We start from the raw sequence: 72089 nt of genomic DNA, 5'->3' as shown, positions 1-72089 counted from the left end.
CTTCCTGTGCCTCTATCAATGAGCCACATTTGGCATACATGTCGACCAAAGTGTTGCCAACGAAAAGAACTCTTTCACATCCCTTTTGCTTGATTCCCATGTGTATTTCTCGGCCCTTGCCTATGGCTCCTATGTTGCCACAAGCCTTGAAGACACAAACAAAAGTGACAGTATCTGGAGGGATGCCATCCAGTTGCATCTGCTCAAAACAATTCAGTGCTTCCTGGCCAGGTCCATGTTCAGCATATCCTGCAATTAGTGCATTCCATGACACAACATCACGAACTGGCAGCTTGTCAAAGACATTCTGTGCCTCCGAAAGTAAGCAACATTTTGCATATAGGTCGATCAAAGCATTGCCAACAAAAAGATCTCTTTCAAATCCCCTTCGTGCTATCTCCATGTGTACTTCTTGACCATTGTCAATGGCTCCTATGCTGGCGCAAGATTTTAAGATGCAGACATACGTGACAGCATCTGGAGAGATGTCCTCGATTCTCATACGTTCAAAATAATTCAGCACTTCCTGACCATGCCCGTGTTCAGCATATCCTGCAATGAGCGCATTCCATGACACAACGTTTCGGACTATCAGCTTGTCAAAGACCTCGCATGTCTCTCCAAGTGAGCCACACTTGGCATAGAAGTCGACCAAAGTATTGCCAACAAAAGGATCTCTTTCAAGTCCCTTTTGGGCAATCTCAGCATGAATCTCCTTGCCCCTTTCAATGTCTTTCAGCCTAGAACAAACTTTTAGTAGGGCAATATGCGTATACTTGCTAGGATGCACACGATCCTCTTGCATTTTCTGGTACAGGTTTAAAGCATGCTGCATTTGCCCACATTGAATGTACCCTAACATAAGAGATGTCCATGAATGCTCATTCCGATGTACTAGCCTGTTAAAAACCCGCTGAGTATCGTACACAGTTCCACATTCCACAAACATGGGCACAATGTGGTTCCCAACGGCTCTGTGAGCTTCCAGGCCAATATTAGACACGTGTGCATGCACCCGCCTGGCACATGACAGAGCTTTCTTTTCCCTGCACTTCCGCAAGATGCAGATTAAGTTCTCAACCGAAGGGAGCTCAGCCATCCGGTCCAAGATGCTCAGTGTCTCCTCTAGCCCCAGCATCTCCCAATAGTTGTGCATCCACCGGGACGCCAGGCTCAATACTGGCGTTGCACATGTGGCCGATGTCCGCTAGCTCAATGTCTGTTCTTGCTGTACATCCAACCAGTTGGTTTGTCCCGGTCGATTCCCTGGATAGTTGGGTCTTTGTCACAGTTGAAAAAAAGTTGCTGTTGGGTTGTATCATCCGTTGTATGTCTCGGAAATCTGAGCATCTGGGATTGACTAAGCAATGAGTTCTTAGTCCAAGACCATGATCTTGGAGTAATTCTACAGTTTTAGTGTGCAAAAAAATTTGTCGTGCGTACTATCTTCTTTTTCCATGTACCATTACAAAGGAGGTCTTCCCACTCCCTTCTTCACAATCAAATCTAGGGAGTAAGGATGACCTTTGCCCTTGAGCACCGTGGGCACTGCTCCAAATCATTGGCAGGCACGATTCAATGCACTATAGGCGGGCATGGGTGAGCACTGCTCTCAGGGTGGTTACACACAGCCAAAGGATGCCCCGGGCAACCAAGAAAAGCTTTGTCAATGGGTAGGGCGGTTACACATCGCTCGAGCAAGAATTCCTTATAAATAGGGAGCATTTAATGGGAAATGATCAAATGATCCTGTACTTGAATCTGATTGGTTGAAAAATGGGTGCCCAAACTTGGGCAGCCAAAGTTGCCTGCCCAAGAAATCTCTTCTCATGGGCACAAGGTGACAGCTGACTCAGCTTTTGGACTCCCTAAATTTTTGATGTGTGTAAAGGGGGGGGCGCCCATCCACATCAATGGAGCATCGTGATTGGCTCCCCCCATTTATGATGGGCAGGCACTCTTTGGTGTGTAAAGGCCTCAAATCATGGGCGGGCAAGATTGCCCACCCATATCCAACCCACGATTCAATACGCCATGCTTGGGCATGGGTAGCTCTAGTCTCTTCCCATGCTACCTAGGTGCACGCACCTAGGTGGGGTTCACACATGGAGTGTAAATGTTGGACTTCTGTGGCCATATCGATCCCTGCAGGCTCTAGCCTACCCATTTTACCACCCCCCTATGGTGGGTGCCTGCACCTCAACCACACACAACCTGTGTGGGAAAGGGCCCTTAGCAAAACTCGACTCGATTCTGCCAGGGGTGTTTATACACCAAGCCCTCATGCCCTTGTACCCACTTGATTCATTACACAAAATGAGAAGTATCATAACCTCTCATGCACGTATCACATGCCTATGCTCACTTGTGACTCACTAGGGACTTATAATGCTCACTTTCTCTCAGCATTCAACTATCTCAAAAGTGTTCTTTATAGTGGTCCCATCGTTATTGCCAAATGATACCCTTCACTAGAACATAGCCTAACCTACATATTAAACGCCATTGACACAAGGATTTGAGGAGATGAAAAGGTTCCGAAGAGTAATGGTCGGTGAGTTGAGAGTGTTTATGTTGACTAAGAGCTATCTATACTTGCCCATTGTTATGCCTTAGAGAGCGAGCACACTAAGAGGGTGCACACTTGGTCATGTAGCTCAATTTCTTGTAATACATATAGACCAAGAGCTTCTTAATACAACTTGACATTTCTTGTATTTCAAGTTCCTATGTTCATGCTTGTAAATCTTTCAATAGACCATTTATTAGGTTGAGGCTCATTCCTCTCTATACGAGTCTCTCTTAGCTTGAGTAGCACCACACGTATGTTATTTATGCTTCCCAATAAACTCTAAAGTAGTTAACCACATGCAAATGTGCACTCTTGGTTATGTAAGGTGGCTATAATTATGAAGTGTCTGCCATCATTAATTCTTCCAAGTATGTTCCGAATTCTGGTTCCAATTCTTGTCCAAGGCACCCTCTAAACCCCTCTAGTGAATGTAAGTGTTGTCTAGCAAGCTAAAAACAATATGAGAAACTTCTACGCAACAAACTAAAATGAAATCTATTAATTACTTTCAAAGACCAATATGAAAAAACAAAAAGGCCTCATATCTCATCAATCAATATTGCTTACTAACGAATTCTAAACTTATGAAAATTGAAGATCAACCTTGAAAAAATATATTTGACCATAAAAGTGGATGAGAAGATGGCAGACATGAACCAAATTGATTTACTATAAAGCAAAAAAGAAGATCATGCAATTTGGTAAGAAAATCCATGGTTTCTGCAAGTAGCACTTAAAAGAAGATTGGAAAAGGTAACAACAATGACGGTGTAAGAAGGGAGCACCCTATGCAAAGAGGAGCACAAAATGAGAAAAAAAGAGAGAGACAGAGAGAGAGAGAGAGAGAGCAACAATGGGGCATGTGCCCATGCACATGCTTCTATGTGTGTGTGTGTGTGTGTGTGTGTGTGTGTGTGTGTGTGTGTGTGTGTGTGTGTGTGTGTGTGTGTGTGTGTGTGTGTGTGTGTGTGTGTGTGTGTGTGTGTGTGTGTGTGTTATTATGGTATGGCAGGGCTATCCCCTATAGCTACTCGTCCTATGCTTCAATATATAAATCATTTAGTAGCTACTATAGCTTCTTTGCATGGTTTGGAGATACATGGCAATAGTTTGTTGATTGCACAAACATATTCTGGTGATTCCTTTTTCTTGCCAAGAACACATAGAAGGATCTTTCATGCCTCATGCATGCTTTATCTTTATATGGTCTGACCATTGATTTGCAAGTAAATTTTTAGAAATGAAAACTAGCTTAGCATCATATCTTATGGCCAGGGGACATAGTTTTACCCACGCAACTCATACATCATCTTGGTTACCTTTGGGGTGGACAGCCACTTCTCACCAACAAATGGACTTGACATGCTTAAGAAGAAATTAGAATACTAGAAGTTGGTCACTTGGCCATTACATGTATCCCATTGCATAGTTTAATCGATTCTTGGTTGCACATATCTATTTTTATGTGTCCTTGATGATGTTTGCCAAGCAAAACATCTCCTATTATGTCTGATATCATGGACCTTTCTGGTGGTGATGCTTTTGTCACAAAGTCCTTAGGCTACTCTCAATGGATCACCTTTGCTTACCTATAATGCATGGTGGACTAAATATCCTTAATGTTCACATGCATATCTAGCTCACAAAGGGGAAAATGATGTTGCAAGTCATGCAAGGTGAGCGGCCATGGATATCTATGATGTGACATTTGATTTTACACTTGTCTTTTGGAAGGCGATCGTCGCCCAGTGACATTTGACTTTACAATTATCTTCTACTATATTTGGTCACTGGCAACCTACCCGACGTGACTTTCTTATGGGTCACATTGATGGCAAAGAAAAGTGATGCTCTTTTATCACTTGCATGCTCTCTGATTGGAAGCACATACTCTCCCATCTAAAATGGAATGGTAGGGATACTCATGCAGGAAACTCTTTGTGTGTTGAGAGCCTTCATTGGTTGAAGGTGTTCTCGCCTGCATTTGGCTTTGCAAGAACCTTGTCTCTCCTATGTTCTTTGGTCCAAAGGGATTTGCATAGTTCATGATGTACTTGATGCTATTGGTATGGTGATCTCCTTTCCTGCAATGGTCAGACAATATGCTTTGGCACAACATTATAGGCCTTTATGGTATCTATTGTCACAAACGCTCCATGGTTTTTAGCAAGTACCTTACGTTGAGATTCTCGATCCCCTCAAAGACTGGGTTCTCCAATTAGAGGTGCCTCCTCCCTCTTTTCTCTTCATGCCAACTGCATCTAGAATACAACACTCACCTCTTAGTGGTGACAAAAAATTGATATTTTAAGTAATAGAATTTTGACTTCTTCATTCTCATGTAACACATAAAATGTGAGTGTATAATTTAAATTGTGAACACGGAGCATCAAATGGGTACAATTTTTTTTCATTGGTTATGAGGGTTAACCATAATCTCAATACCACAAATAGGAGTATAATGATATCCCATACCAAAGTACATATGTTCTAGGTTCATCCTAATTGATGTTAAATGCTACCTGATTTTGTTTGGTCCTTTCAAAGATGATTAATGTGATACAATCTTGCATTTAAACACATTTCTTTAGAAAGTTCAAGAATAGTTCTCATTTTGCCTAAGGGGTCTGTGGGCAGAAGGGTTCGTGTGGAGACTCCAAGCATAGGTGCACACGTTAGAATATTCAAGTCAAGGGGGTGGAATGGGAGGAAGATTATGGGGGTGGAACCAAGGAAGATTGTTCCATCATGGTTGCCATATGTAGGCTTAGCATATGGGAACATTGAACTTACATCATGCCCAACATTCTCACATTTGTATATGCTAATGAGAGTTAAGAAACACCACTTCATCATGGGAACTCTCTAAATTTAGGCACACAAATACATACAATGTCATTATAACATAGGGAAACTTTTGTCTCCCGCATTAACACAAGATCACCGTAGAAGGTTATGTGCCCATAATAGGTTGGCACTTTACTCTTTACACTCTTTTGATGAAAATGACTTCATCAAAATCTTGACTGGAAGAATGCATATTGATGGTTGGGATCGTGGAACATAAGTCATAATATTTTATTATCACTCCTTGTGTACATGTAGGGAAACTTTGCCCCTCTAGCTTACATGAAGCTCCCCCCCCCCCTCCTCTCTCTCTCTCTCAGTTTGAAGGAAATTAACTGACATTTGGTTATGATGGACTCCTAGTCCTAAAATGATTCTAGCTTTTTTTCTCCTAATTTCTAATTGCCCTAATTACTTCCTATTGCTCACTTGTTTTCCTTATTTTCCTAAATTATTATTTTTTTTTCTAAATTTGTCCTAAAATTTTCCTAATTTTTTCTCAAAAAGGTTTTCCCCCTATTTTTTTCTCTATTTTTCTGAAAACTCTAATTTTATTATTATTTATTTCTACCCCTTTCTACAACGGTCCAATATTTCACCCTGTATAACCATAAAACTCATTTGTAATTTCTCCACTCTACCTAAACACTCTTATATTTACACCAAGCTTGATAAGTTTGTGGATAAGTGTTAATTTTTATTATGACCCCGATAATAAGGGAGGAGTGTTTATGACACCTGTCTCCCAACTAAAGTCAAAGTTGGTTCTTATTGGAAGTGATCTAAGGCATTTCTTAGTCTTATCTTTGGAGCACTGTCTTGCGGTTTGACAGTTTAGTAAATGCTCATGAAGCATTTATGATATATTTTGAATTTAATATGTTTGAATGCTATTTTGTAAAGGAATAGACACTGCCTTCTAAGAGGTACAACCTTCCTAATGGCTAACATGAGTAAAATAGATGGTCATTCTTTCCATACTTGGCAGATCAAGGTCAAGTTCATTCTCATGAAGAAAGGTCTATGGAATATTGCTTGTGCAAAGAAGAAGAAACCTTCAACAAGAAAAGGTAAAATAGCATGGACAGTAAAATATGAAAAGGCTCTAGCAATTATTGCTTTGGGTCTTATTGATGAATATATTCATCACATTGATGGGAAGGACACTTCACATGATGCATAGAAGACAATGGACAATATATTTGGTACCAAGATAAAGCTTGGACACTTCAAGAAGATTATGGAGAACAAGAAGCTCACCATCATGAAAAAAAGGAAAGTACAATGGATAGCCCAATATGAAAAGGCCCTTGCTATCATAGCATTGGGACTTAGTGACTCATACATTCATCACATAGATGGGTGTGAGACTTCACATGAAGTTTGGGTGCAGCTTGAAAAGGTATTTGGTGCACAAGTCTTACTCAAAAGTCTTCTAGATGAAGATTATAACAACACTATTACATCCAACTTGGTGGATATTGAAGCTTCTCTTTTGGAAGAAGAGAGAAATGGATTCTACTACAACTCCAAGAAAAGTGAAGTATATCTTGTGAAGAAGGGCTACATAGACAACAAAGCAAATTTAGCTGAAGGAAGAACTCCATGAGCAAATGAAGAATCAAATTTTGTGGTGGATTGGGCTTTCTAGGGTCCAACATATTGAACTTTAGTCACCACTTGGTCATGTAGTCAATTTTGGAGGATGTCTTGGTTATGTTTTTCCTTATAATCTTCTTGTAAATCAGCTCTGGTCACCATATGATGTAGGCCATGTGATATGTGTTTGCCTCCATGGTACCTCTTGCAGACATGAGAAACTAGGTCCACACAAAGGCCTAAGATTAATACTTGTACATGCAAGGGAGATAACCATTTGGGGAGATCTATCCCATTTTTTATAAACCTTTACCCTTGGCACTTTTGCTAGCATGAGATCCTAGCCATAGATTTATCCTTGACCACCATGAGATGGCTTGTGAAACTATGTGCCTAGATGAATCCTTGACATAGCATGAGGCAAATCCTTGAGGGGGGGTATGTTGGGATATGTGTGATCAAGGGCTTGCTAGGTGCATGTGTGCATCCACTATCAGCCATATGGTTGTGTGTGTGTGTGTGTGTGTGTGTGTGTGTGTGTGTAGAAGAGGCACACTTAGTGCCATAGGCCATGACATAAGTCGTGATGCAATGCAAAGGCCCCCACATGGGGAGGTGCCTTAGATTTAGGAGTCCCTGTGATGTAGGGATTGATTTCCTTTGATGTAGGAGAGGTGCCATTGATTTAGAACACCCTCTCTCCATTTCTATAAAAGAGAAACTTGCCTCTCAAATCAATAGAACACACATTTCAATATCTTATGTGTTCTCACTCCTCTTGCCACAATGCATCTATTCTTCCCCACGTTCCAACATTCTTCCTCTTGTGGAAGCACACACCGGAGCTGAACATCCGTCAAGTGTCTGTGGTAGAGTTGACCGACCACTACTTCAAATCTGCAGCTTTTAAGTGCTAATCGCTTCTATTGATCCTATTGAGATAATCCATCATCTATCCTCGGATGTCATGAAGTACATCATCTTGTCTCATCATACCATGACCATGGCATACCCTCGGTTACCAGCCCCTCAGACGGCTCTGCAACAGCCATAAAAAGTGCATTGAGGTCCACATTTGAGAACTCATCTTTAATGCCGATTGTGGGCTCCCCTATTTTGAGGTGCGACAATTCTGATATTCTTGGTCCAATAAAAACTTGGCCTAGACCACAGCACATAGTGATTAGTTAGTAATAACATAGCATTCATACCAATTAACAAAGATCTGTTCAGCATGCATGACCTAATCATTGATTTGAAAAGCATTTCTAGATATCCAAATAAACCATAGTGCATATGCTATGGTGTGTGCCCATGTAGCATAAGGTGTTTTAAGAGCATCTCCCAATAGAATGACTTCTAGTTTATAGGTTCCAGTTCCTACTCATGTTGAGCACCTGCAAAGAGCATTGCCTCTGACCCCCTTTTCAGATATTACAGTGAGCAAAGATGTTTTTGATGAGATGAGCAACTGGTACAAACCAGTAAATGTGATTGATGATGTAGATGCACAAAATTCACAGTAGCAATCACAAAATATCAGTGGACCTGCAGTGTCCTCTAGCAGTGGTTCACATACTTCGCCATGGACAGGCAGATTGAGATCAGGAGAATAAACATCATCAATGAAAACCTCACAATACATCAACAAGAAATCTCAATTCCTTGAAAACCTCACAATACATCATAGCAATGGAATCTGATGGCCTCAATATTGCAATAAAACTATGCAATGAAGTTCATAGATCTAAAAAAGGTTTGCAATAAAAGTATGCAATGAAGCTCATAGATCTCAAAAAGCTTTCCAATAAAAGTATGCAATGAAGCTCATAGATCTAAAAAAGCTTTGCAATAAAAGTATGATCTCAAAAAGTGTTGCAATAAAAGTACGCAATTGAAGTACATAGAACTCAAAAGCATTTTGCAATCCTATTCAAGGCGTTGGCTACCCACTCCATGTATGAGGATATCCCTCTTCCAATCTCCTTGTGTGCCTCTATGTATGTCATAGAAGATGTTCTGCATTGCATGAGATTAGGGGGTGTGTGAGTCAATCGGAAGTAGCTGAGCAACCTCTACATGTAGGAGTGCAAGAAGCGACTAAAAGAGTGAGCTTCTCACGCTGCCAAGGCTCATCTCCTGGCCTCGCAATAGTCACATTTGACAAACAAACATAGAAATGAACAAAACGTTCACTGGATGATTTGATAAGACCATGGCCCATGAGAGTGTCAGTGAATGTAGATCCTGTGCAAACACGTACGTTGGAAATGAGGCAAAACAAGAAACACGGTTAAAAGAGGCAAAACAATCCTTTGGAAGGAGGCACAGCTGAAGGAGACACAAATGAAGAAAGAAACAAGTAGGAGCTCTGATGCAAGAGGCGAAGGAGATGTCGAATGGAGGACCTTTGTATAGCATGGAGGGCAAGTGCAATGGCGGGAGGGAGTGTAGCACAGGAAATTCTACAATGAGTGAGAGGATTGGAGGGAATATCAACCAGTCTAGCATTACAATGCTAGAATGGAATTGAGGAATTCCCTCATGCCAGGTAGCAGTTCACTGCCAGGGAGAGGGGGGTGCCTCAATATTATGGCAACATGGGGGTGCCATTTCATCATGGCAATAGGGCTGCACTTGCCCTACAAGCCAGCGTGGCAAGCTCCTCTAATGTATTGCTCGTGGTAGATTCGTGAGAGAGTTGAGTTCGCTAGCTTTGCAGAGTAATCAACCTCGCGCTCTCCAAACAGTACTTTGAGTTGAGCTAGGAACTCCTCCCCAGATGGCTTTTCCAAGCAGCTTATCCACTCACCTGCATATTTTAAGCATCTTTGCACCTTCTGAAAGAACATATCCCATCCCATTTTGTACAAGAAAATGATCTCTTGAGCTACTAGAGCACTTGTGACCTGCAGGAAGTGCTCTTGTCCATTTCCCACACAAGAGAAAAGCTCTTGGGTCTTCTTCTGTTGAATGAGAGTTAGTAGGTGCAAGTGTAAGCAAGCTCTCATTACTTCCCAATTGATCATCCAGCTTTTATTGGCCAATTTATCAACCACTGCTATCACTATGAGCTCATGGTGTGATGCTTGCAATTTCTTTTAGGAGGCGATGCAGATCCGATGTAGGCCACGGTATTTTTCTTCTATGCTAGACCCCCTGAAAGCTAGCAATACTGTTCATGGGAGAATCTCTTTGAGCCATTATCGTCTTCATTAGACACCATGAAGACAGAATCATCTACTGGAAGAAGCCCGAATGTAGCTAAACGGTTGTTGCAGAGTTATGTGTCTTGAAGCCCGTGGAACTTTGGAGACCTGATGCCTTCTATATCAAGAAGCAACACATAATCATATTCAGCTCGTTTGGATTTTAGAAGTTGGATGTAGACCCCACGAGTACATCAACCAGCACTTGTATACAGCTAAGTGCCAAACATGAGATTGAGAAGGGTGCTCTTTCCACTGCAGGCCCATGATGTTGAGAAAAAATATTTTTGCTAGTTGATTGTTAAGTGCTTAAGTGGTGAATGTTTCCAGCTCTACCCAAATTGTCTGCACCCACTCTTTGCAAAACATGCCAACATCACCATCCAAAATCTCCATTAGAAAAGCATTGAGCAAAGTGCCTAGCAGCCAGAGTGGCCAGGCTTCTATGCCTCTTGGGATTACACAACAACAAAATGCATCCATATACGCATTTTCAGACACGTTTCTTGAATTTGAAAAAAAAGTGATGGGTGTGTCTATTAGCGCATCCACAGACCCGTGTCTAAACGTGCATCTACATAAAAAAGGGATGTGCGTATAGATGCACTAATAGGCTCTCTATAGAAAACTACTAAAATAGCAAGACGAGCTCATAACAATGCTAATAGACGTGCTTATAGAAGCTCTGCATATTTTTGTATGCAAGAATCCTAGTGTGCAATGGAATTCCTATAGCCAACATCATTTGTAATTCTACAGTGTGCAATGGAATTCCTATGGGTAGGCAGCTCAACTCTCCTACCTATACCCACTCCATCTGAAGGTATAGATGAGATTGTTGATGTAATCCCAGATTATTATTCATGGAAGAGTTATTTACATTATTTGCATTATTTGCATTCCTTCAGAATTACAATATGGACCATGATCATGATGCACGAGATCTTATTGATGTGATAGTGTGTTGCTACTAACTTGCTTCCAATTACAGAATTCATTGTCCACAACAATTGAATCCATCTCACTTGGTGATGATGGTGATGATGAGGATAAGTGGCTCCAACACCTATCGAACTGCAATGCGGCTCTCCAAGCATTGATGGAGTTAAGAGGCATAATTGATCCTGATTTGGGTAGATGGTACATTAAGCCTAGGTCAATTCAATGGTACCACCATGTTTTCTATGTCCATGCTGACGATAAGAAGTTTTGAGATGTTTTGCACTTGCCAGTGGGGTTGTTGATGACACTAAGCACCATATTGAGAGATGATTTACAACAACAACTTCCTAATGGCCTACAAAATGTTGTTGGTCGCATATTTTATGTGGAGAAGAAAGTGGCCATTTGTTTGTTGAGGCTTGCATCTGGGATGAGTTTTGTGCACCTATCAGAGCAATTTGGGTGTGGTCGTTCCATAGCATCTAGGTTTGTGTTGCAATTTGTGAAAGCCATTTGACAACATTGTTCACTTGCCATTCGTTGGCCGGTGGCAAAATCAGAAATGGAGGAGGTAAAGAGTGAATTTGAGGCACTTCAAGGCCTCCCCAATGTGTGTGGATCTATTGATTGTACACATATTTTCCTTGAATTTCCCTCAAAGGAAAATAGCACTCATTGGTATGACAAGGATAAAAATTATAGCATGATTGTGCAAGGAGTTAAGAATTCCAACATGAGGTTCATGGACGTAAACATCGGATCTCCGGGCTTGTAATGACAAATGAGTGCTTTGGAACATAGGTTTCTATCACAAGTGTCAAGGTAAAGAGTGATTGGCAGGTCTAGTAGAGGAGAGAGGTGTCCATAGCTTTAGGGAGTACATAGTTGGGGATGGAGGTTTTCCATTGCTTCCTTGGTTGATGATCCCCTTTCGACATGATCAATTTGGAGGAGCCCTAGATCTTAAAGATTACAACTACAATCTATCATCCACTCGCATCATTGTTGAGAGAAATTTTGGATGAATGAAGATTGCATGGGGTATCCTTGCTCGGCCTGTAAAGAATCCAAATTTGCACCATCTTCCACGACTCATCCATGCATGTTGTATCTTACCCAATATGGCCCTTGACTATGATGATGACAGGGATGATGATGAGGACATTAACATAAATGATGGCTTGATTGAGAACCATGTGGTTGGGTATGGTGGGGAGGAGGACATGCCAGAGGCAATAGAATTGGAACACAATGGTGGAGTATTTAAGGACGTTGGATCCAAATCACTGATTTATCATATTGTAGAAGCTTTGCAACTTCAAAATAGAGCCTTTGCAACTTTGGATTTTGTAATTTCGAATTTGGAATTTCTTGTTTTTTATAAATTTTCCTATTTTTCTTAGCAAAAGTCTTAAGGTTGCATTAATCTTGAACTCGAGGGTGTCGTGCTTAAATTATTTGGAATGTATATGTGGTTTTAATTAATTGGAAAGGGGGGGTTTAGTGGGGATGAATGTATGTGATGGTTTTAATTTATTTGGAAGGAAGGGGGGGGTTACATAATTGAAAGCATAATTGAAAGGAGGAGAGGGCCCAAGTCAAACGGCAATTGAATACAATGTGGTGTGCATGGAAATAGGAACTTCTGGTTGCAGACGGTGCAACCGGGATTGTTTCTCTTGCCACATGGTCAACCAGACATGCAGGGATGTGAATCCACTCACAGAGCCCACCACCAACAGAGATGTCTCCCCAGCATTTGGCACGCGATGTGGCGAGCTCCTCTTAAGGGATTGGATGGCGACTTCTTTTCTACAAAGGTGCCACAGCTATGCAGAAACCTGGAGGAGAGGTTCAAGGAGCAAGGAAGCTTACTAGATGAGGGTACGGATGGGAGGGAAATGATATTATCAGAACTAATAGGGAAAGCAGGGGAGAGGATGTAGCGAAATTGAAGGATGAGCGGGTGATAACCAGGTGCCACGAGAGTTTCCCAAGGTGTGGTATTACATCCTTTTGTGCCAAATGGCACACAGAAATGCATGACACACTGCATTAGCCTATGGGGTTGAGGGGTGTGTGGTATATTGACTCATACGAACTCGTGGAGATGTCTTGTTGGAGAAGCTTAGAAGATGGGCATACGTTCGACCACAATGGCCAAATGAAACCATACACAAAATTTGAGAAGGTTTTCCCTACCTTGTTAGAACCTTCCAACCATGACCCCACCTCAACCCAAGTGTGCGAGTATATCTTCTTTAACTCTAAGCATGAACTCGTAGCACTTCAACCAGCTTGACCACACCATCAAAATCTACCCTACATAGAAAATGCCACCCTCTTACAATGATTCCTTAGACGGCCTCTACACCAAGCTTCAAAATAAGCTGAGCCTTTCCTTTACTAAGGTTTCTACCACCCTTGAAAGCATGTAGTAGGTGGTCCAAGTTTTTATCTAATTGCCCTATCTTCAATTTGCAGATCCACCTCCACATACCTCTTTTATCTAATTTCCCTATCTTCAATCTACAGATCCATGTAAAACATCCTCCACATACCTCTTTTATCTAATTCCCCTACCTTCAATTTGCAGATCGATGTAAATAATCCTCCACTTACCTCTATGTAATTTCCTTATTTTCAATCTCTAAAATTTGCATCTATGTAAAACATCATCCACATCTAATAATAATCAGTTCCTTTGGTAGTATCTTTTCACGGCCCGAATGGAAAGTTAAGGACAGATCTTGAGATCAAACTTTAGCTTATGGGGTTTTTAAAGTTGTAGTTATTAGGAATAATCATTTGCAAGATCCTCATTCTTTGAAATTTATATCCTACTTGGAATGATTATTCAAGGAACCATTCTTTTTTGTCCTAGCAAAGTTTCTTTTGACGTTACAGAAACTAAGCAACTCAATTGTTTTCATTTTTGGAGAATCTTTGGCATTACGTATTCTTTGAAGTAGCAAAGCTCTTGCTTTAGGAAGGTAAGTGGGTTCTATTTTGCCTTGATTATTGGCAAACATGCGGGGAGTTGGTATTCAATGTAAACAGGGTCATGATCAGCCTAGTATGTGTGGGTTGTTCCAAAGAAACTATTTGTTAAGGGTGCACAGATGTGATCACTTTGAGATCCATAAATCATTGTTGACTAATTGTAGGTGATGTTCTTCCATAAGATTTTTTAGTTGCATTTGTTTTTGAGAAGTTTGAAGCATATTAATATTGAAATCTCCTAGCACAAAAGTGGGTAATTCAATGGCTTTTATTGCAATACATGCCATTGTACGAAGCTTTGGAGCTACATGACTTGGCATGGTATACTACTATTGTAAACACCGATTGCCTTTGATTCGGTTGGAAATGTGCTGTGACCCATTTGAGTCCAGCCATTGTAAATGTTTTGTATGAAACCAACGAAAGACTTTGTTTGTATAACAACAATTTACCCCTTCCTCCAAATGCTAAAATAGTTGTGAATTTTGTTTGTGTTAATGTAGTGGCTTGAGTTTGCAATTGGGGTTTCATAAGGCAAATCTTGGATGTTATGGTTTGCATTAGTATCTTTTGAATGTGACCATAAAGAGCGAGCATTTAATGTTTGTATAGTGGTAAGTGTTTGGTTCTAGTTCTTGAGGCAAGACACATTGAATTGCCAAGCTACAATTGTAAGGATCCTTTCCCATGATTACATCTACATGGAAATGGTTGTTGCTCAAGGGTTTGATGAGATAAAGATTGTCTTTAGAACAAACTCTTGAGAGTGTTGTGTATATGATGCCATGCTGCAGATGACCTATAGGCTTGAAACATAATGTTTCTAGTGTTGAACTTTGTGCACGATGGACAGTTCTCATTGAAGCTAGTTGAACAGGGATTTGTGCCCATGAAATTAGGTAGTTGTTGTTTCCTATTTGTATTTCTTTTATTATTGGCAATATTGCAGCCCATAAATTTTCAATGTGATTTTTGTAGAAATGGATAGTTTGTTGACGCGTATGTGCTCTAGCATTGGAGTTAGAAAATTGCACCCACATAATTATGTTAGAGTTGGATGTTGTTATTCCTTTGAAATGGCAATTAGCTCCATTCACAAGACCATAAGCTATGTTGTAGTTCCCCACACATAGCTCTATACTGATATTTGGTTGTAGCTTTATTTCTTTATGCAACCAGTAGTCTTACTTGGTGTAAAGATAGAGTTCTAGGGAAATTTCCATGTCTGTTGTATAGAAATACGATGCAGCGAAGAGATCATTTGACAACAACGATAGCACAATAACCAAAGAATAGATATAATAGAGCAGAATAAAAATTTTGTATCACCAAATAAGATACAATTGATGGTGTTGTCCATTCATGCACTCTCCAGTAGAGCTTCGATGGTGATCTAGACAGACTCTAGATGGAGAAGAACTTGAGGTAGGGGTATTGGCATTCGATGTTGAGGCTTGAGAGGTGGCCTCCTTATATAGCCCTTCAGAGTAGACCAATTCCACCACGCTGGTGGGCTAGGAGTGGCACATGCAAATTGATTTTAGCACATTGCATGACTAAGTATGAGGATGGTGGCACATGTTGCCATGTTTGCTTGAATTTTGCCACTTGCCAGAGACCATTGACCACCGACTATCAACCACGTCCGTGTAAGCAAATTCATGCGTGAATGCTCGCACGCATGCCCTCGGACGTCATTGCCCTCAGACCCCCATTGGGACGCTGCCCCCAAACGCCTAGATCCCCAGGATCGAGGGCACTACCCTTGAACCCCTGAGGAGTATGTTGTTCCTTCTACCATCTCCTAGCCATCAAACGGTCACCATGAGACCTCATCTAGTGTCAAAACGAGGATCCTACCAATGTCCAATGCTCACACCATGGCTTCTCCTCATAATGGGGGCCTTACAAAAGAGCACTATGGAACATTGGTGTTGATGTATGAGAGATGGGCATTTCAAACACACCCTCTCATTGTCCACCCAAAGGTGAACTAGGTTCTTGGCCCAATTCCAAGCTCATGAAGATGATAATAAGATGTTCCTTCCCCAGAGCTTTGTTGAAGATGTCAGCACAGTTCTTCTCAGTGCAATAGTAATCCAAATCAATGATCTCATCCTGATCAACTCCTATACATAGTGGTATTGAATCCTGATGTGCTTTGTCCGAGCATGAAACATAAGGTTCTTAGAGATGGCCATGCAACTTTGGTTGTCGCACCTTAGTGATGTAGGCTCTCTCACAGGAACTCCTATGTCTACTAAGATCCTTCAAAGCCAAACTGCCTCACATGTAGCAAAACAAGCTGCCTTGTACTCTGCTTCTGTAAAAGAGAGTACCAATTTGGGTTGCTTCTTGCTTACCCAAGAACAAATCCCAAATCCAAGTAAGAAGCAATATCCAGAATGGGATTTTTGGAGTCAACGTCACTTGCCCAATCTGAGTCGCAGTAGCCAATCAAGGAATCTCCAGGTCTATAAGTGATGCCATAATCAAGAGTTCTTTTGAGGTACTTAAGGACTTGCATTCCTGCATTCCAATGGTACTCTCGAGGATGATTCAAGAACCAGCTTAAGACACCAACTGCAAAACTGATGGCAGGCCTGGTATTGCAAAGAAAAATCAAACTTCCCACTAGCCTTCTATACTTCTTGATGTCAACCAATGGTGAGACATCCTCTATAGAAATCCTTGCATTCACCTCCATGGGTGTGTCCAGATGCTTGCACTCAGTCATGCCGAATGCCTTGAAAATCTCTCGAGCATACTTTTGTTGAGAGATGAAGATTTTACCTGGCTCTTGCCATATCTCAATCTCCAAACAATAGTGCAGGAGCCCCAAATCTATCATTTCAAATTCAGAGCTTAATAGCTAGCGTGTTTGTTGGATCATCTTCTCATGGTCACCTATGATGACAAGATCATCCACACATGAGACTATAACAACTTGTTTTCCGTCTTGGTTCATTACATAGAGGTTAGCGTTAGAAGCACTTCTCAAAAAACCATAGTTTAGGAAAAAATTATTTATCCTTTGATACCATGCTTGCGGGCCATGTTTCAGCTCGTACAATACCTTTTTTCACTTGCACACTTTATTATATGAATGGGGTAACTCAAAATCTAGTGGTTGAGCTGCATACACCTCCTCCTTGAGATGCAGATTTAACATCCATTTGAAAAACTACCCATTTGTTATGAGCAACGATAGCAAGTACCATACGAATAGTGGTCATTCTAGCTATGGGTGCAAAAGTTTCACTTACATCAAAACCTTCCACTTGTGAGAAGCCTTGTGCAGTTCAAGATAAGCTTTATACTTTTCTAGACTACCATCAGCTTTATATTTGGCTTTCCATACCCACTTTGTACCAATTACCTTTCTCTTTGCAAATCAACTTACAAGTTCCCAAGTGTCAGGTCAATGTTTGCTTGGGTGTAGCCAATCGCAAAACTATTTTTGGGGCCATTTTGAGGCTATGACGTGATGCGCTCCTGAGTGAGATTTTGATTTTTTCATGGACCCATGCTCTCATCGAAAATTTTCCCGATGTCATGATGTCGCACTGAATACGATAAGAAGATGTCTCAAAAGGTGACTTTTCTACAAGAGAAAGCCACTGATGTAGCAAAGGTAGCACAACTTGAGAAAATTCTCAAGGAGGGTGCAGAAGCCAAGGTAGAGGAGGTAGAAGTGAGGGCCTTGCAGGCACAAGAGCAAGCTGAGGCTACTATAAAAATGGTTGACATGGAAAGATGTAGAAGAGAAGAAGTTGAGAAGTGCATCAAGCAGCTCTGAGATAGGCTTGAAGAAGATAGAACCGATGGGGACATCATAGACAAGGAGCTAACAATTATGCAAAAGGATCTTGAAGATTACAGAGCCAAAAAGCAGGCTCTTTACAAATGACTCTGCAACATGCACAAGCATTGAACATTGAAAAAGACCAGATGATGGAGTAATTGAAAAGGGAGAATGCAAAAACCAGAGTGGTGATAGAGCTTAAAGACCAGGAAGAATGGTGCAGAGAGCAGCTGGGGTGGAGAAGACAATGAGGTAGCTCTCTAGGCCAGGAAGGATGCAGAGAGTAGCCATGCTGGAGCAAGTTGTAGTAGCCACGGTGGGGGTTGTTATCTAGAAACAATAGTGGAAGTTCAAAGAGTAAGCTACAAGACCATACAACAAGATTACGATAGGGTCATGCATGAGCTTGCAGTGGCTTTCAAAAGTTTTAAAAAACATTCCGTCATTGTGAGAGATCTCCAAGCTAAAGTGAAATTCTTGGAAATGGCCCATGTTGATGCTTTTGAGCTATTGCACTGAGTGAGCAAAGAGTGGAGGAGATGAAGGAGAAAATCCGCAGCCTTAGGATGAGGGAGGAAGCAATCAAGAAGCAAATTCATCATGCTATTGTATTAATGGCCGCAATATTTAAATCAGATGTCAATCATGTTATGCAACAGGGTCCGAAATGCATGGTCTATCATACCCCCATCATAGATGACTGCATGATTCGATGGCCTGCATGCTACCATCCTGTGCATGTTTTTTGCTTTGGGGTGTTTGTGCATGCAAGAACTCTATGTAGAGAATGTAATTTGCCATTGCCCAGATCATGGACCGATCAAATGTCCTACCTACTACAGCTATCTACAATGAGAAAGTAGATGCTGCAGCTCAATTTGCCATTTGGGCAAAAATTACAAAAGACAAGGAACTTGAATTAAAGAAGGCCAAGCCTGAGCCTACTAACTGCGAGGAAAAGGAGCCTGAAGGGAGAAACCAACCTTCTTTAGGAAAGGAGCAAGAAGGACCGAGTCTGCAACCAGGAAGCTCAAAGCAAGGAAAGAGAAAGCAACATGAAGGGAGGGGCTAGGCCCCTAAAGGAAGAAACATGTCCCCTTCAAGAAAGGAGCAAGAAGGATTGAGCCTACAATCAGAGATCTCAAAAAGGCAATCTGCTCAAAGCAATGTGGAACCAGCCCCTTGAAGGAAAGGAGTCTTTGAGATGTAATCTATGTAATTTGTATGTAATTTATTGAATTATTAATTTTCTCCAAAGTTTACTTGGGCAATGTATTTGTTTTAGGACAATGCTTTGTAGCAATGCGATTCGTTCTAGTGTAATAGCTTCTAGTATAATAGCACTGGTTAGTTGCAGCTCGGAGGTTGGTTGCACACTAGGATATTAAATGCCACCAATGCGATGGTTTGCTTCTATTATTATGAGGATATTAACTTAACTGCCACCAACACACTGGTTGGTCACTAGCACAGTGATTGGCTGCACACTAGGAATATAACTACCACCAATGCGGTGGTTTGCTTCTATTATTATTACTACAAGACAAGATGAATGGCATGCAATTCATTCGTTTAGGAATTGTGAATTAGATATGGGATTTCATATTTCTCAATGTAAGTGCAGTTGTTGAGATATATATACATGTACATATAATAATATATGTATATGTATATATATGCAATATTATAATATTTCCAAAGTGACTGAAGTGATGTTTTCTCAGCTATGTGACTAGATAATGTCCTTTGACAGGCCAAGGACCATAATATGAGACGAAATATTTTGATTAAACAAAGTTGAAGATTTTGAAATAAAGTGGTTGGATAATGCTAATGAGAGAGAAAGAGATGTTGCTATGATGATGGTAGCACTTAGTACGGCAAGAGAATGCTCTGAGTCTGAAAAGTGTCAAGACAAGCCAAGGACCATAAGGTCAAACCGAATATCTACATATATCTATATGTCTCTGTATATCCAATTTTATAGACGAGGTGATCGAAGTGATATTGTACAAAGCTCCAAAGTGATCGAAGTGATGTTGTACAAAGCTCCAAAGTGATTGAAGTGATCCTTTGCTAGGACAAGGGCCATAATGTCAGACAAAAGATTTTGAATATCTATATACATCTATATTTCTCTATATTATAGAAAGATCGCTGAAATTTGTATGCTCTTCAATACAAACCACTGAAGGAACAACAAAGAAACATAGATGGAAAGCCACGGTAGCAACGACATTTCTTCAGCCTATTGTCTTGCGAAAGATGAAGCCATTTTGCAATGGGTCCCTCAGCAACACAGGACTGGCGTACAAGAGATTGATCGATTGGATGAGGTACTTAGTGTTCCACAACATTGACCCGAGATCTTCATTCAAAAGATGGATCAATTGCATGAGTAACCTTGGAAAGTCCAATATTATAAGGACCCATAGTTTGTGAAGTACGTTGCTGAAGGCTCCCACTATTCTCTATGCTGTATCATTGTCCTGGGAAAGCCTTGTGTGAATATAAAGTTCTTCAGAGATGGCACACTTGATCTCTTGGAGCTTCAACTATATTTTTTTGTTTTCATTCCTCTTTTTTTTTTGTTTCATTTTCAATCTCAGAACCACTTTGTCATTCTGAGTGAAAGCAATTCAAAATGTATAAGGGTGAATCTTGGATATATATTACTCGGATCTTTTTTAGGAGAAAACCACCCCTCTAATATACGGGATAAGTGATCACCAGCGTGGTGGTTGGTTGCACACTAGGATATGTACTACCACCAGCACGGTGGTTTGCTTCTATTATAACTAGTATTATTCTACTCGCACATTATCTTTGCATATCTTTGCTAGAGTTCCAACATGCAGACAGAGAAGACTATCCACCTCAGTCAAATGATAAGAGGTGGGCATGCCAGGTCGTATGAAAGAAGAATGAGCAGGCTGAGCTCAATGAACTCTCCTCCACACTTCATGAATGTCATACAATTCACTTGTGTAGGATTTAGGATTTGTTTATAATTCATTCATTTAGGATTTGTTTACAATTCATTCATTTAGGAGTTCACATAGATTCTTGTTACACCATCTTGGTAATTCATTGGTAGTTAAATGTGGTAATTACCTATACTCTACTGGGCATGCAAGCTCGATTGATTGATAATTAACTACACCCTAGTGAGCATGCAAGCCCGATGACTAGTAATAATTAATTGCACACTCTACTGATGATCATGCAAGTCCGGTGGTGGTAACCAACAAGTGAGTAATTGCAGGTCCTTACATATATTCTTGTGACATCACCCCATGTATTTGTGATTCTTTTTGTAACCTCCATGTATGAAAGTCATTGCTTGCACATTATCTTTGCATATATTTGCTAAAGATCCAATACACTGGCAGAGAAGACTACCCACCTCAATCGAATGATGAGAGATGGACATGTCAAGTTGTATGAAAGAAGAATGAGAAGGTCGGGCTCAATGAAGTCTCTCCCTATTTAAGTATAGTGTACAGACACAACTAAGAGCCCATTATGAAATCTAGCTCCAAAACTCTATACACCGATCCATCTACAACAAACCTATGGCATACCCAAAAGACCTTTGAATGCTTATGTTTTATCTGAGAACAATGTTGGATGACCTCCTCACAGAAACAGACCCAAAGATGATGGAGAAAAATAGCTACAAGGAGGACATGCTTCATAACTAGTTGTTTGATATGGAGGCAGCAGATACGGTGGTGGTAACCAACAAGTGAGTAATTGCAGGTCCTTACATATATTCTTGTGACATCACCCCATGTATTTGTGATTCTTTTTGTAACCTCCATGTATGAAAGTCATTGCTTGCACATTATCTTTGCGTATATTTGCTAAAGATCCAACACACTGGCAGAGAATGCATGATTACTACAAGTGTAGTAAATTACCATTCATCGGGCTTGCATGCTCGACTACCTCAATCGAATGATGAGAGATGGACATGTCAAGTTGTATGAAAGAAGAATGAGAAGGTCGGGCTCAATGAAGTCTCTCCCTATTTAAGTATAGTACAGACACAACTAAGAGCCCATTATGAAATCTAGCTCCAAAACTCTATACACCGATCCATCTACAACAAATCTATGGCATACCCAAAAGACCTTTGAATGCTTATGTTTTATCTGAGAACAATGTTGGATGACCTCCTCACAGAAACAGACCCAAAGATGATGGAGAAAAATAGCTACAAGGAGGACATGCTTCATAACTAGTTGTTTGATATGAAGGCAGCAGATACGGTGAATATTCATTTCCATGGCTATCGTTTTTCCTATTCCTTTAAGGTACTTGTCAAGCTCATGATGTATGTTTCTTTTGGTAGGACATAGCAGAGGGTCGACGATGTATAGAGAGTCAAGAGCAGGATAAAGAGGACCCCCAACAAAAAGAGAAGTTACTATGGGTATACAAGCAGGCAGAGAGTAGAAAGCAATTGGTGAGGAGAGTGTGTGATGAGGTCTACGATAATGCATCAGACTAGCCTAAAGAGCTAGGAAATGCTTGCTCTAGAGAGGTTGATGAGATAATCGAGAGATGCTTGCTATAGATAGGTTGATAAGATAGTCAGGAGTTTGGAATTTCCTTGAGCCACAAAATATCATCGTGTTTTTGAAAAAATAAAAATCGTGCAAGCATTTCTTAGACTTGTAGACTTTCTTAGACTGCCATCATCCATGATCTATGGTGCTCGTAATACCTGATTTTGTGTCTGCCTACTTCCATGTTAATACTTAAATGTCTCTGAAAAGACAGTTGGTTTATTCTTAGTGTCAATAATGTGTGAGCTTAATATTTTATGAGCATATATGAATTATCTCAGGTCTACCCAAGTAAAATGTTAACCGATCTTATTTTAGTTGACCAAAGTTAACTCAGGTGGATTTCAATTTTATACACAACTTCTTAATACGACCGACTAGCAAGCAAGGATAACACTATAAAGGACATAATGGATTGTGTAGAGGTCTTCATGGACTTACATCAGGGATGAGTGCATAAGTAGCTTTGTCTACAAATGTCTAACAGTGTTTTGATTTCTTTTTTTGGTCTTCTAGTAGGCTACACCATAGGTTAGATTTAACTAGAAAAGCTAGTGATTACTCTTCTTTTGTTTTTTAATATGCCCAGATACGTATGCCTCTCACTCAGGCTACCAGTGAGTGGGAAGAACAAGACGATGTTCTCCCACAATAGGAGGGAGTCGAAGTCAGTTTTGACAATGCTTCCAAGAAGAACTTGACTTGAACAAAGAATGGTAAAGCCCATTTCTTACACACCCTGAAGTTAAAGAAAGAAGGACGTTGCTTTATTTGTGAGGAGCAAGGCCCACACAAGAAACAATTGTCCTAAGCACAAGAGTCAAACACAGGCATAGGCATTAAAGCTCCAAGAAAGGTCAAGGAACCACTAACCAAGCCTCAATGATAGGTATTTTTATAAATGGCATTACTTGCCCACTTTCATATAATTGCACTTTTAATAATTTGTTGTTTGTCCCCCATGATCTTTTATGGAGAAGTGAGGGACAAATGAGTTCATATTCTCTTTGACCTGAGCAGCTCACACAATTTTGTGAATTACAAACTTGTGCAGAAGTTGAAACTGTCCCATGAAACCTAGGGATCACACCTACGAAGTGCAAAGGAAACCCATGGCATGCCCTCTCATGTGAGTGTCTGTAACCCTACCCCTCTATCTTTTCTATTCTTTTCACTAGTTTAAGTGACAGTTTAGTAGTCTAGTATTTGCCCTTGTTACATTTGGTATCAATGCCCTCTTATGTGAGAGTGTCTCTAACCCTACCCTTCTATCTTTTCTGTTCTCTTTACTAGTTTAAGTGACAATTTAGTAGTCTAGTAGCTGCCCTTGTTATGTTTGGTATCAGATCCCTTTTCATGGGAAATTATGGGGTAAATCATGTCCAAACTTGCTGAAACAGGGAGCATGGCATCTTGAGGCCTATCCCTACTTCTATGCAAAAATTCATCATGGTGGTCAAGTGTCCCAGTCAGTCGTTGCCATGTGTCAGACTATGCAGAGACCCTAAAGTTCAGAGTGCTCAGAATTTGGGGCTTTTAGCATCATTGGATATTCCTTTCTTCCTTGATCACTCCTATGTGCAAGAAACATGAAATGGTGCAAATCTGATCCAGAAATTGCTCAAAAATCTGGCCAGCGCAGACGAATTGGACCTAAATTGCGATCTAGCCAAGTACTGCTCAGAATTTGGGGCTTCTTACACCAGGCTGGTTGCCCTAGCCTCTACAAGCTGCTCCTAAAGTTTGGTAGACATTGGAGTCCAAGTGGGGGAGTTATTAGCGTTTTCGACTGGTTGTACATGCATTTCTGCTTCAAATTAGGGTTTCCCTGCTGCAAATAGTGATACCTCTACTTCTAAGGAGTCGCCTCAGCCTCTAGAGCACATGAACTAAGTTTGGAGTCCATTAAAGATCATTTACCTTGAAACTACTCGAAATTCATCTTACAGTTGGCGAAGTTGTATTATCTCATCGAATACTTTAAAAAAATTTTGGGGCTTTCTGATTTTGCAAGCCAATCTACTCTATTCTATCTTGCCTAGCCAAAGAAATCTTATGGCACCAAAGAAATTTGCATCTAATTCCAGAAGGGCGAAAATATCTCAAGATCTAAGATCTGAGATGGAGTATGATGAAGCTTAGTTAATGAGCCAGGCAGAAGAGCACGTTGGAGCCCTGGAACTTGAAGATCCAGAAGATGAGGGATTTGCAAGAAGGTCTACCTCCCAATCACCTCTCAAGTCTCCTCTTTCCAGGCCTAGAGTGGATCTTGAAGAATTTCTAGCTACAATGCCGCAACAACACCAAAGTATTATAGAGAAGCAAAATAAAATGATGCAGCATCGTATGGATCAGCAGCAAAAGCTATCTGGTCAATTTGGGCAGCTCAATGTAATGCTGGAGCAGAAATTTGATGATGTGGAAAGAGCATCCAAGCCTAAGTTTGACTATGCTTTCACTCAGCTAAGAAATATGAGGAGTGAAGTGAATCAGGTGAGGAATAGAGCTGAACCTAGAGGGAAGGAAATCCTAAGGGAGGAGGTTCCCAAGAAGGTTATGGAACCAAATCAGGGTGGTTTGAAACTCAGGAAAAGCCAGATTTATGGCAGAGGCTAGAAGATCTCATCCACAACAACCTTCCTATCATGTGCCCCCATGGAATGCAAATCTGTCAGGTACTACAGAAACAAGTCCAGTTCATGTGCCAATTCCAGAAGGTGGAACCAGTTCATCCAAAGTGTGCTAAGTGTCACTTAAGAGAGGTGAAATGTTGACACAATAGTCGATGGTTTATAATCAGTTAGATTCAGAGTTAAAGAGGTTATGTCTTTCACTCAGTTTGTGAAGACCACTCAGGTTGATATTCAAAAAGAAATGGAGCAAGGTTCTAGTATGGGCAAGGACTACAAGGACAAAAGGCAGAAATTTAAAGGAGAGTCCACCTCACCAAATGAGCTTGATGAATGGCTCAGCAAGTTGGAAGATTACTTCAAGTTGAGCCCTAGAACTGATGCTGCCAAACTTCAATTCGCAATCCTACATTTAGAGGACTATGCCCACACATGGTGGAGGCACTACTTTCAAGAAGTGGAAGGGGGACTGACTACCTATGGCCACATGGGAGGAGTTCGAATTGTCACATTTGTCTCTCCTTTGGTTGTAAATCAATACTTGTGTCAATGGTATGATTTGGTTCAAAATGGATCAGTTAGGCCCTATATAAAACAGTTTTGGAAGCTGTCCCTGTTTGTGAGAGGGATAGATGAAAAGTAGAGAATGATTAGGTTTATTCATGGGCTTCAATCCTCTATTGCTTATGATATGATGGCCTCTAGACCCAAGTCATTGGATGAAGCCATGCAACTTGCAGAATTGTCTGAGCCCAAGTATAATCCAAGGGAGAAGTTCATTGGGATAGTTACTTTCCAGAAGCCAAGTACAATGGATGATGGTGTGAGGAAGTCTATGGGTGAACAGAAACTTTAAATGGGGTATAAGCCTTCTCAACCATCCTCAGCTTATGGTGTACCAGGTAGAAAAATTCCCAAATATCCTACCCTCAAAGACGACTACTATTGCCAAAGAGTCCAAAGCTTATGGAAGATATCTAGACCTTGACAAGGGCAGGAGGGAGGTTCAAAAACAGTTTTCCCGATCACTAATGGATGAGAGGAGAAAGAAGGGACTACGCTTTAGGTGTGGAGAAAAGTGGAGTGTTGATCACAACAAATCATGCAAGGCAAGGTTAGCCTCAGGTAAGCTGAGCATGATCATTGAGGTTGAGGAGGAGTATGAGGAGCCTGAAGAGTACCATGATTGTGGTCAAGAAGCTCCAAGAGATGATGAGATAGAGGATGAGAACCTTGTCTTCAATCTTGGGGGTCTCAATCTTGGTGAGTTGAGAGCCATGGACAGCTCTAGGACATGGAATTTACTGCCATTTGCTGCTTAGTCAGTTTCAGATGCAACTACAGCAAGGAATGCGCACAAGTCCTATCATCTTGAGGATCCTTTTGCTTGGTGTGAACCCAGCACAGAAGCTGAAGGCAATGGAACTATTAAGAAATGGCATGGGATACTCTGTCAAAATTGTATGTCATTTCCAGCAATGCTCTAAGTGGGATAAGTGGACTTACTACTTTTAGAGTCAAAGGGCAAGTTAAGGGCAGAGATGTCTATGTACTTGTGGACACAGGAAGTACTCACAGCTTCATAAATTCCAGGTCTATTCAATCATTTAAGCTCCCAAGCGGTGAACTACCTCATAGCTTGAAGTTGGAAGTGGCTGATGGAGCCTACACTACCAACCAAAGGATTTGCAAAGATGTGTATATTAAGCTCTCTTCAGAATACTCTTGTACTGTGGATTTATTTGCATTAAATCTTGGTCCTATAGATATCATTCTTGGCTGTGATTGGATTGGAACACTAAGTAAGTTCACCATGGATCTCAAAGGGATGACCATGACTTTCCAAGATGGGGCTAATGAAGTTTGTTTATTTGGAATTCATCCTCAAAAATTACAGCTGGTCACTGTTAAACAGCTTAGAAGACTCTTGAAGAAAGAGGTGAGTCTATTTGCACGTAAGCTTGAAGCTGAAAGCACTCAAAAATCTGGAAAGGACTTCAAAGTTGAAGATGTTGACATGCTGGATTTGCTACAGCAATATAAGGACATTTTCTTCTCATGTTCTATTGGTTAGGAAGAAACATGGGACTTTCAGAATGTGCATTGACTATAGGAAGTTAAACAAAATGACAATTAAAAACAGGTTTCCTATCCCTAGAGTGGATGACCTATTGGATGAGCTTAAGGGAGCCAAATACTTCTCAAAGATAGACCTCAGTTCAGGGTACCATCAGATAAGGATCAAGGAGGGAGATGAGAGTTAAACTGCCTTTAGAACTAAAAGAGGACATTATGAGTTCAAAGTGATGCCCTTTGGGCTCACTAATGCCCCAGCTACCTTTCAGTACTTGATGAACCAAATTTTGAGTCCTTATCTCTTCAAGTTTGCACTTGTGTTCTTTGATGATATACTCATATACAGCAAGAGTAAGGAAGAGCATTTGCAGCATGTTGCTAAGGTTTTGGAGATTCTCAGGCTGCACCAGCTATATGCCAAACCTTCTAAGTGCTCTTTCATGGTGCAAAGGGTGGAGTACTTGGGTCACATCATCTCACCTGAGGGTATCTCAGTGGATCCAGCAAAAGTGCAGGTGGTAAAGCAATGGCCAACACCCTCAAATCTCACTCAGTTAAGGCGTTTTATTGGTCTGACTTCTTTCTAGAGAAGATTTATTAGGCACTATGCCAAGAGAGCTGCAGTTTAACAGATTTGCTCAAGAAGGGAGCCTTCTCATGGAGTTCATCTGCCCAAGCAGCTTTCAATGATCTCAAGGAAGCTCTCACTTTAGCACCCATCTTGACATGCCCAGATTTTTCAAAGCCTTTCTTTATTGAAGCTGATGCTAGTGGCAGGGGCATAGGGGCTGTTCTAAAACACGGTCAAGGAGTTATTGCCTATGACAGTAGGAAGCTGAGTGACAAGGAATTTATTTTTCCTACACATGATACCGAGATGCTTGCCATTGCTCATGCTATCAAAAAATGGCACCATTACCTATATGGCAGCTACTTCACTGTCAAAACTAATCATAGATCCTTGAGGTATTTCCTATCACAAAGTATTCTTACCCCAAGGCAAAGGAGATGGTTAGCATTTGTGCAAGGCTATAACTTTGACATTGAGTATAAGAAGGGAAAAGATAATGTGGTAGCTGATGCTTTATCTAGGCTTTGGTATTGTCAATGTTATGCAGTCACTACCCTCTATAAGAATTGGATTCATGACATCCAAGAGGAATATATGGAGCATCCGAAATCTGCTGATATTTCATGGCACTTCAGGACTCTCAATGTTTGGATTATCCACAATATGCCTTAAGGAATGGATTGCTATGGTACTTGGATAGAGTTTATTTGGTCCCTCATTCCTCATTCAAAAATCAGATCTTGGCCGAGTTTCATAGCTCACCTATGGTAGGACATATTGGGCTGGGTAAGACCTATGAAAGGGTTAAATGAAGCTTCTATTGGAAGGGTCTGTGGAAAGATGTAATGCAATATGTAAAGAGCTGTGAGCAATGCCAACAAACTAGAACTGAGAACACTCATCCTGCTGGCCTATTAAATCCCTTACCCATTCTTGAGGGTAAGTGGACACACATCAGCATGGATTTTCATAGGACTGCCCACAACGGCAAAGGGATGGAACAGTATTCTGGTGGTGGTGGATAGAATGACCAGGACAAGTCACTTTATTCCTACCAAAACCATTTATTCTTCTTCACAAGTGGCCAATCAGTTTGTGGAGTATATCTTCAAGTTGCATGGCCTTCCACAGGAGATTGTGAGTGATAGGGATGCAAAATTCATGAGTGGTTTTTGGAAAGAATTCTTCTCTCAAATTGGAACAAAGTTGACCCCTAGTACAGCATATCATCCCCAAACAGATGGCCAGTCAGAGAGAGTAAATAAGTGGGTAGAAAAATACTTGAGACACTTTTGCTTTGAGACACAAAAGTCTTTGGATGCATGGTTGTGTTCAGCAGAATTTTGTTACAATTCCACCCATCACACCTCTATTGGCATGTCACCTTTTGAAGCGGTAGTGTCAATAGGGGGCAGGCAAGGACAAGGCATCAGCGAATTTCAATAGACAAAGTAAAAGGCAACATAATGTTATTATAATTTCCAGTGATGCAGCAATTTGGTTGAAGAGACTGTTTATTCATGTCAAAATGTTGAGTCCAACTTCTATTTCTTAACAGTAATCAAAAACTGCAACAGCTAGCTCAGTTTCGGGTCCTGCATTAGTCAAAATAGTTCTAGTAACTTTTTACCTTGACCATTTTCAAATCTAAAGAAAAAGTTGAATATCTTTACGAAACTCTGAATCAAGAAAAAGTTGAAATTTTCAGATACCGATTGGATGTGGGAGGGGAAAGATAGAGCCCTATTTTTTGCATCTATCTTTTGTTTGCCATAGCACAAATTTTTTGCTTGCTATTTGACTGTAGACTGTAATGTCTAAGCCAAACCGAAAAGAATATATGGAGTCTCAGAAGTTGAAGGGCAGACTAAAAAACACGTATGAAAATCAAACACGGCAAATGAGCACTGCTAGGGACGTCACGAATGCTGCATTCACAATTTATCGAGGATAATATCAGTGCCAATAGGCAGGTGATCACTGGGATGGCTGTAATTTGGAAGACCACCGAAAACCTCTGAAGAGGTACGTGAAGGAACCTCCAGCAGGCTCACAGGCTTTAGATGCTCCAGAGAAGAGAAAAATATATAATCTAAGGTGCCGGTGAAATCTGGTGTACAGTTGGTGAAGGCAGGTTCTTCTTGGACCGAAGCATACAAGCTGTAGAGTGGCAGGGGGCACCTTGCTGCCATCTCATCTCTACCTTTAGAAAATTCTCCACTCAAAACTGTTTCAGGCAAAGAAAACTCTTGTATTTTATGTCTCTCTCCAAAAGATTGGATTTCCATTGATAGATCAGACAGTGTACTTTCACCATCCACTCGGCCCGAAGTGAGATAGCTGTAGACCTGCAGGTCAATACAAATGACCTTAGCATAGTCTGTCACTGTAAAAGTACAAAAGGAAAAGTTTTGCTGAGTTAATTGTCCTCCACTTTTACCTGATCTCCAGGTGTGGAGTTAAAGTCACCACAGACTATTACAGGGGGGCAAAAATGAAACTTTTCTTTTAGCATGCTTTGAAACCCCAACACACGTGATACAAGATACTTTGCTTGTGCCAATTTGACATCACTCCAGTCTGGGTCCCTGTCACATAGCCAGCCAGCATTGCATGTGACAGGTAAGGTCTCAATTACTCACAAATAAAGTTTAAAATTATTTCTCCATTCTTTCGAAATTTAAACCAAAACATTCTGATTTTGTAGAATGATCTCATGAGAAAAGCAAGCAGGAGACGAATCCTACCAGTAAAGATGTGTATTTACAAGAACAATGAGCTTATCAGATGCATGAGAGACTCTAAAAGCAGCCAGGATACCCACACAATCCCTTTTCAGTCGCACTTTAGGGTCATTTGGGTCTCCCCTTTCTTCGGTCTTTGCTGTAGCAATACTCAAAATAGTCCAACGAGTTTGAATTTAAGATTTTGCAGGTAGCAGACAATATTTGTAGGAAACAAGAACCAAGGAAGATCCTTCCAAAAAATCGTCTAATGTGCTTACAAGTGTGAACTTCATAGCGTGCATTGAAAGACTATATAAGAGAATCTTTGCAGGTTATTAAGAAAAGCGGATAATATATTACTAGAAAACTACTTTTTAAAACACAAAAACTGGACCTGTCTCCTTGCCTTCATCTGAACTAGACGTGGCGTCTTCATCATCAATGTCACCCACATGAGGAACAAGATCATTGTAGTAAATGGACTCGTTTGAAACCAATTCAAATCTACAAACCAAGAAAAGCCCAATTTACCATGACATTAACAAGTCACATATATAAACAAGGCATCGTATTTCTATGGTCTTCCTTTTGGAGTGCATTCTTCTACCATTCCAATTCAATAATGTATCACATTAACATAGAAGGTATATATGCTTTATCAATGCATACCCCAGAAAGATCCTTGAGTGTCCGAAAAAATGAAACAAATCCATTGGTGGGTTGAGTAAGTGCACTGGGCTGGTCTTTGTGTGCAAAAGTATATATCTAGTTTAATCCAGAAACATGCTACACTCCTCATGTAAAAGCAACAAAAAACACTCAGTTAACTAACCCCTCAGCACCATCATATATAGAAGGATAGCTCCTCATATATATAGAAAGGATAGCTCCTAGCATCAAACTTAAATTCACAAATTGGAGAATCATATGTGCATTGTGAAACCTTCCAAAGATGGCAGAATATATCAAGTCTGGTTCTTTCTAACAGAAATCTCTATGATCGGACTATGACTATGTACAAAACCATATTGAAAAAACAGTTCTTATGTAATAAGTTGAAGGAGAATACCCCTAAAAATATATAAATATAAAATTTTTCTGGTTTCTCGCCCAAAAGCACACCAGAGTACACTTTTCTAGAGTTTCAAAAAGGCATATGAAATTATATGTTACTCTTCTGTAGAAAGACATGAAAATTTGTCACCAAACCGGCAGGCTTGGGGTGAAGGCAGGATGAGGGGAGGTTGGGGTGTTATGTCCATAAACTTTGTTCCCTCGATGAAACTCATGCTCACCTCAGCATATTCAAGGTATTGGGCCCCATTCTCCGGGCATCATAACACTTAGTCTCAAACACACTCTCATACTTTTCTTCGAATACAATGGCATCAAGCAGACATTGCTTGGATACCACACAGACACATCCCATGTCGGCTACTTATTTCCTCGCGTTAGGCTTGCAACTTATGCATGGGGGCTTACACATTCTACAACTCCATAGGGCAGGAGAGCGCTCAATAGCTCGACCCCTAAGTCTATGGGATCCCATGTGCTCTACCGTGAATGCACGACCAGAGTCCTAATCTTGGCCATTTTGCCAAGCAAGAGCTACTCAGCTTCATTGCCATTTTTCTTAGCTCAACTGTTGTTTTCACATAGTAGGAGTCTCCACACTCACCACCATTTTCACACCGTGACAAGCATTTGTGCTCATCGCTACTTTGCCTATTGAGAGCCTGCATGGTCTATCGCCGTTTCACTCACTATGGTTGCATGATGGCAAACCATTCAGTTCACCATGCTCCGCTACATCATTCTGACCCGTCATGGAATCACGCATCTTGGTCTGGATATAGTCTTTCGGATGTCTCAATGCTCTAGCCCCTCCATCTTGGAAGAACATGCCTCGATGCACATCCATGCCTACAAACTTCAAATGCATAATCTTTTGGCCTGGAGCCTTCACTTGCTAAGCTCTTTCTATCCATAATGACACCTCTTCGCAATCTGTTTGCAAGGGTATTAAGCTAAGAACCTCTTACCTACGTTTTAGAGGAAGAAAGGGAGCCACTGCTCAACCTAAGCATCCAATGGTGCCGCATCGACTAGCCTCATCATTCGGGAGCACCTGACTGCCACACACAAGCCATAGCCGTCTAATAGCCTCTGCCACCATTTACTTGGATAAAGTGGGGAGTCCTCACACCACTCAAGCACTTCACATGCTGACTTCGGCTGCGCACCCTGCATATTGGGAACCCTTCATTTAACAGGCGTCCATCTAGGACCATATGAGAGCGCACCTCGAGCTCTTGGCTCACTTTGCAGTTGCAATATCCTTCGAGCACCACGCCACGCTTACTGCGACTCCAATGGATGTTCCCATCTCCTCTTCCTTGCCAAGGCACCACTACATTTCTCTCAATGTGATGTTTCACACAATGACAGAATCACCTCGCTAACAGAAGGGAGCCACGCGAGCCTACATGCTTGCTGGATCACTTGGCACTAACAATCGCAACCGCTGCCAATAGGGTCCTAGCTTGGTTGTTGAGGCCGGTGTGCGGGTGTGTGTGCGCATGCGTGAGTTCAACCCCTGGCTACGCTATGGCGGCATCACATTTTCAAAAAAAAATTTAAAAACAATCACGACGGTCGTTACAGACTCATGGGAGCTTACCGCTTAACCATAAGCTTTTCAACACATGCTTTTCACAGGCTCATCCATGCTTACAAGCCATTTCAACATCCACATAGGCTATCCGTCACCTCTCAACATCCTTAAGCTTGTTTCTCAACCATATGAGGGGTTCGCCCACATTCCATGGTGGTATGGAAAGACTGTTCTACTACACATCCCATGTGTGGTATTCATCTCTGTTCGGCTCTCGGAATCACATCCACATGGGGATCACTCACATGCCTCATGCTCACGGAGAGGTTCCACTCATCACCTTGGCAAGGCAAACGTCCACCTCATGGTTAGTAGAAAGCCACCGCTCCACACTGCCATGTTCTCTCCACCAACTCGTGGGGTCCTCCCTCTTTGCAGGGTAAGAGCCTTCTCGCTCAAGTTGCCCTTTCGCCTCAACAAGGGCTTTGACTCAAGACATAGCGCATACAAGGGAGCCTCACGCATACAAGGGAGCCTCGCTTCACTAACCGTCCCCCAACTCTCATCAAACCTCAACTCCGATTCTCTTCGGTTCACACTACCACCATGTTTTTTATTGCCATAGCCTATGCTCGATGATCCAATAGCTTTTGAGCTTTTGCATGGCTTATGCTTCATGCTTAGCCTCCGTAGTTCCATTAAGGAAGATTGGGAGATCATGCTCCAACTATTCCATTAAGGAAGATTGGGAGATCACACTACCACCATGTTTTTTATTGCCATAGCCTATGCTCGATGATCCAATAGCTTTTGAGCTTTTGCATGGCTTATGCTTCATGCTTAGCCTCCGTAGTTCCATTAAGGAAGATTGGGAGATCATGCTCCAACTATTCTCTATGCAAGGTTTAGAAATAGTCAAATAGAGGGTATCCTGCAGCAGAAGACTGAACGGAGCATCCCAAGAATTGCACACAGAAGTGTTTAACTATGGAATCCAAAATTTCTTTACTTACGTGTACTGAGTACTCAAGCATGCATATGTGCAAGCCAGTAAAATAGAGAATGCTCCGCAAGAGATATAGAACCAACCAAAATATATTTCCGTTCGACAAGACAATATACAAAAAAGTCCAGAGTCTCACCAAATCATGGTCCTATGTCCTTACCCCAAAAGGTGTTGTCCTACTACCTCCGTGGCACTTATATATCCCTGAGCCCGTGTGCTCCTTGCCGAGCTCCTGTAGAATTTAGTCTCCGTGCCTTGATCTCTACACTTTGCTGCCCTAACTGTCATCCGAGGTGTTCAGCCCTTTCTCAGTTTTGTCTGCAGCTCTTCAGCCTCCTATACACCTCCTGGATGTAGGCCTTATAGGTGCTGATCTGCTGCTCCAGTCTGTTGACGATCTTCTGCTCCACATGATGCAGAATGAGGCCATGAGGGGCCACTTTTATAGAGGCTGGTAGCCCCCAAATCAACCAACCTGGTAGGGCCTCATTGGCCGCCGACCCACCAGCCTGTTTCAGCTGACCCAGGCAGGCCCTGCTGGCCAACCTGGTTGGCTCTCTTTTTTATGCCTTTGCAGGTCCTGCCTGGCCACATGGCAGGCTGCATGGCCCGTGCAGTCCTGCCCTTCAGCCAACCTGTTGTATGGCTCTTCTGGCCCCCTAAACCTCCTCCAAACAGGCGCCTATGCAGCCCTGCTGTTCCGCCTCCTGGCAGGCCATGTTCCAGGCCCTGGATGATCTCTAAACAGCTCTGTACTGCTTCTGAAGACCTCCGTACAGCTGCCGACGCCAGCGCCATGTCATCGCAGTGTTTCCTGGTGCGCAATCACACTCCCTCCAATTACTGACAGCCACGTCGCATAGCCATGCCTCTGCTGTCCACCATGGTGGCTCTAAATTGCCAGGTATGTCCTTGGACCTGCTGCCCACATGGCAGCCCATGTGCTGTCCAGCTCCATGCTTTGTTGTTTTGCTGTGTGTATGCTGCCCACATGGCAGCCACATCACTCCCTGGTTCACCCCCCCCCCCCCCCCCAATGTTCTCCTCATATGGGGGCTTACAAATGGACTCCATTTCCAACAGTCACCTTTGGCATACCTTGAATGATTCCCTGTTCAGCTACACTGTCTTGCCGCCCACATCTCGACTTTCAAGCTGCGAAGGTTGAAACATCACCGGCATCCCACAAGCTCACCTGGCCATTTATCACTCACAATCTTATGTTCACATTTTATGGTGTTCACAAAGACTGTTTGCTTTGAGGAGGGGTAGAGATATCACCAAATCTCCACGAACACCCCCAGAGAACAACCCATCACAACAGAGGTAGCAGCACAAGTGTTCTATCGCCCCGCATTACAGACCTTTACACTGGGTACTCTATCACCCACGTCTTGCATGTTCATGCTAGTGCAATAACCCAACATGCAATCATGCAAGCTCACGCCACCAAAGCCATGAAGCCTTGAACCCTTAGACTTGACTTCCACACATTTCAGGTACTGAACATTACCTAGGGACCTCACGTCACCTATAGGGAGAGACTACATGTCAACCATTCCCTTTTCACCATACTTGCATGGTTGGTCACCTACAACCCATCTCACCACCTTATTCGACACAGTTACCACACACCGGATCCACGTCATGGATTGAGTCCTAAGTCTAATGACTACCCTCTCGAGCATGCCAACACTTAGTTCCAAACATCGTCCTCAAGACACGCATCAAGTTCCTCCAACGACCATCATCGCCTTGGCATGCCTACGAGTGCTATGAATGCCCCCCACCCTTGTGACTATCCACCTTTGAAAGCTCACGCTCTAATCAAAGGAGAAGCACCACCCCTTAGGGTTAGATCCATCCTACCTACCTCACTAATTTCCTCATTGCAAGTGTGAGTACAAATGTGTATATTGAGTAGTATCCTTGGCTCTCTTTTGCTTCTTACGTTGAGTGCTACACTGTGACACATGAGAGAGAGAGAGAGAGAGAATTTTTCTCCAGAAACAAAGGGCAGTAATGTAAGAATTGTAGGTGCCATCTGCAAATGCTCACTAATAAGTGTGATAGAGGACTGCATGAAATACTTGGATTCACAAAAAGTGACAGGCAATATCCATCATTATGTCTCTGATTTGCAATGAGTCGGATTGTAAACTACTAGATGTTCTCGTCTTCTATCATCCATATTACGACTTCCGTGCATAGTCCAATACACAAGAAAATATACAACCTTCATAAGAAGAGCATAAGCCCCTTACAAAGAGAGAACTAGAATAGGCGCACCATTCCCCTTGCCAGAGAATTCTGTGCCGCATCTCATCTTTAAGCCCCGTTAACAAAATTAATAAATATTCTAAGTTTAAAAAAAACACCGACCGTCCACTTCGAAAGAAGATACCGCATCCATCTCGTTTCTTGCCTGTTCTTTTGACATACACACTTGAATACCCCTGGCCTTCCATCTGTCCCTTGTAGAAACTTTCATATTCATCCAGCTCCTACTACAGCATAGAAAGACAAATGCAAAAGAGGTAATTAATATAATAGGTGTGGAACACAAGAAAGGCATGCAAAAGAAAGAATTTACATAATAGGTGTCCCAGCAGAAGGAAAATGCACTCCTTCACATTAAGACAGCCATAATTATACAAACTAGATATATAAATGCACAAAGCATGAGATATGGATTGCAGAAATAGATTGCCAAGTGTATTTCCCACCCAAAGTACAAAATTCAACATTTAGACCCGAAACTTCATGTAACAGATTTAGAGAGTTGAATACTGTATTCGTTTAGTGTACAAGTTTCGTTTCCTAGTTTTTTGCCACGCCGAACTTAATATCCTTTACAATGAGGTAGGGTGTGATTGGTGCGCCCATAGCCATGCTTCTATTCTTAGTACACTGTTAGGGATAACCACTTCGGAAGACCGATGGGTCTATGACACTGTGAGAAACTTGATACAAGCAAGCTGAAAGGGTGGAGCTACTAACCGAGCATCAACACCCATGCAAAAAGCAAAAAACTACATGCTACACAGTCATACCAGAATAATAGTCCTCTACATCATCACTATCGTGTCGCCATCATCATCAGATCAGCTGTCATCAAAATACAAAGTGAAATAGGCTCCAATGTCACTGTGGTATCTCCTCATCAAGGGTGGGGGAGCGAAAGCATAAAATCCAAGATATAATGCTGTCGGCTGCCTGTGGGCGCAGTCTTGCGCAGTCTCCTGGTCACAGCTCTACGTCTAACAAGGGTGACATTGATCCGTGTCGGTCGTCCTCCCACTCTGAACAAGGAGGAAATGTACCCAAGCGTAATATGTGCGCAAACCCTCTACCTGAACTCTCGTGTCACTAGCCCTGGGTCTTGATCGTGTCTAGGGCCAATAGGCGGGCAGCTTGTATGGTCCGGCTGGAAGAACTCCATGATCATGCTCTGAGAAGAGTCTACCAGGATACGCTCCTCCTGTCTCTGTGATCAAAGTAGGCACTCACGATATCAAACTGCCTCATGAATGAATGTGGCCAAGCATCTCTACTCTGGAAAAGAGAGGAATTGGTATAACTACCCGGAGCTATCTCTAAATAGACAATAGAAGCACCCTCGAATCTCATAGTAAACTGGACATTTGAAAATGAAACGCTCCTCATACTCAACCTCTTGTAGGCTCCATAAGGTGCATATGTGTCTCTCCTTGGGCAAACCCTCTGCCTAGCCACTCTCAACATGGAGTCTATGTGAAGAGATCCAAAACTGTCCAATAGAGATCATTAGTGAATGGGGTAAATGAATCCACGTATATCCTAGCGGGTCAATAAACCCCTCATCTAAAATATGTAGGCAATGATCTCTGTAGAAGCTGAGCTTCATTGGGAGCTCATTCGGTTCAACCAGGTCCGGAATGTGCGTAGCTGCAGAAGATCCTCATGTATGACCTGGTTGACCTCATGCGCATCAATGTTGTACTGGAGGGAGGTCCATGTGGAGACCCAATCGCTCAAACCACCTCACTATGTATGCAAACCAGCATCTCTGGTCACCTGCAACTGATAGTGCCATAAAGGAGAACAATGCTAGCCACGGTAATCTGCTACGTCCAGAGTGTGACCCCCATATGCCCTAACTCGATATAGATAGGTGGTCACATGAAATGCTGCATCGAGCTACAATGGAGATGATCCAAACTCAGCTTGGATGATCTGGGAAGGAACCAACAGCTTACTGTGAATCATCCATGATAGCATGAGAGCTTGTAGTTGCTCCATATGAGCCCACCCAATATCTAACAAATCCGCCCCGGCTGCCATACACCGTTGATCGGACCAAGGAGTCAAAAAGTAAGCACTTAGTTCGAGAGTCCTGAAAGTGTGAGCGGAAGCACGGCCTCTCTAACTTGGCCAACGAGGCATACCCTCTGCTCAAGCGAGCATGCATCGCTAGTCTCATGGTGATAACCCTTAAGTATGTGTATGACGAAACAATCTCGACCGAGATGTATTGAAGATCATCACCTTGGTTTTACCAAAGTTGACCTTCAAATAATGTGACTTGCAGAAAGATTGTAGTGCATCTAAGTGCCTGTGAAGGCCCTCTCCTGAGGACGATATGAGTACCATCTAGTGTCTGCATAACTGTCTCAAGCTCGTCGATGTAGAGGCCAAACAAGGTTGGTGATAGAGGACACACTTGTTTGACCCCAATCGTACTCAAAATCTCATCTGTCCATCCAGATCCTGTCCAAACTCTGCCTGAGACTCTCGTAAAGTACCATGACAAGCCAAATAATCTCTTGATCATAACCCAAGTCCTGCAAACACCTGATGAGGCAGGCTCTCGAAACCGTATCAAAGGCTTTGCGGAAATCAACAATAAACCCTTTGCCTCTGTGCCCTCGCCTCCGCAATAATACATTTGAGCATGAGAATGTGATCCATGGTCCCATGATCATGTTGAAATCCGGCCTATCCATATGCTCTAAGCCCCCGCATCTTTGCGAATTGACTTACCTCATAATCAAGCATTGATGCATAAATCTTGGACATCGTATGCCGGATCATAATGGTCCTGTAGTTCTCCAGGCTCATGGGATCCTCTGCCTTGTGGATGGGTGAGATAGTATTAATAGTCCAGGTGCATGGGAAGCCAAGGCAAACAGCTTCATTAAAGAGCTCTGCTAGGATCGTGGCTAGGATATTAATCCCATATGCAATGAATTTACTGCATAGACCCTCATGATCTTTCGCTCGGCCATTATGAAGCTTCATCAACACATCCTTAACACCCCCCTAAGTGAAGAGTGTACCGGAAGTGGGAGGAGGTGTATGTGAGAGGTCAGGAGAGCTGATTGATTTGGGATGCCGTATAGTGTGCGTGCATAATCATACCAAACCTTAGTGTCGATGAGAGGTGATGGGGACCGTCGCTCTAGAAATCTCCACCAAAAGTCTTTGGAGTTGTTACTAAACAAGGTGTTTAGTAATTCCTCCTCGTTCCTACGGATAAAATCTTGTTTCTTCCTACGAACCAATCGACGATACTCGTGTATTGTTTCAAGTTTGTTCTGAAGGTTGTCTTTGGTTTCGAATCTGAGTTGGCGACATAGAGCCTTACATTCATCATCATACCAACTATTGCAGAGGACGGTCCCAAGTGGCAATGGGCGAGTGGAGCAAGTTAGCGTGAGGGAAGGCATGAAGGGCAACCTCGTGAAGTGAGCGGGTGATTAGAGCAGCGTGATCCTCTAGTAAGGATACGAAATCAGTATATGTGGAGTGTATAAAGGCGTGCTGAGTACCTAGGTGAGAGACTACGATCAAAATGTATGCCATGATAAGTGCTGTGAGTGATCGGTGGAGTGAAGGGCACTGCAAGGCGACATGTGGAGATATGGAAGAAGAGGTATGTGTGGTGGTTGTGTTTGTCTGAGTTGGTGGAGTAGAGCCTTACACTCATCATCATACCAACTGTTGCAGGGGATGGTCCCAAATGGCGGTGGGCGGGTTGAGTAAGTAGTGTGAGGGAAGGCGTGAAGGATAGGCTCGTGAAGTGAGCATGTGATCAGAGCAACGCGATCCTCTAGTAAGGGTATGAAATCAATTATGTGAGAAGTGTAGAAAGGCGTGCTTAGTACCTCCGCGAGAGACTACGATCGAAATGTATGTCATGATAAGTGCTTTGAGTTATCGGTGAAGGAAACTGCAAGGCGAGGTGTGGAGATACAAAAGAAGAGATATGTGTGGTCAGCCCCAGGAGGAAGTGGTGCTGTTAAAGTCACTGATATGAGACGCAAAGGCAGGGGATTACATGATGTAGTCAACGATGCTAAAGCCTCCTTGAGGAAAGCAAGTAAAGCCACCCGAGGAAGGCCATCTGTCAAGACCTTTATAAATAATGAGATCATGCATCCTGCCTAGATCTAACAATGCCTACCCATAAGATGTGATCGAGGCCCGCCTATCAACTAGCAAAACTGCATCCTCTAGGTCAATGTCTAGAAGCATAATAGAATCATCTCCGAAGTTGAGAAGTGGTGCCTGACGTGCCCCTGTCCTCGTGTTGAAGTCCCCAACTAGGAGGACTTCCCTGTGGCTCAAGAAATTAACAATGTCCTGATCAAAGCTGTGTATGGTGATGTCTCATTCTTCTCTCAAATATCTCGGGCAAAGTTTGAGGTCTCAGGGGGGAAGTAGCATACTGCTACGAACAAGTCTCAATTGTCTATGTGTCGAATCCGGATCCAAAGAAATCTGGAGTGTGAGTCTCTCTTCTCTATTGAGATGGCCCCAAAAGAGAAGACATGTAAAGCATTGCTACTCCTCCGCACCCTCATACTTCTTCGCAATGGGTGGCAGCCCCTCTTGGCTGTAGGGGATCTCCTTGTCCAACTTCATGGATGGATCCCTTACCCACCCATGGCTGCATCTCCACCTACCTTTCCACTTCGCGTGCTGGTTGTGTTGTTGTTTCTTGTATGGGAGCTGGCTCAAATGATCTTTGTGGCGATTCAGTGAACAGATCATTGAGCAGATTTGCAACCGCATAAATCTGTGCAAGTTCGGTCCCTTCATTGCCTCTTGCGACCATACATGGGTGTGCTCGCACCCAGCTTGTACATGGAGTTCCTCGATGGCTTGCCCCCTCAGTGATTCAGCCATTGCCACTGATTTTGCTGATGCAATGAGCAGGCTCCTCTTAAACTTTCCTCTATCTCCCTTCACCTTCAATGAACCTTTTGGAAACACCAATTTCTTCCTCCATTGGCATCTATGTTGCAACTTGCCACTCTCATGCACTGATTGTAGCTATTGGTAAAAACTCAATGCAAGTAGCTTGTCTTCTATATCCATGGCATATGCTTCCTCCACTACTAAGCATTCTTGTTTGCGCTCCTTTGTGACGCTGCTCTTTGCCATTGCTATCTACACCTCCTGGCTTCATTCTAATGTGTGAATGTCTCATTTCCCCATGTGCACAACTTTTACTCCTTTTAACCATGGCCTACCCAAAAGAAGGGGGTATCCCCATGCTGTTTACCTCGATGCATACTTTTCAGCACACTTTCGGGCATCACCAACCTCTAATTTGCTATACAAATGTTGAAAGGTGACAATTTCAAGTTCTTAAACATGAGCCATTTCTGGACTTCTTCAAAGATTATGTTGACTTAGGAAACTCCATCAATGAGCGCTCCTTTGACCGTGTGGTTCATGACCGACACATCAATCATTGGCACTTTTTAGTCCCAAATCTTTGCCTCGGTCACTTCCACTCTGGTGGTGAGTGTTTCTGCTGCTCATTGGTCGATTTGGGAAGAACTTGGTGCAGTAAGGAGCGATTTCCAACAATTAGTATATTAAAATCGTCATATTCAGCTCTGCAATGGGTTGCCCTCCATTTCATTGTCACTAACCTGCTCTTCTCTACATTGATTCTTTCTCGCAGTGCATTCTACTTCTTCCTTTCTTGTGTTGCTCTGACTATATTTTGACTCCTCTTACTTCCACCAAAGGCTCTTTCTACTTCAATGCCTTGGTTATTTCAGTTGCCCACTTCTTTTCTTCTTTTCGACAAATCCTTGGTTCTTTTGGCTCCTCTTTAATTCATTGGGTCCTGGATACCATGTGACCTTGTGACTACATTCGTTTTGATGTGTGCTGACACCGAGCCTACAATTGGTGCACGTTCATGATTGCCACATGCTCTCTACAGCATCTCTAACTGCTTCTTCCACAATCTATAGTCCTTCCAAATGGACTTCCTTTCCGTAGAAGAAACATGTAGTGTTGAAAATCTTTGGTATGTATATTTGATAGGATTTTATGCCCTCCCTATCTGCTTGGTTACCTATGCGGCCCTTTTAGTTTTGTTGAACCAACATTCCTCAATTGTGTGGCCTAAAAGACTGCTTGATTTCTACTTAATTTGGTTGAGCTTCAATACCACATCTTGTTTGCTGAATGTGTTGAAACTTCTTCAAGAAGGCTTCCCTCAATGCATCTCCATGTATTGAATTGATGGTCCAGATACTGGTCAGACCATTCAATAGCCTTATCTACGAACATCGTGGGAAAATACATCGAGTACTTCCCCTTGGTATTGCATTGTAATATCTCCGTCGTCCATAAGAATCTCTCCAAATGGGAATGAAGAGTCTCTCACCTTTCATCTCGTGTATTTTTTAAATTTCATCTTCACCTTCGGTCCTGCTATCGCCGGCCATTTACCCATTGAGTTGCTCGCAGACGGATGTTGAATCTTCCATCCTCGCGACCTGGTTTCCCTTCAAAGGTGGAACCTTGTTGCCTTCTTTCGTGCTTCCCTCTTTGCCACGCTCAGCATTGTCTCCAGCTTTGAGCTGCTCAAGTTTCCCACTCTCTTCTCTGGCTTAGATTTCCTTGTTGTTTAGCAACAAGCTTCTACACGTTTGCTCATCCACTCTTCCGTTCTTTTCTGGTATATTCTGTCGGCGAGCTCTTGCATCCTCTATTGCACTTGGTACTAGATGTACTGAGAAGATAAAGAGCAGAGAAGGTTCAAAAAGCAAGCGATCCACTTCGCGTATTTGACTAATATATCATCCCTTGGCAATTGGGTCAATGCCAAATCGATGAATTCGTGGGGATGTAAGTAATATCCTTTCTACAACTCAATGTATGCCATAAACTCGAGCTTCCCAAAATACAAAGTGTAGTGAAATAGTAGCGAGACAACAGCTTCTTTGGTTAAAGAGCCACTGGGGCTACATTAACTTGGTAGATGGTTGTTTGCTTATGTACTTCCACATTGGCTTCGCCACTTCTTGCATCTTGGCACTGATTCGGGCTTGTGCCTCTTCTAGGAGTTGCTGGATCACCAGCATCAATAACAGGGTTTCTTTGCCATTCTTGCAAACTCCATCCCACCATCTTCATTGGTGTAATCCAACAGAAACACTCCCCAACACGATCCCCAAAAATATTGGCTACAAATTGTGGCCAACACTATGATTCATCTTGCTCAGACATGCATTCAGATTGCCCAACACAACATTTAAGCATGAGTCGTATGTTCAACATGGTCACAAAAAATGTGTTTCATTGCAACTGAACATCTCAATGTCTCAAAACATTTCCAAGTCGATGAAAGGTGGTAGCGCGTCCCCAAAAAATAAAATACCCCCTGTTCAACTTCAATGTTGATTTTTTTACTGTTGCTTGCTCATGGTGCACACTACACACAAATCAAGGTCTTTGACAACTGCTTGCTCGTGGGAGCACACAAGTCAAGGTCTTTTCTTGGTGCATGCTTGTGGGTACACATTGCACACAAGTCAAGCTAGCAATTCACATAAGGACTTTAAGAGGCAAGACTTGAGTTATGTAAATTGTGTTAAATTATTTGTTGTAACCTCTTATTTCCAGAGTCTATATCTAAGCCCTAGCTCACTTCTATTTTAAGTAGTACATTGTACTATTGAGTTGACATGTTTGGAACCCCTTAAGGCCATATTATCAAGGGCATATTTGACAATTTTTGTCTATACCCAATGAAACTGCAGGTCTTTGAAACTCGAACACATTTTTTGAAATGTTTCATGTTTTGAAACACTTCTAGTGAGCATGATCTTCAGGTCCATAATACAAAGATGTAAGGCTTCATCCTTGTATGAATGCCTAAATCAAAAAACCACACCAACATTGGAGACCCATCCACCAAGATTCTTTGGCCACTTAAAGGTCGAGAATTCTTATTCATGATGTGCCAAAAACTATGATTTCTTGTGTCGTACCAAGCAGTGATACTCTCTCCCACTCTATCTGAGTGAGCGAGAAAGAAAGAGAGAAAAAATTCTTCTTATCTATGGAATTTCAAAAAGGCCCATGAATTTACATGGTAGGGGAGCTAAAGGTGTCTAGTACACCCCTAAAGATCTAATATTAACTGAAATTAAAACTGAAAATAGAGAAACACATGTATGTGTTTCCCCCAAGGGGGATCCACTTATGTGACGGCCATGAGTGATCTGAGCTCTGTGTAGGCATGACTAGGGGGGTCTCTCCAAGAACTTTGGTGTCTAAAACATATCAAAGATCCAATTCTGTCATCCTCTACTCCGTAGGACAAAACCGCATGCATCTCAAAATAGCAACGCACTGTGACACTACAATGAGGGTACCTTTAATGGAGCAAGAGCTCGCTGAACTGTAGTCAACCTCCTACTACTAGTCTGGTATCCTTGGAGAATGAGCTCGAGATCTAGTGTCCACACATCAGTATACGCTCCTTCCTTGCCGAGAAGTCTATGATCAACTGCACTTGGAATCTCTGTCCTGCTATGGGTCTCATGAGTTTGTATCTCTGTTTGATGATCTCTCCTTCTAACGGTGTATCGTCTCCTCAATGAAAGACTTAACAGTACTTGTAATAAAAGGCAATCAAACAACTAGTCCATGTTCATATTTTGGAGGTTGTTAGTAGTGTAGCCATGTTAAAAACCATATTATGTTTCTATAGAAGTTACAAACTTGCATTGCCCAATCTGGCATGCCATAATTCTGCATCTATCATTGCAGATGTTACTATTGCCACGCGTGTTTTGCTTGCTACTGTCATGTGAGTTTGTATGTGCATACTTGGTGGTAGTGGTTGGTATGAATTCATTGCCTTCCTCTAATAAAATGCACTAACCAATATTCCTAACATTTGAGCAGCCAATATTGGAGTCTTGCAGGACACCTAACCAAACAATGGAAAATAAGTGATGTGCCTTACACGCTAGCATCCCTACCATAGTATGAGAAAGCGCACGGCACATGAGTCACCCCAACCTTTGTTTTGAAAATTGAGTCTTAAACTCTACTAAATCAAAGGACAAATTTAGCAAAAGCTACATGCAAGCCACTAAACTCATTAACTAAGTCTAGGTCAAGATAATTAAAACCTTATTTGGGGGCCAACCGTCACAAGGGACATCCAAAGGGAGAGGGGGAAGGGGGAGAGACGAGAAGCCAAATCACATGTGGGGGGTGATACATGGGAAGAAAGGAGAGAGAAAGAGAGATGTGGGCACAAAAAAATGGAAAAATGACACGAGAACAGGAAGGGAGTGGGGGAAATTGCACAAAACAAGAGATGAGGGGAGGGGAGGGAAAAGAGAGATGAAATTACCTGTAAGCAAAGAAAGTCTGCTCTAAAGCTCAAGAGACGTTCCAAAATAGCCTGTGAGCGAACCTTCCATCTGAGAAAAAAACTATCAATGCTTTCTGCAAGTGAAGCTCTACACTCAAACGTAATGAACCTTTGATACGATAATACACACCAAAACTCGAATTCAGCATTAGAGTAACTACATTACAGTTTAACTCTCTGAAAGATGCATCTAAAGAGACTAAACAATTACTCTACGAACTGTAAAACTCTATCTTTCTAGCATTTTATGACACAACAAGACCTCCTTAGTTAAATCTTGAAGCAAGATGTTTTGCATCACAAGCATTTCAAACGAGCACCAATGATGAAACATTGTTATGAACAAGACCACCAAATGAGTAACGGAATGGAAGTTGAGTAAGATTATCTGGAACAATTGAGCATAACCTAAGACAGGCCGAAGGAGAGTGGGGGAAAAAAACGCTTTTCACATAGGCCTGTACAACCAAAACATCATTGTGTTTGAGAACTTGTTGACTCAAAATTTTTTAATTAAACACAAATGAAAACAAGGTCCGTCCATATACAAAATACAAATGTAAAAATCATATTGATCTTACCTGGGCAAGGATATTGTACGAAACAACTCTGATTACATCCACTGCAAAGTTCACATACAAAGACTGCATTGTTATATCAAATCTCATAACTACATCATAGAAAAGATGTTGCAGTTGAAGACATCACTAACAAGATCTGTAATTTCATAGTCATGTGTACTGTTTATTCTTAAACACAGTAAGGTATTTATGAGTACTTTTAATAAAAAAGTGATATATTCCATTCAAAACAAATCATACAACAAGTGGGAGAGAAAGTACTCTATCCCTAGCCTCAACAATGTGGCAGAAAAGCCATAGTGGTGGACTAAAATGCCACGACATCCCAAAAGGGGTCAAATGAAAAAACAAGGAGCAGTCCCATGTCCTCATGAAAAATATGAGCCTCCCACGAGCTGCCAAAGAGGTGCCTGTACACCGCTCCCACTGACTCCTGAGAGTGAAGATAATCTCCGCCCAAATGGAAGCGAGAGTGTCAGCCTCCGTGCATAAATAGCCCCCAAGGACAAAAGAACATCACGAACACCATATCCGCCATAGGGTAATGCTGGAAATGACCTCCCAGGCTGACCCTGCAGCTGAAGTAGGCAGGGAATCCTGAGCTGGTATAGGTACCAAAAGCAAATCATGTAGCTCCATGATGCTGGCCTCTGTGGGACCCCGTCTCTGGCGATGCTGCATGAAGAAACCGTGGTCTCCTGGCTCTGACTCAAAGAGAGTAAAGGCTCCAGATCCTCTCCCCCAAAGGGCAGCGCCCATGTCATGAGAAAAGACTCGGATGTAACATATGAGAACAACCTGAAGATACCTCTGCAGACCACTCTAGAGCTAGGGCAGGTCCATAAACAATGCTTGCTAGATTCCTCTACAAGCTGACAACGCATACACAAGGAGGGTCTACCCATCTGCTAAAGCCAAGTACCCACAGGTATGCCTCTATGTATAGTGAGCCAAAGAAAGTAGGAGACTTTCCTGGCTCTACTGATGCCCCAAAAGTGAGTCCAGTAGCTCAGTAAGAGCTCTGCAGTAAGTCCATGTGCGCGCCAATGCTGGGAGGCAGATGGTAGGTGATGAGAGTCTCTCTGCTGAAGCCTGTAACCTGCCCTCGTCAAGTACTGGAAAAAGGAAAGAGGACGATCGCCTGCCACCGGAGCAGGCCATGCCCACTCACCTGGGTCCCAGTCAAGCTCCGCAAGAGGTCGACCCTGAAAAATCCAAGGTCTCCATCTAGTATCCTCTGCAATGGTCAGACTGGAAGGATCTATGGCCCATTCCTTACCCAGGCAACCAATGACCCTGACTCTCTGCCAAAGGAGCTCCTGCCAATCCAGGGGCTCAGTGGGATACAATATGTGAGAGGAGTCTGCCTCAAAATAGATAAACGGTGCCGGTCCTAAACGAACTTCGATGCATAGCCCAGCCTCACTAAAACAACCTGACCAAGTAGAGATGGGGTGAACATAGGCAGGATCTGTGAGTATATCCCTCCACTACTGAGGAATAGTTCTCATGATGAGTAATCTGGTAGCAGCAATCTGTCAAAGTGGCCCGTGTCTATCTCTGATCACCTCCTCTGACATCTCAAACCAGGACCTACCAGATAACCGAGCTACTCAAATGCCTTCTCCTCATATGGGGGGCTTACAAGTAGAGTTAGCTGGTTCCCGCGTAGTTTCGCAAGTGAACTTACTTTTTCGGACCACTGCCAAGTCGATGAAGATGCCTCCCCAGCAAGTCTCTTCCAAGAGCCTTCGTGAAGATGTCCACAGCATTCTCTTTAGTCGGACAGTACACCAAGTCGACCTCTCCATCCATGATGAGCTCGCGTACAAAGTGATATTGAATCTCAATGTGTTTTGTGCGAGCGTGGAACACAGGGTTCTTTGCAATCGCCATGCAACTCTAATTGTCACATGATAACTGCGTAGGCTTGTTCTGCACTGCACCCATGTCCCCTAAAATCCTCCTCAACCACACTGCCTCGCAAGAAGCAAAGCATGCTGATTTGTACTCAGCCTCGGTAGAAGAAAGAGCAACTGTAGGTTGCTTCTTGCTGACCCATGACACAGCTCTAGATCCAAGTGAGAAACAGTAACCTGTCACTGACCTCCTGCTGTCCACGTCTCATGCCCCCAATCCGAGTCACAGAATCCGGTCAAGATGTTGCCCTTAGTATAGGTGATGCCATAATCAAGTGTGCCTTTGATGTATTTTAGCACCCGCATCCCTGCCCTCCAATGGTTCTCCCAGGGCTTATTGGAAAACCTGCTTACATTTGCTGTATAGCTGCCAAATGTGCCATACAAGTGGAGAAACTTTCTAGAACAGGACGACTGTTGAAAACAAGCTTGGACAACAATGTTCTTTGCAGAAAATATTATCTCCAGGGGCTGGAAATGGTGTTAGCAAAGTGTGGGGATCAAGGTACAGTGAACGTACAATGTGGGGACCAAGGTACAGAGAACATGCATGAATTTCAAGGAATTCTAAAAGAGGACAGGAATCAGAAATAGCCAAATGGGTTGCGTACGTGCGCAACACATGCTTCTCCCACTCATTCAAATGAAATCTCATCATACCTATGAGATTTTCCAGTGAGAAAGATGAAAAGAGGAGACCCTAACACAATAGCGCCTTTCTCCATGTAAAGACAAGCAAAATATGTGCTTGAGAAGGGAAATACGCTGCCGAAAATCACATCCAAGGCTAACTCCTCGAATAAGAAATAGCAATGCATAGGCAAGAGTAAAAAGTAGAGGGAAAAAGCTTTGCAAAAAGTGCTACATGGTGTCATACCAATCAGCCTCCTTGCTTCTAAACAGCCTACCCACAGCCACAAACGCAAGAAGCCCCTACCTCTGCATGCAGAACTCCTCAGCAAACTACAATTCTTTGCTACCTATCAAAACTTGGTGCTGGTCTAACTAGAACCTATAAGGACACAAATTTCTACCGTATCAGCTAAAACGCATCAGAAAGCTGTTCGCAAAAGCTTTTACAGCCTCTTCTACTATCGCTTATCCTTCCCAAAGACAATTAGCAGACAGCAGTTCGCAAACTACTATTACACAGTTACCAATGCAATGGATAGCGCACACTGCAATTTGTCAGCTTGCGAATCAGCCGTACAACCTCAAAATTCAGGACCAAAAAGACAAAAACAAAAACAAAGTCTTCGGCTGCCTGCCTTCAACCAGCAAACTTCTGCCCTAAAATAGAAAAACGAAATTCACAGCGTATCATCCTTGCAAATCAGACTTCAAAAAGCCAGAAGGAGCACACGTGAGCTCTACTCTTGCTGTGAATTTGAATGAATTTCACATCCCTAGTCTGCAAAAACCAAAAAACGAGATTGCAAAAGGAAGCAAGCAGAAAAAGTACGTTCTTATACCAAACGAAACATCCTTTATAGGCTAACCACAGCTAACCAAGGGGTTCCTATGCAATCCTCTATCCAGGTGTTAGTATATAGATAGAGAGACACAAATTGTAGACTATTGTCACCACCCAATTGTACATCCTTGCAAGGATCAGCCCGAGCTAGAGGTTAGGCAAACCCTAGATAGTGATCCCCCAAGTAAGACTACACGTTCCATACCACACAACCCCATCACCGCACTAACGTCATTAGGGAATCATAGGCATGGATGGGCTCCATCCTGGCTGGATATTCTCAAGAGGCCTCACTTCGAAGAACGCCCTAAACGAGCTGAGGTATGTCTCACCCCTAAGAAAGTAACACGTGTCATACTTGTCTCAGGTTACATGACCCTAGGTTAACCTAACCTCCATAACACTAGCCACATTATGTCCAAGCGTGGGCGTAACAAGGCCTTTGCAGAAAGCTTCATTAAATAGCTTTGTTAGGATTGGAGCAAGTCTTTCTGACTTGAGGATTAGGAGTTCTACTTGGAGGCCTCCTGATCCTTGACTCTACCATCTGGAGCTTCTGTGATGGCTTCTTCTAGAGGGTTGTGTTGAAGAGCGTTTATGTGGTGGGGCGAGGATGTCGTCTAGGTTGGGCATGGGCTGGTTAGGAATATCATAGAGATCCACGTCAGCTTTCCAAAGCCTGGAGTCCTTGATAGGACATGGTGATCTTTTCCCAACAAAGCTTTCTATTGCTATAAAGGAAACTGCCTTTCCTTCCATCGCACTAAACATTGATACTCTTTCTGAATTTAAATATGATGGGGGTGTCCTTGGTTGGTATCAAAGCACAAGCATTAGGTATGCTCATCATCATACCTACTAGTCTCAGTATGGACCTTTAGGTGACTTTCCTGGAGTCCTTGATAGGACATGGTGATCTTTTCCCAACAAAGCTTTCTACTACTACAAAGGAAGCTGCCTTTTCTTCCATCGCACTAAACATTGATACTCTTTCTGAATTTAAATATGATCGGGGTGTCCTTGGTTGGTATCAAAGCACAAGCATTAGGCATGCTCATCATCATACCTACTAGTCTCAGTACGGACGTTTAGGTGACTTTCCTGTCTTTTTGATTGTGTATGGAAGGAATGTTGTGTTGCGATGTGGATTGCATTAATGAAAAGAAGAGATTTGGCCTCTATGCTTGGTTGCTCATCTGTTATCGTAAAAAGTAGTAAGATAGCTCATATGGATGTGGTCCAATGAATGATCAACGCCGTACTGGTAATATGCGGAGGGGAGCATGTGGATATACTGTATAGGTAGGAAAGGGTTAGGTCAAAGGATACATGCAAGTGGTCTACTCCCAGTATAAGGGGGTAGGATTTGGGACAATGACATAGTCTACTACACGGTGAGACACCCCCCATGTGAAATCCCTCTCACCTAGCCATCTCTGAGTTGCTCATGACTTGTGCACGGCTAGCAAATATCTCTGTACTACGTGACATTATCAACGCCTATGAAAGGCCAAAACATATAGATATATTATTTGGTCCAGACCTGCATGAGTAGGAAAACTATCCATACCTAGTGCCATCCTAGCTAAGATAGAATAAACTAGTATAGAAAAATGTGTGTACACCAAGTTGCATATGATACCTTTCTCGATGCCAAGCTACATAGGATGCCTTTCTCATCCTTCAACCATGAAAGATAGATCAATCAAGGTTGTCGGTAATTTACACTTGTGAATTTCTGGTGTTGGCTTTTGGCACAAACCCCATCTCTATTCGATTGTTTTTTCAAGGGATATTGTTTGAAAAGTTAGAAAGAACAATTTGGCATAATTGAGGTAAGCATTGTAGTCACCACTAGGATCCTACCAATTATCCCACAGTCTCGTGACCACCTAGCAGTATCATGAAATCAAGTATCTTTGAGAATACACCAACAATTGGATCACCAAGACACGCCAATATACTAGAAATTTGTTTGAGTATATCAATAGATTCAAACAGAAGAACGCTATTCAAACAGAGGAACACTAGTAACTAAACAGGCCAATGCATATATGTTTGAATATATTAAGTGTATTTTAGCAGCTCATCAAAGATTCCTAGCATTGCAAACGGTGATGTGAATGATGCTAGATAGGAAACACTCACTCTCTCTGCCGGGACCAGCACTCCTTGTCCCTTCTATTGGAACAAAGTTCGGTTTCCATGTAGACTTCGTTGTTGTCATACAAATTATCTGCCATGGATCAAAAAGTGAGTTAATCTCCACGATGCATAACCCTATAATTGCATAACGATACAAGACAAAGCATGTTAGGAGACATAATATGTGCTTCATATGTAAGAAGCATTATTTCAGACATGTAATCCTCCACCTCCATCTTCTACCATTCCCCTTTTCCACAGTTTGTAAGGATTAAGAAAACAAGACACTCCCATAGCCAGCCACCTATTAATATAGAATCGATGCTACTAGCAATTCCTCAAACACGAGTTTCTTTGTTTTCCTATTCATGTATTTGTCTATCTTTCCACATGTGCACATCCGATGTTGCAAATGTTTGGCTTGAGATAATATTCTGCTATTTTCAATAGATTGTAATAGTTTTGACAACTGACAAGTTCTCTTTTCTAATTGTTTGAATGCGAGTTTCTTTGTTCTTCCTGGATGTTGAAAGTCGGCTGTAGCAAAGGGCGCTCTAGGGCCCTTGCTGACTACTATGATAAGCTAAAGAGCTCAAGAGCTCAAACTGAAAACTCAAGCTGAGACTGAGAGCGAGACTCAAAATCTGGAACCCGATGACATGAAGGCTCTCCGGTGAGCTGCAAGTATGTCCTGCATTTGCATCTATCAGCTAGTCTCTCGCTATGGCGGAGGAGGTGGTCTCTTCGATCTCTGTATCCGATGGGCGATGTCACCTTGTCTTTGGTGATCTCCTCTGAGCAGGGCTGAGAGAGACCGGACCTCGATCATGCATGCTCTAGTCATCCTCTGTGTTCACGCATGGTCTCTGTGTCCTTGGCTCGCTATCGACGCGTCGTTTCTCCCTGTTGATCCACGCTACCCTCATGTCAGCTAGCTCCTCCTCCACCCCAATATGCCCTGGAGCTTACTCAAATGCACAGAAATATGTGACGTGTTACTGTGTTCGGCCTACCTCAACCTCTTGCAGCGTGGTCACCTACTGCCACTGTCTAATCTGTCCCAGTAGAGTCTCTCTATGCCATCGCATCTCCATCAAATAGAGCCCAATGCAGACCTAGTCATGGAAGTGGAACAGCCGTCACTGGACAAGAGCCATGCCCCTCCTGAAAGAGACAATGGTATCACCCCTAGATCTCATAGTAATCTGGACAGGCACAAAGGAAGTGCTCCTCTGTCTCGACCTCCCCTAGAGTGCATAGCCTATAGATCCGCTCTGGGTGTGCCTGTAGCTCTCCCTGCCTTAATCCTCAACCAATGGGGACGCATCCAATGGCAATCCTCTGTGCATGTAAGACCCATATGTCCTTTAGGTAACAGGGTTTGATGATGAGTTTATCCTCCGATACTCTCAAGAAGGGGTCACAGTAGAATTGGGTCTTGGTGGGGAACTCTTGCCCCCCCCCCCCCCCCCCCCCAAAAGTCCGAGATGTACAGAGCTGAAGCAGATCTAATAGTATGATGCAGTTAATCTCATCTCATGGGATCAACTCGGGTGGTGCATCCATGTTGTACTGAAAGGGGGGGAGCCGGTCCATCTGAATAACCTGGCTAGCAAACCATGTGGATACGCGTGCATACCATGATGTGCTGACTCCGCTCTCTCTGCTAAACGTCTAGATGACTCTATGCCAACCTCGGCAATCTCCACTTGGGTAAGACCCAAACTTTGTGGACGAATGTCACTGTCCAAAAGATGGCATCAGTCAAAAGTAGTGTCATCAGTCCAAAAGATGGCATCAATCTCAGAAGCGATATCATGGTGAACTCTATCTGTACTATTTGGTGAGGAACGACCGAGGGCTTGCTTCAAATCATCCTAGATCCCATAATCACCTATAGCCTCTCTCAAATCTCCTCCAGTCTGTCGTCGAGAAATCACTCCCCTAAAAGGGTACCGCATACATGGCAAATGGCCTCACTAAAGAGAGTTGTTCGTTGGTGGATCTTGAAAATGCGCCTAAAAGCACTGTCTATCTAGTCAAGTCAAGGCTACCTGTCCTCATGTGAGTCATGCCCTGGCTGTCCTATGGGACAAAGTACACCAAGAGGGAAAACTCATACAAGCCTCAATGGGCTGAAGCTGAAGCAAAGGGCGCGCTAGGGCCCTTGCTGAGTACTAAGCTATGCTAAGCTAAAGAGCTCAAGAGCTCAAGCAAAAATCAAATACAAATTGAAGCAAGCACCGAGAGAGAGAGAGAGAGAGAGAGAGAGAGAGAGGGGTGCTCAGACACCACGATAGGATACTCCGAGCACGGAGACGAGCAAACTTCTTCCTCGGCTGATACCTCTTAGAGCTCTATCATGATGTTCTTTCAGCCAGATCACATAGACCCCCACGAGGCAAGACCTCGACATGACCGTGACCCGAAGCCTGTGACCCGACAGCTCAAACAGAGGGTTGACTCACAAATCATACCTGGGGACATCCCCTCCTTGTTTAGGGTCGGAGCCCGACCGACGGGGGTCACAATGGCCTTGGTCAGACGATTGTATCAGGTTTTCCACTGTCTCATAGACCCATCGGTCTTCCAAAGACTTTAATAAACTTTCTTTCTTTCTTTCACCCACGAGGGCATGAAAGACTATCACAACCTATAAGGTTTGGACACGTCATAAGCTGGGCATCCCATACATGAAAGTGTTTGGATGCCTTGCATGTGCACACGTTCCATCACAGCTATGAGGATAAAGCAGTTAAATGCATTTTAATTAGTTACAGCCCAGAAAGCAAAGGCTATCAGTTATACCAGCCAAATACTGGGAAGGTTATCAATAGCAGAAATGTTTCTTTGCTGAAAACTCTATCAAGCCGTTGTTAGACTATCCAATACACCCAACTATTGTTTCTTCTGATGTCTTTGATACATTGCTTCCCTTGTTCAAACTGATGAGTCCGTGGAGGCTCCAACCTAAAAGCACTCAAGGTTTGGGCCTTTTCTATGGCCACCATTCTTCTCTCAATTTGCATGCTTTCACAAACAATGACTAGCTGGATGCTATGACACTAGAGTGTCACATAGCAGCAACTGTTTTATGCTTGGAGCTTCATGCATCTCTTGGTTCAGTTAAAAGCAGCTGATATTTGCTACTTCTAGCTGTGACGTTGACTACATCTACACTGACAGCTAGAGTGCTTTAACCATGCATGGAATCCAGTCTTTCATGCGCGTACTATGCACATCGAAATTCATTATCATTATGTTAGAGAGAGTATATTAGCAAGAGATATTCACTTATCTTATGTTTCGACACGAGACAATTTGGCCAATATCTTCACCAAGGCGTTTCTTCAAACCAAGTTTTGAAGCTTTTCGGCAAGCTTTACACTTGATTCAATTTGTTGTGTGGTTCTGCCATTCCTGTACTTCCATAGGTTGCCATATCCTTTTGGATAAACATGTTCGACCATGGCATTAGTTCCAAGTATTTCTAGAGTACTTCACCCATACCATGGAGGGAGGTTTGTTAGGTTAGCCCTTGGTATGGCCTTGTAGGTTAGTACTAGTTAATGTTCTAGTACTATTAGTTCATTGGTAGCTAAGTCGACTCTTATAACATGGGTTGCCCCATGAGTTGATCAAGCTAGGGTTCAGGCTAGCCTTCATAGCCTTGTACTTGCACTTTAGTTGTACACTTTTGCACTTGAGTACTTGCTGCAATAAGACGTACTGTTAAGTTCTTGCCTCCATTGGTGCTCCATGTCTCTGTTACTTGAGCACATTGCTCACAAGGTTAAATTCCATAAAATACATCACGCATAGCAGAGACTAGCCACTACGACATCCCTACAAATGTCATCAGCACCCAACTGTGGGTATAGACCATGGTATAAACATATGCTCTCACACATACATATCCACACACTCACACATACTTGAGCATTCATTTATATAAAGTCTTCGTACTAAGTTTCTATTAGCACTGAGGGCATCATGACTTGCTGCAAAAAGAGGCCTCTATGTTGTCTGCATTGCCAATGTGTAAATATTCAAGATTCCAATCCAAAGGTCCCCCACTTTGAGATAAATCTAAACTCACCTTGGCCAAAGATCCAAGCGCCAAGGCTAGCCAACTAAAATGCATACCATACCATTGCAATGGAAAGGAACGGAGTCCCATTTGTCATAAAGGCTGCCTCTCTACCATCTTTCTAAAGAATGAGAATATCAACAACCAAGGCCCTTTGCAATTCTTGTCAAAGGGTCAACCATTAAGGTTGCTTCCTGGCACAATCATGGAAACCATATACATTCCAACTCAAGAGCATCTAGCTCATGTAAATGGCAAAGGGCACGTCAAGAGCTTGAGACTAAGACCAGAGCTAGATTTTTTAAGGCTAGAGGGAGAATAATCCACATTCATGCAAGGGCAAAGTGGAGGAAGAATGGGCAACCCACCGAGGGACATCCACTTCTTGGGCCCGGATGCAAAGAGCCTATAGGCCATCTTCTCCCGGTCGTATTGATGCCCTCTAGGCTCTTATATGTGCCATCTAGCTTTAGTTATTGGCACTTAGGTCACCTAGTACTTTTAGTGTCTTATGACACCTAGTACTAGTGGTACCACTAGGACACTAGGTCCTAGGCTTCTCTTATATAGTATTTTGTACTTTCATTTTCATACTAGTTGATGTGACGGCTTCCACTTCTTGCTCCACTCTTGTACATCCTTTTGCTTCCGTGAGCCTACAGTGGTATCAGAGCACTTCCTTCCCGGACCTGCTCCCTACTCCTATCTTCCTACTTCCAGCTCCAGCTCCCGCACAACTCCGATGCGACCCCTTGACCTACTGTCTGTACGATTTCGTATGGCGCGTCAACTGTCGAAAAAAAAAATCTCTGTTTGTACGCTTCCGTACGGCCGTCTGTACAGCACGTCAGCACATGTCCGTACAGTTGTACGTATTTCCGTATTGTCCGTACACTTGAAAGGATTTCCGTATAGTTTTTGATTTCGTACAGTTTTCAATTTTCATACATTTTCGTACTTCGGCATCCGTACCGGCCGTACAGTATCGTACATTCCGTACCGTCTGGAGCAGACATTGCACCAGATCTGCAATTTTTTGCTGACATTTGGGGTTTTTGCATTTGGGCTTCGATTTTGCAGTTTTGGGGCTTTTGCAGCACATTGGCAAATTTGGGGTTTTTCAGTTCATTTCCCTTCTTTTGGTTGCAATTTCTTGCAAGACATTGGAGCTATGGGATTTGGATTGCAATTTCTTCTTCAGATTGCAGGACATTGGGTCACATCTGCAGCACATTGGGTCAGATTGCAAGACATTGGGTCACATTTGCAAAATCTCAGCAAAATTTGGGGCTTTTCTGTATTTGCCCTCTTTTTGGCTTTTTTGCCCTCATTACATTTGAGGCTTTTGCCAGATTGGCTGATTTTTGCAATGGTCATTGCCTGACACAGTCACATTTGGGTCAAATTTGCATTTGCCCTTTGATTTGGGCTGGAAATTTGCAGGACATTCACTTGCAGATATTTGCTGTCATTTTTGGACAGCCAGCTCTTTGCAGTGATGAGGCTTTTGTGTTTTCAGGTCTTTTCTTTCCAGGGTATCCCATTTGCAATGGCTGGCAACAATCATGATTTATTTGGCATTCTTCGTGAAGATTATAAGTTGGATGGCACCAACTAACCGATGTGGTCTTATCTCATGAAACATATTCTAGTTGCAAGGCATTTTTGGAACATTGTTTCTTGGGTTAGGCCAGCCAATGCTATAGTGGCTGCCCAAACTGCTGGTCCCTCTGCAGAGGGTACTCCTCCTGATGCTTTATCCTCTAGCACTCCTGTTGCTGCTCCTCCAACTCAGGAACAAACAAGATGGGATGCAAGAGATGCAAATGCACATTCCTGTATTGCTTTATCATGCAAGAGAATCATTATTCCACACATCCGGTCGTGCAGGAGAGCAAAGAATGCTTCGGACAAATTGGCTTCTCTTTATCAGATTTGCAATGAGGCACGTGTTGCATATTTAAGAATGCAATTGTAGGAAGTTAGCATGAATGTGACTCTATGGATACATACTTGACAAAGGTCAAGCGAAGAGAAAAAGAAAGCAAGATTGATAGTCAATGCCTCACATGCAATTGAATCCCACGAGCCAGTAGATACCTCACATGCACATGCTCTCCAGGATGATTGGGCATGGGCTATCCATTGCTCCTTTGATCCCTCCAAAGTTGATGCATTCTTTACTGCTAATGATGCTCAGTCTTGGTATTTTGATAGTGGTGCTTCCAAGCACGTCACATCTGCAGGCAATTGTTTTATGCCTTAGCTAATGCACTCGAGGAGGGACTATCACATGTGCTAATAATGCTTCCTATGCTGTAAAAGGAATTGGAGATGTGCAGCTCACATCCATTTCAAGCCATCCTGTCACTTTGATAAATGTTCTTTTTGTGCATGGAATTGAAGTCAACTTGATTTCAAATTCAGCAATTGCCACTTCAGGATTCAGAGTGAGATTTGATGGATACAAATGCTTAGTATATGATCTTCGTGATGACAATGCCATAGTTCTCACTAGCACTTTGCAAAAGGAGCTTTATCACCTTGATCATCACTCAGCTGCACTTTCTATTGAAGCATTTGCTATTTCAAATTCACAGCTTGCTGAAACTCATCTTTGGCATGAGAGAATGGGTCATCTCAATTACAGAGCTCTTGCCAAGTTACATTCACAGGACATGGCAAATGATGTACCTCAAACTCACACAGTTTCCAAACATGTGTGACAGGGTTGTCTTTTGGGTAAGATGCATCGGTTTCCTTTTCAAAACAATTGTCCAAAATTCTCACAAAGGAAATTATACTTTAAAAGCCAAACCTAAAGTGTTATCATGCTTTCAAAGGTGGCTGAATATGGTTGAGAATGAATTAGGATGCAAGCTTGTCACCCTCAACATAGATAGGGGGGAGAGTATATGTCAAAGGAGTTTGATGCATTTTTTTGTCTTCACGGGGTATTATTATACACTACTCCTTAAACTCCTCAGCATAATCTTGTTCCTGAAAAGAAGAATAGGTCCACTATGGAGATGGCCAGATGCATGCTTAAGGCCAAGTCCTTGCCCAATAAATTTTGGCTTGATGCAGTGATGTGTGCCAACTATGTGCTGAATAGATCACCTACAAGGGCATTGAGGACTGTTACACCTTATGAAGCATGGAAAGGCAAGAAGCCTTCACTTTCGCACATGAGAGTTTTTTGGGTCTCTTGCATATGTTCATGAACCATCTCAGCTGAGACATAAGCTTGATGACAAGGCAATCAAATGCATATTTATTGATTACAGCCAGGAGAGCATAGGGTATCGGTTATACCAACCAAATACTGGGAAGATTATTGTCAGTAGAGATGTAATCTTTGCTGAACGTTCGGCTTCTCCTCTTGTGGACCGCAAAACTAAGACAGAAGTTGACATGTTTGATGTCTTTGACTCTTGGTTACCTCTGCTTCCCTCAGAGGGGGACTTTGACCAGCAACATGAGCCTCCTGTAGGCCCTCCAACAAGCAATGATCAGCCAGCACCCCATGCTGATTTGCAGGTTCCTCTTCCAGCACAAAATGATCCCACTATTCATCATGCAGTGATTGAAGAACGAGCTGTCAATAGACAGCAAAGGCAAGTTCCCAGATGGCTTCTTGACACATTGAGGGACAGCAAATAAGATCAACCTCTTGCTGCCCGGACAATGAAGGTACGGAAGGAAGAGAGAGAGAGAGTGCAAGTACAAGACGAGTCGATAGATCAGTCACGTCAAAACTTAGATAAGATGAAAATACACGAGTACAAAGTACTTGTACCTAGACATAGGACTAAGTGTCCTAGGTGTCACATAGGACTAAGTGTCCTATGTGGCCTAGAAGACACTAACACTATAAGTGCCTACACTTATGCCTACAAGGCACATACCATGGCCTATAGGGCATCACTAGATCCATGGGATGGGCTGAAGTACTCTGAAAAGTCTCAGAATACCTGGTAGTTTCTGGTCATGGTGGCACCAAAAGGATATAGCCACCTATGAATGTACAAGGAATGTCAGATCATGTAACAAAGGGAACCAAGTGTAAAGCCTGTCGGAAGACTTCGAACTTGGGACGAGGAAGTGCCTTTGTAAACATATCTGCGATGTCCTCCTCTGTGGGAAGATAGGACAACTCTCTGTCTCTTGCTGACAACCGCTCCCGAACATAATGATAGTGAACTTCAATATGCTTGGTACGCGCATGAAACACTGGGTTACGCGCAATGGCCAAAGCACTCTGGCTGTCAGTGTAGACAATAGTGGAGGATGTCTGGCAAATACCAAGATCTGTAAGTAACTGTCGAAGCCAAACACACTCTACTGTAGCGGTGAAAGCTGCCCTGTACTCAGCCTCACAACTAGACGTGGCAACTATCAGTTGCTTCTTGCTAAGCCAAGAAATACATGAATTGCCAAGCAAAAAACAATTGCCAGTATGTGACACTCTAGTGTCGGAACATCCTACCCAGTCACTATCCGTGTAAGCATGCATGGTAAGTGAACCCTGATCACCGTAGAAGAGGGCTAAATCCTGAGTGCCTCTGAGATATCTAAAGACTCTCTTCACTGCCTGCCAATGCTGTGAACTGGGCATGTGCATGAATCTGCTGAGCTGAGATACTGCGTACTGCAAGTCAGGTCTGGTGTGACATAAATAAATAAGGCATCCAACAGCCTGCTGATAAAGAGTGATATCATATGGTGGGCTCCCATCATGAGCTGAGAATTTGAAGCCAGGGTCCACTGGAGTAAAAAGGAAATCTGATGGCAGCATAGATCGACACAAAGCCCGTCTTGTTGCAAAAGGGTATGCCCAACAACAAAGCATTGACTTTGAGGAGACCTTTGCTCTTACTTCCAGGATTACTACTATTAGATGTGTCATTGCCATTGCAGCCCATCACCATTGGCAAGTGCACCAGCTTGACATCAAGACTGTCTTTCTTCATGGGGATCTGCAGGAAGAAGTTTATGTGACACAACCTCCTAGCTTTGAGGTTGTTAGCTCTGAAAACAAGGTATGCCAGCTAATAAAAGCCCTTTATGGTTTGAAGCAGGCACCTAGGGCATGGTATGCTAGAATTCATGCACACTTACTGTCCCTTGGTTTTCAGAATAGCCCCACAAAGCCCACTCTTTATGTCCGTGGGAGTGGATCTGATTTTTTAGTGCTGATTTTATATGTGGACGACATGCTGTTCACGGGCCCTGATACTCAGCATATTGCAGCTTTCAAGGCTGATTTGCAGCAAGCTTTTGAAATGTCAGACATGGGACAGCTGCGCTATTATTTGGGCATTCAGTTTGCTCATGTTGAGGGGGGATCATGATGTCACAGTCCAAGTATATTGGACATCTCCTTGATCGCTTTCAGTTTGAGGATTGCAAGCCAATCTCTACTCCAGTGGACCCTGGCTTCAAACTTTCAGCTCATGATGGAAGCCCACCATGTGATATCACTCTTTACCAGCAGCCTGTTGGATGTCTCATTTACTTATGCCACACCAAACCTGCCTTACAATATGCAGTATCCCAGCTCAGTAGGTTCATGCACATGCCCAGTTCACAGCATTGGCAGGCAATGAAGAGAGTCTTCAGATATCTCAAAGGCACTCAGGATTTAGCCCTCTTCTATGGTGATCATGGTTCACTTACCATGCATGCTTACACGGATAGTGACTGGGCAGGTTGTTCCGACACCAGAGTGTCACATACCGGCAACTGTTTTTTGCTTGGCAGTTCATGTATCTCTTGGCTCAGCAAGAAGCAACCAACAGTTGCCACATCCAGCTGTGAGACTGAGTACAGGGCAGCCTTCACCGCTACAGAAGAGTGTGTCTGGCCTCGACAGTTACTTAGAGATCTTGGTATTCGCCAAACATCCTCCAACTATGGTCCACACTAACAACCAGAGTGCTTTGGTCATTGCACGTAATCCAGTGTTTCATGCGCGTACCAAGCACATTGAAGTTCACTATCATTATGTTCGAGAGCGGTTGTGAGCAGGAGACATAGAGTTGTCCTACCTTCCCACAAAGGACAACATAGCAAATATGTTTACAAAGGCACTTCCTCGTCCCAAGTTCAAAGTCTTTCGATAGGCTTAACACTTGGTTCCCTTTGTTACATGATCTGGCATACCTTGTGGCTATATCCTTTTGGATGAACATGTGCCACCATGACCAGAAAATACCAGGTATTTTGAGACGTTTCCAGAATACTTCAGCCCATTCCATGGAGGGGGGTTTGTAGGCCATCTTCTCCCGGTCGTATTGATGCCCTCTGGGCCCTGGTATGTGCCATCTAGCTTTAGTTATTGGCACTTAGGTCACCTAGTACTTTTAGTGTCTTATGACACCTAGTACTAGTGGTACCACTATGGACACTAGGTCCTAGAGTTCTCTTATATAGTACTTTGTACTTTCATTTTCATACTAGTTGATGTGACGGCTTCCACTTCTTGCTCCACTCTTGTGCATCCTTTTGCTTCCGTGAGCCTACAGAGCCGATGATCCACTCTTAGCTAGCCAGCTACTGTGACATCTATGGACAAGCCCTAGCCTTTCCATGCACGCCTACTGCTGATCCATCTACAATGCGACCAAAAGACACTCGCCTCCAAGTCTGAAAATGGGCATCCTACTATCCAGCTACCATGAGTACCAAGCTTGCTACTACAAGCCCACTAGTGAAACACCTCTACAAGCAAAAGAGCAAAAGAGGGCGGACACCTATGTCTTATCTCCAAAGCATAGTGCCCAGAAACGGCGTTTCTAGGCACCCAAAACGGTTCGCTGTTTCGATGCCTTTTTTTCGAAACCAAAAATGGCGTTTCAGACAGGGCAGTTTTTTGTTTTTTTGGAGGGGGCAGTGCCTCTGGAGCCTAGCCAAGGAAACGTATACATAGAGCAGCAATGTAAGAGCTTGTAGAAACCAATGCTCAGCTATAGAAGCAAAAGTACCAACACACACACACACACCACACGCACACCCACCTCAACCACTGAGTTTTTGCTCTCCCTCTCCAGCCTCTCCTCTTGCTCTCCTCTCATCCTACAACCCCCCTCTCAGCCCCCTTCCCCTCCTCCTTGCTGTCCTCTCCAGCATCTCCTCCTTGCTCTCCTCAGCCTTGCCCTCTCGTCTCCTCCTTGCTCTCCTCAGCCCTTGCCCTCTTCTCCTTACTCTCCTCAGCCCTTGCCCTCTCCTCTCCTCTTTGTTATCCTCTCAAGCCTTGTTGTATGACATATGTCTTAATAATTATTTTATATATATATATATATATATATAAAGTTTCATTCACCACTTCTGGTGATTGAAACTCCGAAACACCATTTCGCACCCGTTTCCCTTTCCCCGCCTCAAACTCGTGTGAACTATGCTCCAAAGACAGAGAACGAAAATCTAGTGAGAGAGTGCTTTTAATGATCAACAACCATCCATACCTGTCATATCCTCTCAAAAGTATGATATTTAAGATCTCCAGAGTTCCAAGGTAGGAAAAGGGGACTTATCAATAGGTAGGAAAAGGGGAAAACGCCTAGGGAGAGGCTGTCCTAGGCTAGGAGGAGACCCCATCTGTCATGGAGACGTGAAAAGTGATGCAAAATTTATTGTAACTCAATCCGGGGTTAAGTCTAGTAATGGTTTGGCTATGAAGGGCTAGCTAGAGGAAGTGCAAAATTCCTAGAAGTCCCTAGGGTCAATTTCTAAGTGCACCCACTAAGTCCTAGGCGCAAGGCATAGGCATCTAAGAGGGGTTTTAAAGTTGGGCCCAAGGATAACCAACGTTGTCCTTGGTATGGTGGTTAGGACTTTAATTGAGGGCCAAGTGAAATGCATGCAAATGCATGTGCTTCCCCCAACCTACCATCTCTCTCCCTTGCCCTCCTAGAGCATCCACAGTTTGCAGAAGCTCTTGGAGCAGTTTTGGTTGTTGGAAATAGAGGATAGGATCACTCACACCTCACTCCCGATCTAGCTCATACAACACTTAGACAGACGGAGAGATAGATAGCAAAAACTCGGATATATTCTTTGACAATCGTAGGCAGACAAAAGCTCAAAGGACGAGCGTGTACAAACAGCCAAGTGATGCTGTCAACTGCTGAGCCTACTTCTCTCCCTCTGCGCGCTTGCCTGTGTAAGGCTGTCTGTGCAAGTGATGAGAAATGAGGGGGGGGAGAGGGGGCTTTTTATAGGCCCTGCTTCAGCTGGAGAAAACCAACCAGCAGGGGGTCGGCCCCCTGCTTCCAGCACCGACCTGGCTTGGGCCAGCCCTATGAATGGGCCCATGTGCCCAGCACATGGGCTGCTGATGCAGATCCTAGGCCGCGCCATTTTCCTGTGCCATAAGCCGTGTAGAAGGGCCGCACCCCTCTTGCTTTGCTGCGCGGGTTTCCAGCCTGGTAGGACCTCTGCTCCCCTACCCCCCTATAGTCCCCTGCCCTCTTGTCCCCTCAAAACAGGGGCTCACAGGTGGGGCAGTGACTTTTCTAACACCCCCTCTCAATGACACAACTATGGGCCGATCCAGCGTCGAATGAGGTGTTCCATCTGCTCCCTAGGAAGCACCTTTGTGAAGACATCTGAGATGTTGTCGTTGATCGGGCACTATATCAACTCTATGACTTCTTCATCGATGAGTTCTCGAACAAAGTGGTAGTGGACCTCGATGTGCTTCATCCGTGCGTGAAACATGGTTGTTGGCGATCACTATACAACTCTAGTTGTCGCACATAAGCACAGTCGCATCTTCTTGGGCCACATTCATGTCCTCCAAGATCCACCTAACCCACAATGCTTCACATGCCATAGTACAGGCAGCCCTGTACTCCGTCTCTGTAGATGAAAGGGCGACAGTAGGTTGTTTCTTACTCAGTCATGACACAGCTCCTGATGAGAGTAAGAAACAATATCCAGAGGTCGATCTCCGGGTATCAATGTCACCTTCCCAATCACTATCACAGAAACCTCCCAACTCAATGCCTCTCGTATAAGTGATGCCGTAGGTGCAGGTATCCTTCAAGTACCTTAGCACCCTCATACCTGCGTCCCAATGGGCCTTCTTGGGTGTGGCCGAGAACTGACAGAGCAATCCAACTGCGTAAAAAGTATCCGGTCGGGTATTGGTGAGGTAAAGCAAACTCCCCACCAAGCGTCAACACAGAGATGAATCAATCGGCTAAGATGGATCATGCACACTTAGCTTCAGACCAGGTTCCATGGGAGTCACTGCTAATTTGCAACTTTCCATCTCAAAACGTTTGAGCAGTTCCCTGCAGTATTTCTCCTGTGAAATAAAGATACTGCTCTTTCCATGCTTCACCTCAGTCCCAAGAAAGTAGTGAAGTATGCCTAAGTCAGTTATCTCGAACTAATCCATGAGAAGTCTCTTGACCTGAGCAATCTTCTTCGTATGATCCTCAGTAATGATGAGGTCATCCACATATAGAATCAATACCAGCCGCAAATCCCCCTCTGTGTCGAAATAAAGATTTGCCTCTGATGGACTCCGTTGAAGCCCATCTTCTGAAAGAAAACATCTATCCGCTAGTACCAAGCTCTGGGGGCCTGTTTCAGCCCGTATAAGGCCTTCTTCAATTTGCAAACTTTTTATGGAGATCTTGGAATCTGAAATCCTAGTGGCTGTGCCACATATACCTCCTCCTCCAGGTTACCATTCGAAAATGCAGACTTGACGTCCATCTGACAAATAGGCCAACTGTGATGAGCAGCCAAGGCAATGACTGTCCCAATAGTCACACCCTAGCTATGGGGACGAAGGTCTCGTCGAAGTCAAGTCCTTTTGACTGTGCATAGCCTTTCACCACCAATCTTGCTTCGTACTTGTCCAAGCTCCCATCTGACTTGAACTTAAGCTTGTACACCCATTTCGTCCCAATGACCTTCCGCTTGGTTGGTTTGGGCACTAAATCGCAAGTGTCATTTTTCAAAATGGCATCCATCTCTGCCTGCATGGCTTCCTGTCATTCTGGTATATCCTTCGCTTCTTGGAAGGAACGGGGCTCAACAAGCTTAGCTACCAAAGCATAGTTCACGGAGGGAGTCTTCATGTTTCGTTGAGACTGCCGCGCTCCAGAACTGCTCTCGAGAATGTCCGTGACCCGTGAGTCTGCTAACGTCTTCAAATACCATTGAGGTAGCTTCTTCTCTAATGGAGGTGCTTTTGATGGAGTTGACTTGGGAGCTGGCTCTGGAATGGCATGCTCCTGCTCTTCCTCCTCCTCCTTGGGGTCTTCAGTCAGCTCCACCTCTCGAATGGTGACCTTGGGTGGGGGTAATGCCGGAAGTTCTGGAACCTCTTCTACAGGCTGTGGCTTCTACTCAAAGATCACATCCCTGCTGATAAGGATCTTCTTCTTTTCCGGGTCAAACAGGCGATAGGCCTTGGAATCTTCACTGTATCCCACAAAGATACATCTCCGGCTATGGGGATCAAGCATTGTTGCTCATCTTTATGCACTTGCACAAATGCTTTAGAACCGAAAACCCTTAAATGAGATATGGTGGGCTTCTTACCATAATAAGCTTCATATGGAGTCTTGTCATCAACAGCCTTGGTCTTCATTTTGTTGAGGATGTGAATGGCAATGTTCACGACTTCACCCAAGTAGGCTTTCGAGAGATTCCTCCCTCGCAACATGGTCAACCCTGTCTCTGTGACGGTCCTGTGCTTCCTCTCAGCAACTCCATTTTGCTGAGATGTGCGCGCTGTAGTGAGTTGTCTCTTAATCCCGTGCCTCTTGCAGAATACATTGAACTCGGTAGAAGTGAACTCTCCCCCTCTGTCGGTGCAGAAGGCTTTGATTACCTCCCCGCTCTCCTCTACTACCTGGGCCTTCCAATCTTTGAATTTCTAAAAAGCCTAAGATTTCTTGCCCAGGCAGAATACCCACGTCATGCGACTCAAATCATCCACTAGTAAAAGAGAATACCGCGAACTTGCAAATGAATTTGTCGACATTGGACCGCAAATGTCGGCGTGAACCAACTCGAGCGGCTTCTTCGCCCGTGATGAGGCCTCCTGTGGGAACCTGTCCCTATGTTGCTTGCCTTCCACGCAAGCCCTGTAGCAGACACGATCATTGCCTGCAATCGGTGGAAGTCCATCCACCATCTTTGTCTTCTGCATCTCGGAGAGAGTGCCATAGTTGACGTGACCGAACCGTTCATGCCATAAGTTGGATCTACCATGGTCCCCGTGCACCAACAGAGTGTTGAGCCGATATAGCCCATGCTCCTCGACACCTTGAGCCACCACCCGTCCGTTTGCCTTGGATGTGACAGTGACTTTGCCATTGTCGAATAAGACTGAAATATTGTGCTTGTCCATCTGACTAACAGACAAAAGGTTATTGCACAAATTCGATACATACAGTACACTGAAAATCAACTCCTCGTTTCCTGCAGTCGTGATGAATGGAATACTACCGACACCCTTTACAGGGCATACCGGTTATCCCCTACAGTGACCTTGGAGTCGAGATGCATCACTTCCATGGTTTTGAACCCTTGTTGGATATGTACTTTGAAGCTCCAATGTCCACATATCAGCCTTCCTCTCCTTCACTGACTGCATAAATGGAGCAGTACTCAATGATGATGAAAAGAGCGCCGGTCGTGACATTTGCCGATTCGGTCTTTGGCTCCTTCTTGGACTTGGACTCCTCCTTGAGATCTCCCTTCTTCTTGCAGCACCCTTTAGCAGCAGGACCAAGCTTCTCACAGTAGAAGCACTTCATCTGCCTCTTTTTCTCTACATCCTCGATCTTGCTTTTGTTCTTGGAGTCTTTGAACTTACTCTTGCCGGGCTTGTCCCTTGCCACGAGAGCCTTCTCCTCCAATTGAGTAAACAGTTTTTCCCGAGCCTCTTCCTGCAATAGTAAAGGCCCAAGCTCCTCGAAGGTGAGAGGGTTGGTCCTCTATCCAACAGAGACCATAATCACAAAACTCTTAAAACTTCGAGGTAGCTTGTGTAAAGTCAACAGTGCTAGATGACTTGAGTCTACCTTTTGACCAACTGCCGCGAGCTGGTCCCTTACCACCCTGACTTTTGTCAGATGGTCATGAACATTGTCTGCCTCAATCATGTCCAGATTGTACAGTTGATGTTGGAGCATCAGAATTCAAAACGTATTGTCAGTTTCATACAAATCCTTCAGGATAGCCCACGTCTCTACAGACGTCTCGGCCATCTAGATGTGCGGAAGAACCTAGTCCGCTGTGGTCCCAATGATTAATGCTAGAGAGTGGGCATCTCTCTCTTCCCAATTCTCAAGCTCTTCACCATCTACTGGCCTACCACATGGATTGAATTCAAACAGGTGTTCTCAGCCGCATGGTTAACCACTACTTTCGAAATGGATATCATGACCGCTTGGTATAAGATAGATGCGGCGAATTGCAGAAATTTGGAAGACTGCAATAAGAAGTTTTGGGAAGCCTTGTTGCCAGTGACCTCTTACAGGCACGTACCGCTGTCCGAGCAAATTGGAAGGTATTGCTACGGGCTGCCAAAGGAGATTCAGGACTATTGCACAAAGACTAAGGTCTCCAACATGTCCCAATTGATTGAGAATGCCACTACGGCTTATGAATACCCTGATCACTCGCATATACATTAGTTAGCGCACATAAAAACCTAATTATGGGTCTCAGTTTGGGTTGACTCTAAGTTGTCTACAGACACATTCAACATGAAATAGAAATTGGAACATAAAAACAATGAATGACACCTCTTAGAATATCCTCTGTAGCCATATGTAGTTGTCAAAACTTGGCTCAAAACAAGCTGAAAGTTTATAAGCCCAACAGTCTATGGCGATTTCCCTTGTAGACACTGCCACAGTCACTTCCTACTTCGGTTCTGTCAGTATCTGAAATCCAATACCGATATCTAATAGATAATTCGAGTAGAAATTCCAAACAGTAGCCAAGCAAAGAGAGAGTGACCACCTCAACACCAAGGAAGCTCCAAGCTATCAAATTGTCAGCCTGAAAGAAGCAGATGAGGTGCAAACTCCATTCAGAGACCAGGAACTGGCGCAGCTTCTGATGAAATCACAATGTGCTGAGCTGATTCTGTCCTAACCAGGCACTACTAGCCCCTTTCGGCTACTTAAGCAGACACATTCAACATGAAATAGAAATTGGAACATAAAAACAATGAATGACACCTCTTAGAATATCCTCTGTAGCCATATGTAGTTGTCAAAACTTGGCTCAAAACAAGCTGAAAGTTTATAAGCCCAACAGTCTATGGCGATTTCCCTTGTAGACACTGCCACAGTCACTTCCTACTTCGGTTCTGTCAGTATCTGAAATCCAATACCAATATCTAATAGATAATTAGTGTAGAAATTCCAAACAGTAGCCAAGCAAAGAGAGAGTGACCACCTCAACACCAAGGAAGCTCCAAGCTATCAAATTGTCAGCCTGAAAGCAGCAGATGAGGTGCAAACTCCATTCAGAAACCAGGAACTGGCGCAGCTTCTGATGAAATCACAATGTGCTGAGCTGATTCTGTCCTAACTAGGCACTACTAGCCCCTTTTGGCTACTTAAGCCCTCCTAACTAATGACAACTATCTAACCTGCTAATTCCCTACCCGAGGCACCCCTAGGGGTAATGTCACCTCACATTACTACTGTAGTAACAGTTGGCTTTTCATGAGATCTTCGTTTACCCATATTGATTCCCCTTGAGATGAGGTTTGTGCTTTGAAAAGCTTGGACATCTTAGATGCCTTGGTTTGTCCACCTTCATTCCGATTCTAAAGGACTTCTACCACTGGGGCTCACAGATGTCCATAGTTGCTCAAAAAAGATCATTAAGCATCTCATCAATCTTCTCTTTCTCCTTCTCTTTGAGCCCTACTATCCTGAGATTGAGGGCTCCTTCTGTTCAGTCTCCTTACTCCTTCATCGATGATGCTATCTCATTTTGGTGTTGATGAAAGCATCCAAAGTGGTGGTGATATGTTCCTTTGCTGTGCTGCAGATTGCTTGCGACTTCTTACTGTCCCCTTCTTCGATTCTCTGCTCTATGTGGACCGGCATGGTGATACGGCAGAATCATGCCAATATCCACAAACATCCTTCCACACTTACCTGAGGATGATGTAAGAGAGTCAGCGGCTAGTATCACAACCTGGCATATCTGGATTGCCTGTCATAACCTAGGGATAGGTCAGGCCACCTTGGTGAGCATAAGGTTTGATATAATGTATCCCCAAGGGTCAATATGGGAGCAAGGACAAAAGGGATCTTGATAGGCTTTTTAAGGTCACACACGGGTCTGCAAAGTTTGGTCTATATGAACTTTCTACGTAATCTCCTTCAGGAATCCGTTGGCTTTACATTGTCCCTCATTTGTTGTTCGCATCCGTTCCCTGAGAAGCGTAAACCCGTAAAGGAAATTTCAATCAGTAAGGCCAGAAGCAGAATCTTATCCCGAGAAGTATACATCAAAGAGCTCGTCTTTTTCACAGCCTCTGATCATTGTAGGCATGACATAAGAATAAGTTTTTCTTCACTTCTTCTTGCTCCACTTTGCAATAAGCTTCCCATGACAATAATTTCATGGTGCCAACCACACCCAGCCCTGGCTTAACAAGTGTTGAATGATATATACCTTTGTAAGACTAGAATATATCCAATCATACAAATTTATATTTTTTGTTGTTTAACAAGTGTTGAATGACCTTAGTCTAGAGATCTCGAGCGAATTCACATTTGTTCCTCTCTGCAAATTTTAGTCATTTGGGAAGCGACGTGCGCCAGAATGCGTAAACCAGAAAGCGACTCGTCTTTTTTATAGCTTCGCTAGGAACTGATGGGTTTGCCTACTTGTAACTACGGACACTGCAATCTCGAAGAATCCCCTCATCCAGGTGACTCACCAAGATTTGAGTTGAGCTAGTACGTGACTATACAGATCTCAGCTGAGTCGCTGATTCCCTCTTGCACTCCAATTTTCAAAACTAAAAAGGGAACGCGGCAAAACGTTATGCATATGGTGAAGGTGAGTGAGCTGCATACCCGTTGGAAAAAGAAAGACGGCGGAGGTTTCACGACAGGCGGACTCAGAGAAGCTAACCGCAACATCGACTAAGGAGGCATATACACATGTAGAGAGACACACACACACGTATACGTATGTTTAAGATTATATATGTACACACGCACGCTGTAATCACACACACACCCCTACGCCACATGTGTGCATGCGCACGCACGTGCTTCTATGTGTGTGTGAGAGGGGGGGTGTGTGTGTGAGAGAGACGAGGGTTGCTGCTCAGCCTCCCCAAGCTCCCGTACAGGCCCGCGCCCTGTCCATACAACTGTACGGATGCCGTATGTCCATTGTGCAGCCCGTTTCCTCCCTATGCAGCCCCGGCCGTATCTGCTCGTCTTTTAATCGTCACCCCTATTGTATATCCGTACTCCCCGTCCCTTTCCGTACAGCTTGATTCACCGTATTCCGTCAGCATCCCCGCTTACCTTTGCTTTCCGTATAGCTCCTGCGCACTCTGACAGCTTCCCGTACGACTCAGCCTCCTTCGTACATCCTCTTCCGTACACCCGTACGGTTCGCACATTCTGTACAGTCGTACCCTCTACTTTGTCCGTACTCTTTGCCTGTAGCAATCCCGCCGTACAGTTCTGTTCCTATTCTGCAATTTCATCAATCCCGCCCTGCTTACTTCCATGGAGGACCAGTTTAAAAGTTACTCCCGCAAGGAATCACCGGGACTCCAAAAGACAGCAAGTTGATTTCTCTACTGCAGATTCTGTAGATGCTCACTATGTTTTTGACATGCTCAAAGATGAATTTCATCACAGCCGGAAGGAGTGGGCCAAACCTCCCCCGGCCATAAAATATAAGTTGAAGCTGCCTTCATTGGTCGCTGCTCTTTGAAAGTTCTCTCAGCAAGCAGTTATCATTTTCTTCCCAGGAAAGTTACCTTCAGCAAATGAT

The 72089-nt window shown here is 43.2% G+C and overlaps 1 protein-coding gene and 1 pseudogene across 5 annotated transcripts in view; both read right to left on the bottom strand.

Moving 5' to 3' along the window:
• Positions 1-1453, bottom strand: part of LOC147901193 (pentatricopeptide repeat-containing protein At5g27110-like) — a 7582-nt pseudogene extending 6129 nt beyond the window's left edge. The window contains exon 1 of the transcript XR_015541239.1: positions 1-1453. This exon is cut by the window's left edge and continues 2621 nt beyond it. The product of XR_015541239.1 is annotated as a pentatricopeptide repeat-containing protein At5g27110-like (transcript).
• Positions 1454-29427: 27974 nt separating this feature from the next.
• Positions 29428-71249, bottom strand: LOC147901192 (DNAse I-like superfamily protein). Of its 4 annotated transcripts, none has more exons than XM_087375596.1 (10): positions 71150-71249; positions 51980-52067; positions 46439-46479; positions 46266-46315; positions 45837-45906; positions 36557-36678; positions 30949-31058; positions 30576-30711; positions 30269-30416; positions 29431-30176 (listed from the first exon to the last, which is right to left on the bottom strand). In XM_087375596.1, the coding sequence occupies exons 1-10, from the start codon at positions 71213-71215 to the stop codon at positions 29763-29765; spliced, it is 1245 nt and encodes a 414-aa protein (XP_087231722.1). In that variant the 5' UTR covers positions 71216-71249; the 3' UTR covers positions 29431-29762. The 4 variants fall into 4 exon arrangements, with proteins under 4 accessions (XP_087231724.1, XP_087231722.1, XP_087231723.1 ...); XM_087375597.1 differs by having other exon boundaries at positions 30961-31058; XM_087375599.1 differs by lacking the exon at positions 29431-30176 and having other exon boundaries at positions 30273-30416; positions 30653-30711.
• Between the last annotated feature and the right edge of the window lie 840 nt (positions 71250-72089).

Source organism: Dipteris shenzhenensis, chromosome 6 (genome assembly GCF_047967505.1).
Source record: "Dipteris shenzhenensis isolate YYH24624 ecotype China chromosome 6, Dip_SZ_1.0, whole genome shotgun sequence".
NCBI classification, from domain to species: Eukaryota; Viridiplantae; Streptophyta; class Polypodiopsida; order Gleicheniales; family Dipteridaceae; genus Dipteris; species Dipteris shenzhenensis.
Note: the sequence above shows the minus strand (reverse complement) of the source record. Positions and strands in the feature narration are given on the sequence as shown.

Bases quoted from the DNA above. Each gene is read 5' to 3' on its own strand.
- LOC147901192 (XM_087375596.1), bottom strand. From the start codon at position 71,215: ATGTTGCGGTTAGCTTCTCTGAGTCCGCCTGTCGTGAAACCTCCGCCG. The intron at 36,679-45,836 runs GTAATTTCATCT...ATGCTGTAGTAG, and splicing joins CAGACTTTCTTTGCTTACAG to GAGCTGGATGAATATGAAAG. The intron at 30,417-30,575 runs GTAGGATTCGTC...GCTATGTGACAG, and splicing joins GTAAATACACATCTTTACTG to GGACCCAGACTGGAGTGATG.